The sequence below is a fragment of the Poecilia reticulata genome, linkage group LG13, assembly GCF_000633615.1.
Source record: "Poecilia reticulata strain Guanapo linkage group LG13, Guppy_female_1.0+MT, whole genome shotgun sequence".
Taxonomy (NCBI): Eukaryota; Metazoa; Chordata; class Actinopteri; order Cyprinodontiformes; family Poeciliidae; genus Poecilia; species Poecilia reticulata.
In genome coordinates this window covers 4,676,092-4,740,042 of record NC_024343.1, presented here as the reverse complement: position 1 = coordinate 4,740,042, position 63,951 = coordinate 4,676,092, and the positions used below count along the sequence as shown (strand labels likewise).

The window sequence follows — 63,951 nt, the reverse complement described above, 5'->3', positions numbered from 1 at the left end:
ACCACCGCCTCTCTGTACTCTCTCATCTCCAACTCCTCGTTTCTCTCCCTTACCCTCCTCTCATTCATTCACTCTCATCCTCAGTCTGCACACACATTTAGAACTCAAAGGGGCACTTGGAGGAAAGCAGCACTTCTTAAAAAAAAATACATAAATAAAAATAAACACAACTCCCACCTGCTTTTAAAAGTTAATCACAGGGAGGGTAAAGCTAACAGCTAACAGAAGTAAAAATATTATAATAATTGAGGTGATGAAAAAGTTTGCTTAGGAAATTTTTTTTTGGGATAGATTATTAAATTATTTTAAGAAGTATGATTTATTCAGTAACTTACAAACATAATGTAAACACAGCAACAGTAAAAAGAAAGGCAACAATAACAAAACTGCTACTAATAATAACCATAATGGTAATAATTGTGACTTTGCTATAGCATGTTTTAAAATGTTCCATAGTTCTACATTACTGTGATTATGTTTTTCTATTAACATTTACAATTAGTCAAAACAAGTAATGTTTATCATTTGTGAATTTTCTTTTAAACATACATACTGGTATAGCAATAAATGTAATGATAATACAGAAAGGTTGCTAGTCTGTAAGGGGCAACACAAGCAACCATGCACACACGCACGCGCACGCCCACTCCGTTACCTAAAGGCATCGTTATTATACTGGTCTTCAGCTGCACAGCCCCATAAAACAAACTGCGATGCACCATCTACAGTGGGGCCCTGCTACTCACAAGAGATTAAGGACCACAACAGTCTGTGACTAGCTAAATTTCACAAACACTTTGGATCCTCTCTAAAATCACACATTTGCATTTCCAGACACAGAAATGTTAAAATTATGTATTATTAGCAGCTCTTTGAACTAAACAAGAATATACATGTTTAAAAAATGGTTGAAATTTATATTAAAAAGTGTTTAATGACCGGTGGATGAGCTAAAAGTGGTTTTCACCAGATAATAAAGATCATAATATGTCAACATAGTTTCTTTATTTGAACATAAATTGCCACAGGATTACTTTACAGCAACATCTGAACTGTTAAGTACATATTCAATACTTTCTAGTAACAATACTTCTAGCCAAGGCAAATTACAGGAACGTATAAAGAACTCATCTCTTGAGCAAAGTGCTTCACTGCTCACTCACAACTATACTGAACTTCAGTCAGTCATGCTGCCATTAGAGTAACATAGAAAATAAAGATAGCATCTATAGTAGAGTGCTTCATTTATACTAATAAAATAATTAACATTTATCGCTCAGTTATCCAGCAAGACTCATTGAACTTCGTCCATGGGTCTTCAACTCCTTTCTGCGTTGTTCTGCAACTTTTACATGTCTCTCTGCTTCAACATGCCTGAATCAAATCTTGACATCATTAGCAGGAGTCTGCAGAAACTTGACTGCATACTGGGGAAGTAATTCAAATGTTTCATTCATTTGTGTTGGACCAGAGACACATCTGGTCGTCCACTTCAGGCAGAGACTCCCACAGTATGAAGCAGGTTTACACACACATACACTAGCAATATTTAATGTACTGAGGAAGGAATTTCAAACGAACAAAACAAAGGTCAACGGCCGAGGGTGCATTCACATGAGCCTCGTTTAGCCAGCTTTAATTAAACTTTAGTCCGTTTGTCTCCAAAGTCCAACTTGTTTGGGGAGGTTTGAGTGCGCAATCAAACTCTGATGCGGTCAAAAAACACGAACTCTGGTCCGCCTAAAAACAGAGGCCTCGGTTCGACTAAAGTGAACTCTGGTGAGGTTTGAAAGCATATGTGGATGGCAGCGGACTGGAGACAACTCCAAAAGCAGGAAGCTTACAACAGTGTAGAGCATTCTGGGTAAATTGAACCATAACAGAAGGAGGAGTCTAATGCTAGTGGAGGAAATGGTTTGTGGTCTTTTACCACAGACAAAAGAGAAATCCTACAACCATTGAAATCTGATGCCATTCCATTTGGAATGACATTTTGTGAGGAAGGAAGTTGTGCACGTCTTCTGAAGTTTTCCTGTTGCTTCCCTCAGTGGTTCTTGGTGCAGTGCCGCCACAGGCGAGGAGGTGAACAGGTTCCTCAATTAGTTTGGATCGTTTTGACACTGGGAAAGAACTGCACCAGCTGAAAATGGTATTAAAAAAAAAAAAAAACTTGCAATTTTGGTTCCCAATTGAACTGAATCTACTAGACAATCAGGTGTGAAAACACCCTGAATCGATAAACTTCACCAAGAAAATGTTTGTCTTTTTGGACTAGTTTGAGTTGTCAGAAAAATGTCAACAGTTTCTGAAAGCCAATGATTTGTGCTTTATAACCAACATAGACTTATTACGCTAATCTTTCTTCAGCTATTGCAGAAAGCCCGTGAAACAACCACTCTCTTTATTCCTCCTCCTACAGAGACACAGAACGAACATCTTTTAGAGTAGCTTCTGGTTGATCAGTATTACGTTATGTAGGTTCTATAGTTTTGACTCAACACTGAGTCAGTCTACGTTGCGTCAATCTCAGGGCCTCCAAGTGACCATGGGATCCTAAGCGTCCGCTTAATGGCAGGTCCAGATCTGCTTGTCATCTATCCATCACAAGTTGGACCTTGTCAAACTCGCACAAAACCTTTCACTTGCCAACTTTCAGACAGTTGGTGTGCTTGCTTAAACTTTAATAGTTTTAATGCCCTCCAGAATACCCATTTCTGGTGTATTATTTAATAGAATTAAAAGTTTTCTCCTGGAATCTGGCCATTTTTAAGTGATTATCCCACCAGACTGCTATATTGAAAGAGAAAAGATAGCAAGGTGACATTTTCACATTTTTCTTCCCAGCAGTCTGATTCCAGAAATTACATAGTTTAGTCATTCGAGAGAATGAAAGAAAGAAATGTTTCTGCTTTTAAACATCTGACATACTCTCAGAGCAACTGCGGAGAATTTTTCTGCCTGTTACGATAAGTGATGTGTTTTTGTCAAAAGAAAAAAAAAATGTTCTGAATGTAACAGTGCTTGGAAAACGAGTCATGAAAATTTCCCTTTTTTAAATTTTAGATAACTTTTGGTTTTGAAACAATATTTCACTATTTCTCAGCTTAGTAGGAACACTATTCCAAAGACACTCCAGATTTAAAAGAAGATCAGGTTGGAGTTGAACAGTTTACCGCCCAAAGCATTTTTAGGGAGTGCTGCGGAAGTGTGGGGCACCTAGAATGCTTTTAACGGCTGTCCAGTCCTTGTAAAACCAAAGCAAAAGTGCTGTCAGCACCCTCAGTGCAAAGTCTGAACTTGTTCCCAGTCCAGGTTGGACTCTGACAAGGGTGTATCTTGTCACTGATCCGCTTTGCAGTGTTGACAGACAGGTTTTCTGTGTGTTGTTGTGGAGAAGAGGGGTTCTGGTTTGGAAGCCTCGGGGTCTGATGTATGTTTTTTGCAGACGATGTTTTGTTGTTGTCTTCACGTAATCATCTTATAAGTGCACTTCCGTGGTTCATGGCTGAGTGGGGGAAGCGGTCTGAGGCGACAGTCTCAAACAGAAAAGGTAAAATACTCCCTCCGGGTCTGGTGGGAGTCTCCCTCTGAAGTGGATGACGCAAAGCATCTTCGTGTCTCACTTGAATGATGGAAGAACGTAGCAGAAGATAGACGAATCCGAGTCTCACTTGCAGTGATGAATAGATAGCTCAGGGCTGTCATGGTAAAATAAAGATCTGAGCCAAAAAGCAAAGCTCTTGATTAACTGACACTCAGTTACAGTGATGAGATTGGGATTGTGACTGAAACAACAAGATCCCACAGATCAATGGCTGAAATGAGCATCCTTTGCAGGGTGGGAGGATTCACCCTTAAAGACAGATTGAGGAGCCAAGAGTAGAGCACCACTGCTTTTCCACACCCAGGGGAATCACTTGAGATGCTTCTAGCACCTGATCAGGTACTAGAAGGTTTTCTGAGTATGCCTCCCAGAACAGAAAGTCTGAAGCAAACCCAGTGATCACTGTAGAGACCATGTAACTTATGGGATGGCATCCTGAGAATTAACCAGACAGAGTTTATTATTGTTACAACCCTGACCATACTCTTCATGAGACAGTCATAGAAAAACAGAGCGTCTTCAGTCGGAGGCTTCTTCAAATTCGTTGTAACACAGACCGCTACTGGAGATCTTTCCTGCCCACAACCATCACCATCTATAATAACATTTTAATTAACATTTTATTTCATTTTGGGATCAATAAAGCATCTCTGAATTTCAGCTGATGCATTGATGTATGAATGAGTAAGAAGTGCAAAGTAACAAAGCTTTTGTTCAACAGATAGAAACTTTATATTACTGCGCTGTAATATAACTAAACTGGAAAGTGTGTAATTGGTTTAGGGTCTGGCTGAATGATAAAACTTGAGAGGAATGGCTCGGATTGATACGAATCAAAACTCCAATCAAACTGGATTCGGTGATATTGGACATCAATTTGACCTATTTGTCTTGTGAAGCGCCTAGAGATGACATTAGTTGTGAATTCGTAGCATATGAATAAACTATATCTGAAACTAAATCTAACTTTAATAACCTTCTTGTTTCCAAAAACTGTTAAATTTCGGATCACGCACAGGAAAAAGTTAAAGAACAAGGTTTCCAAAATGCAAGGGGGAAAGAAAACAAACTTAAATCTGACACCAAGGTAATTGCTCAGAGATCCCATCAGAGAAATTAGATATTTTTAACCTGCAAAAGAATGTTAGTAGAATCTCTGAAGCAGCTTCAAAGTGCTTCTGACGTACTTAAAAAAAAATCACTGATGAAATCCACAGAAATTTGACTTAAAGAAGATGTTTCCTATGATGGAAAGTGTCAGAACCACATTTTTTGTACCTTTCCCCTCTTTTTTACTGAATCCGACACGCGCTCTCACACGCTACTGCATGAACACGCATGTATTTTCAGGGTTGTTTCATGCGGGCGGGCATCACTCTGCTGCTGTGCCTTCAGGCAAAAGAACATAAAGACGATGGTAAAGCAGCATGTTAATTATAATGAAGAGGAAATGTCCGCATAAATAAAGAATTCATTATTAATTAAACTCTCGCTCATATCTCCCTACTTTTCAATTATTTCACAAGACAGTCGAGAGCAATACCACTATAATAGATAATGACTGTCCATTAAACGGAAATAATGGCACAAAGACAGCTTTTGCTTTCATGAACATCCCCCCCCCTCTTTTGGCTGTGAGGTCTGCTGGCAGATCTCTGAATTAACTCCTATACTATTTTAATTCAGCTAAAAACTGTTTATTTAGATAGTGCCAATTGAGGACAAATGTGATTTTATGGCATTGAACCAAAGTAAGCAAGTAGGAAGGGGCAGGGGGAAAAATGGCCTAATTCAATTCCAGAGACCTGCAGTCTACTTCAACCCAACTTTATTCACAATGTGATTAGCATGCACTCACACAGAGAGCAAAGAGAATAAGATAACTGAAGGCTCTGCCTCAGATGCTCCGACAACCGCAGCTGGACCTGAAAGTCTGAGAGCAACGACTGTTGGGAAAGCATGGAAATTTTTTAGTCTCTGGAGCAGAATGGAGTGTGGTGATTAAGAGCTTTTGGTATATTAGAAGAATAAATCTTTTTGTAGGTTTATTCTGGATTTTTACAGGGAGAAGAGAAGGCTCTCATCTTGAAAAGTTAAACAACAAGACTGTTTCACTCTGAAGACATCGGCGTCCTTCTCATTTAATCTTAGAAACAGAATATGAAACTCAGCCAGGCTTCTTATGAATTTTATAGGACAAGCCTCCAACATATTTTACTTGATGAAATTTGTCAGTGGCCTCTTCAACATTTGTCACGACTAATAAAGATATATAAACAAACCTTGAAATCAATTTTAAAGAAGGGTCTCAACAAAGTGCTGTAAATTTGTTAACCTTTTAACTGCTATGATGACACACCATTGTCCTGATGGACCCAATGACTTACATGTGTGCATTTGAGGATGCCAGCTAAAGGGTTGAGGAAAAATAAGAAATTATTACTGACAAAATCGTTATTGCTACACGTATTGGTACATTTAGCAATATCTCCTTAACAAGTGCAACTGAAGTACCTTTCCAAATTCTTTACTTTTTAAGTTCATGTCTGTGAACTTTTAGTGAACAAAAACTTTCCCTCTTTTAATGACCAAAAAGCCCACAACTGTCACTGAAATCACATGAAAATGACAAAAAAAAAACCTGACTGAAAATTATCCAATGGAAATCATACATCGTTTTTCAAATGTAGTTCAACAGAATAATGAAAAAACCAATGAATCAGGCCTTTAAAAGAAGATTGAAAATAATTTGACACTTTGCAGAAATGTGTCCTCCAATTATCTTTGCAGGTGTCTTCAAGCTTGTAATCAGTCAGTCTACCCATTTAAAGGGTGACAAGTAGTCCTTGTGCTTATTTGGTGACACGGTGTGCACCACACTGAATACAGAAGTTGTCCCAGGAGACGTGAAGGAAAATTATAGACAAACATGTTAAAGGTGAATGCTATAAGACCACCACTAATTAGCTTGATGCTCCTGTGACTACAGTTGCACATAATATTCAGAAGATTAAGGTCCATGGGACTGGATCCAAACGCCCTGGCCGTGATCTCAGAAGGAAAACCGATGACAAATTGAGAAGGATAATACAAACGGCAACCAAAGAGGCCAGGACAACCTTAAAAAAAACTATTAAAAGTGAACATCTGTTGAAGAAGCAGAAACGTGGCGTCTGGAGGAGGAAACCTTCAAACCTGAGGCAGCTGGACTTGTGGACAGAAGCCTTATTGATGGCTACACAAATCATTTGATTGCAGTGATTGCCTAAAAGTTGCGCAACAAAATGTATGTGTACCATCATTTTTGTCCAGACCCGTTTCATTAGTTTCTTAAAATTATTCTCTTGAACAACACCAAAGCAAACTCTGATTTTTATTGGTTCATTTTCAGTACATTTTTATACATTATGACTTTTGCCTGTTTCAACTTATTTTCGTGACAATTGTGGGCTTTTCAGTCATTAATAGAGGGTTGCCTGCAATTTTGTACATGTGTATCTTTAAGCTTTTGCACGTGTTTATAACTATGGAGAGTGCTATAAAACAGAGCATTATCTGTGTAACAACTTACATTTGTTGCTGGCCAACAATTCAACTCAATAATACTTTATTAATCCGAAAGGGACATTAAATGTTGTTGTAACTCATTAATTTAGATTCTTCAAAGAGTTAATGAAGATGGTGATGACTGTTGGCAAAAAAGATGAAAAATAAAAAATGGTACTAATGCAAAAATATTGAAAAGGTCCAAGCACTCAACCCTGCTGAACTCCTTGATAAACTATGATGAATGAGGAAAATTCAACACTATTTCTATGGAGTAAACAGAAATTATTTAATTAAATGTCATCATCTTGAGCCCTGCGACAGACTGGCGACCTGTCCAGGGTGAACCCGCCTCTCGCCAGGAACGTTAGCTGGAGATGGGCACCGACCCCACTGAGGGACAAGGGTGAAAGAAAATGGATGGATGGATGGATGGGTTATCATCTTGACTCAGCAGAAGTGATAACGTTTGGCAAAAAATGAGTTGGGACATTACTTCAGGAAGGCGACAATATGACTTAAACCAAATTTTTGCAGTTCATTTCATTAAAATGATCTCAAGCATCTGCATAATTTTATGATTTGATCGTCGTGAATGCAGCGTGTACGATGCCGTACGAGTTATGACTTGAAAGAACCTGTGCGCTGTAAAACATACCACCCTGCTACGACAGTGACGGCCTCTTCAGGTCCACTTCAGAAGTTGGTTAAAAAATAACAGTAGACCATGTAAAATGTCATTAAAACCTCACTTACTGCAAATAAAATGATCCACCACTGGGCTGTAACTGCATGATCATGCTTGTCTGATCACAAATTGTGCGCATGCGAGCATGTGAGAGTGTGTGTGTTTGTATGCGGGTGTGGGAGGCGTGTGTGTGAGATGCACACTCATGTGTGTGGTGGGCTAGAGCAGAAATCTATTGGGGGTGAAGAAGTAAGTATTCCTCACCCTGGGTGTGAAATTCATGTAAGGTCTGTGATGGTTTGTGCAAATGGAGTGAGGGCGCAGGCTGTGAAAACCTAATGCAATTTGATTAGAAGTTAACCGCAAAGCAATATTTTCCCTGCCTCAGTGCGCAGAGAGAGAGAGAGAGAGAGTGTATGAATGTGTGTGTGTGAGAAAGAAAAATAACTATTTACTTTTTCATGTGTGAGTGTGGGTGAAAGTGAATGAGAGTGACTGATGACCAAGCCTGGAGCATTGTGTTCAATTACCAAACAATAACATCCCTGTCATAATTGGGATTTCAGGTGAGGGATGCTCAAGGACTAAATATTGAAAAGACCAAGAGTCTGTGAGAAGTCTGTGCTAAAACTTCACATCAGGCTTTCTTTTTCTTTTTTTTTAACCCCACCCCGCAGCTGTACGCAGCTGTAGTTCAGGTTGATTTTGTATTCGCAGGAGAGCATTTTCAGTCAGTCCCCATGACTCTGGAGAGAGATTACACACAGAATAATGAATTACAATATATCATGTCGTAGAGGAGAAAACTGCACCAGCTCCTGCTGTCTTTTATTTGATGAAAGAATGAGGGCTCCTATTTTGACATTTCGTGAGGCATCTTGTGGCACGGCTCCTGCTATGAGCGCGGAAACAAACAAAACAGTGTGTTGCTAAGGACTCGGGCAAGGAAAGTACGCGTTCCTGAAATTCAGGGACTCTGCAGACAGCAAATCTTCCACTTCCTCACCTCAGCAGGTTCGCGTTATAGATTCGTGCTAATTTGCCAGAGGTGTGTTGCTAACATAAAAATAATTAAACCCTACCTTTTCAGGGTGATTGCAACAACAACAAAGAGAAAAATCTGTAATCTGAACCGACGGCGCAGCTCTGGGTTACGGGATGGCACTTATTTCCCGTCTGGCAATATGTCGGTTTTCTTTTGTGTACCTTAATTAGTTCTGTGTTGATGCAGCAAATAAGGCATGCTAATTTGGCTCCTTTCCGAGCATTGTGACAATCGGGTTTCGCCTCCGTCCCACGGAGGCGTTAGCCTCTTCAGAGCCCCTCGTGGGAGGCAAGCCAGTGATTAGACAGGAGCGTTGGTAAACTGTGTCAAGAGGCAAAACACAGTGACCCTGACATTTTTCTGCGTGACCAAAGGAAGAGGACGATCCACTTAATGGCTCGTCCTGTGGCCGGCCACCGTCTCAGCGCTGGATCAATAATTGCTTCATTAGTTAATCTGATTGAGTGTGTGAGCAGCTTGTAGTCAATGCACAGTTACCTCTCTTTCTGAGTGGAGTCCGTGTTTCATTGATTTAATTCTTTACCGCAGAGCCAAACTTACCCCCGCCCCGCCCGAACTAATCTCCACATTTACACGAAGAAGAGGAGAATGGGTCTTTTTGTTTGAGCGTCTCATGCCATCCCCGTCTTCATTGTATGAAAACAGATCAATACAGCCGGCTTCTTGTTAGCGACAGAAAAACTAATTATGAGAATCCATCGCGTCTGTGATGATGCACACAGTTATTCCTTAAAAAGTGAAACGATAACCAACAAAACATCAACAAATGAATCTCAGTATCAAAGGTAGGAGTAACAAACAATCCGTGTTAACCTGTACAATACCTTGAACTTCGTCTTTTCATGCTATAACCAAAAACCTTTAATGTATGTCGGGGACACAGCAGTATGGCATAGAGGACACAGGTGCCTAATTCAAACAGCGAGTTTAAATTTACCCCAAAAAGCATGAAAAATAGTTAAAACAAACACTTAAACAGGCATGCCAATAAAAGAGGTCAACTCGATACACTTAACTCAAAATCATAACCAACAAAACCATCAAACAGATATAAGACAAACAACATGGTTGCCACATAAACACAAACCAATGAAATAAACCCCAAAACACCCTGCTGGTCTGGAGCATGCAGTTCAGTCCAATGAGGCGAGTTGAGATGCTAAGAAACGAAATGTTGTGTTTATTTATGTTGTGAAAGAAAAAAATGTAATTCTTGAAAAGGTAGTGTGGATTTTTATTTAGCCCCCAAATATAATGAAAATGTACAAGTTAGCAGTTAGCATACATATCATTCTTGTTTTCTAGCATGTTGCTGGAACATAGATTGGACTTGAAGTTATTCCCAGATAAACATTTTCACTTCAGCTATTAAAAAAAGAAAAAAAAGTGTAATTGTTCTTGATTCACTATTGTCTGCTACACTTTCCAGTTTAGGTCTCTTTAAGAGCTGGGACATAAGCACATTCATTTTGACCAATTAATTAGATAGATTTTTAGTCACATTAAATTTTTTTTATGCAATTATTGTTTTTTTTTTTTATTCAAAAGTTCCAAACCGGAACTTTCGTATCGTGTTTCTGGTACACCCAGTATTGTGATGCACAAGCTACAATCACAAACAACAACGATGGACGAAAAAGCCGCTTCTCTCGACTTACTTGGGGATTCATTTTCACTTAAAAAAAACGATCTGATTGCACACTACAAAAGACTATTATTGTGTGCAAAAGGAGGTAGCCAGTCCAAAGCTATTCAAGCTTGAAATAGCATCTTAATACAAAAAATGTTGCAGCAAACAGAGATGTCCTCAACACCAACGTCAACAGTCCACATTTCTAAAGAAGTATAAGGGATTCCTGAAACACTTGGAAGCTAAATGGGTAAATAGCACTTTGAACCAATCTGATGGTTGAATAACCTAAACAATAGATTAAAAACATTCAGTGCATTTGTTGTTTAGCTCCTATGTCTATAATATATAAAACAGCTTATTTTGTTGGTATGGTTTTCGATTTAAATATGAACACACAAGTAAAAGGTGCCTGCTCTGCAAATACTTGCACATTTTTATTGGTTGCATAAAAAAAAAAAAAGTGTATTATTTTACTCCCACTTTGCCGTTTTGCTAATTTGAGTTCGTGGAAATGTAGCTAAATGTGAACAAGGTTTGGCGAACACCTTTGCAAGTCACTCCACTGATGTCCACTCTAGAAACCCGTTTCTTATCTACACATACAAACACTTACAGTGCAGCATGGACATTTCTCAAGGGATCCATTTGTCCACTCAACAAATTGAAGTCCAATACTGACATTCATCGTGGCTTTGTTTGGGGCTGCAGCTACTCTAGTGGGAAAGGTCTGACAAGCTAGCTGCTAAATGCTGTACATCACGCTGCCGGCTGTCAGAGGCGATGCTAATGAGAGCGGTGAAAGCAAACCAAAACAGCAAAGCTGCAGGGCTTAAGATGAAAAGATGCTGGAACGCTGAGGGGAGATGCAAATTCAAGTGAGAACAGTCCCATATGTTTGTCTCTCTCTGTCTGTTCTATTCGTCAGGATTATCACACACACACAAAAACAAAAAATCTGCTGAGCTGAAATTCATGACAACTGGTGGAAAAGTTGGAGAGGATAAACTCGCAAAATATTGGTACGGGTGAGGCTTGGTTCAGATAAATCTGCGAAATGCGTCCCTACGTGATGAAGAGTGAGCTCCTTGGTTCGTGGACTTCATGTTTTATGTTTAATGTGGTCATTTGGTTTATTGCTGATAGAAAATTACTCACGCAGTCATTACTTTTTATGGCGCCGGACATTTTCCCTTTTAGGGAAATTAAAACTATCTATTATGATCGCCTGGACATTTTGGAAACTGCGTTAAAATGCATTTCTTAAAGGCAAAAACATTTTTAATATGAAAAAAAAAACCAGACAAGTTACAATCAGCCTTTTCCACCGTTTTTAAAGGAAATCAGTCATATTAAAACTATGCAGGTAGTCACGGCATAAGAACGAGAATAAACAGCATCTTTTGACATTGAATCAAACTGTCGCGAGCTGCAAACGAAACCCCATTGAGCAGCTGTAAAGCCAAAGATGTGTGCCCCAGTAAATCAAGCATCAGTCAAACAACTCAGTGCAGACATGATTTTTCTTCTCGTCAACTCCAGCCTGTGTTTTTATTTCATTTGTTTTATGACAGCAGAAATGCCAGCAGGCTAATTTGACTGACAAATATGCATCTCATGAACAAGATTGACACAGGTGATAGATTTCAGTTATTGCACATTTATGCGTGCGTGCTGAAATACCTTTTGAATACCTCTCGTTATTCGTTTATTTTCTGCACAGTCATTTTACCTGATCATGACAAAACATTATGTGTTGAGCACCTGGGGGGAAAAAGTTATTTTACTCCAAAACCCCTCATCAGTTAGTTGATAAACAGTATATGAAAGTATTGTATATGAAACAGAAAAACAGAACCAGGGAGACGTATAATCCTTCGTCCCCATGCATGACAAATTTTCAGCTAAAAGTGCTTTTTCTTTTCTTTTTTAGGAAAAAGCACTGTTTTGTATATCAAACTGTGCTACATTTGATATTTTTCACAGGTCTAGCAAAATAAGAGACAACCAATTGCGTCTTCGTGACAGGCTTTGAGAAACAAAACCAGGGGTGGCTCATCTTCTCGCTACTTTGTCATGTTGGTTTTTTTGCAGCGCCGGCCTTTTTCTGGTTTTTAATTAAGCTGTCCCTAACTGCTTTAAAAAAAAAAAGGGTTTTGAAACCCAACAACTGAGGATTTGAAGTAATTTTCTAGAATACACACAAAATCTGCCAATAGAAAATATGCTAATGTGATAAATATCCGTTGAAAAAAGCTTTTTAGATCAGATGCCAGACAAAATCTTGGCGTGACTGCAGTGTTTTGATTCTGCTAAGAGCAACAAGAGCAACACCTCTCCCTCAGCTGTAACTGCAAGCTGCTGGTCAGCTGGCTGAATGAATAAAACACAGACATTCATGGTGTGAACCTCATCCATCATTGTTATTCAGATAAATCTGAATAACCTCAACCACTGAGCCACAAGTGACATGTTTGATAAGGAGATGACTGGAGGTTAGCGTTTCAATTTGCGATGCTAACCTAGCTAAATTAGCCAGCTAAAGTCACTTTGTGCTACACTTCAATTATGCTTGTGTTGCTCTATAAAGGGAAAATGGCCAAAAAAAAAGTATTAGTAAATATTACATTATTTTTTTAAGGGCTGTGTTTTGGTAAAACCTATGTTTTGAAATCAAAATAAGGAACAACTAAAATCTTAGTGGCATTAAAAATAATCAATTTTTTCTTAATTTAAAGCAATCATCTTATGTGTTTAGTGAAATATCTGCTATTTTTAAACAATAACCCATCTTATTTCTGCTCTGTTGCCTCATATGCCTCGTGCCTAATTTAGGAAGCACTTTGAACACTTATTTAATGGCCTATGCAGATTATCATAAGTGACCTGAAAGAGATTGAAAATATGATTCCAAGGTTAAGTTTGAGGGTGGAAAATGGTTTGTATTTGAACAGATAATGACACAAAACAAACCAGTTATTTCTCCTAAAACACAAAAGTTAGGCAAGCACTAAAATGCCAAAGTTTTTTTTTAGAACTGTAAAATATGATTGGTTGCAGCTGAAGGCACAGGAATGTAGCAAGAAAAACAGTCAAGGTCAGTTCTTTAAAAAGAAAACAAAGAAACAGAGTTAAGTTCCTTGGAAGAAGATTGCGGGATGACTCAAGGTTTTGCCATGTATGTTGGAGTGCTACAAAATGTCTCTTAGACAGGTTCGAACATGAGCAAAGAGGGAAATTTTGCAAAGTCTTCTTACGTTTTATATGGGGATCCCCAAAATGTACCAAGAGAGAGTGGAAATTCATAGGGTTCTGCTGTGTTATAATATCTGGCAATTCATCTTGTTTTCTATTTTTTCCACCAACTTATGAAATGTCAATGCTCTACTGGCAGCCTACGGTAGGGCAATCCTTCAGTTTCGCCTTAAGTTTTAAGCATCCGGCATCCTGAGGCGAGAGAATTTTTTGTCATTACTTTCCATTAGATTAAGTGATGTCAATGTTAATGTATTACTGTAATAGTTTAGCAGTAATGTGTTGATTCTGTAATAGGTTCCAGCTCAGATTCCTAATTTATGGTGAAATATTAAAAAGAAAGAACCAACAGATTCCGTCATGGTGGTTACTTTCATCTTTGGTGTTAACAGTCTTTAAATTTCAGCTTTTCTGACATTCAAATACAAAAACACAAAAATATAAACTTAAACAGGCAAACTGCGTAAAACCCAAAAGTTGCCAAAAGAAATACCATAAATACCAATAAGTACCAAATTTTGATTATTTTTCATGGTAAACTTTTTCCCTCCCTCTCTTTTTTGTAAAGATGCTGCATTATTCTGAATGCCAGGAATGACAGAAAGGTGCATATTTTGTTTTTTATTTGGCGTTTTTCCAGCTGTGGAAACCTTGTACTGTGGAACTGCCTAACAAGTCAGCACAAATTCTTGGAGACAGCATTCCCTCTGAAGGCACTCAGCTTTGTAAGAAACAAACATTTCTGCAGTCCTACACCCTCACTGCACGATTTTACAGAGAAACTAATGCAGTTTTAATCAGTATTCACAGGAGAGCAAATTCTTCACATACCGAGTACAATTTCTGTTGTATATGGCTATGGCTAATGGTCTTGTGGAGAGAGAAAAAAAAAAGAAAAAAAAGAAAAATCACGTAAATCTCCTATTTGCTTTAGTTTGACAATTACAGCAAGGCACGCAAGCTATTACAGCCTTCAAAGACAGCAGAACCCTTTTCAAAAGAAATTAGCTTGAAGGAAATACTACATTAGCATTGCAATTATTGCTAAAAGACGACAAAATATTAGCTGAGAACAATGATTTGAGGAATAATTAGCAAGAAGAGGAAAGGGAAGATAATTTTTGGACAAAAAGAAAGTCACTCGAGGAGGCATGCATTGCACAAAGAAAGGGAAATAACTTTCAGATGTTTTACAAGAGCCTTCCTCCCATTCTGTGTCAGCGGCAGACGTAGCTGCTGTTGTATGATATATTTGACCCAGTCTGGCAGGCCTGGGCTGCCAGGTTGTGTCTGTTTTCCCAAATTAGGTGGCTGTGAATGCTCACAAGTAATTCACTGGCAGCATGAAAAGCCAGAGAAATTATTCATGAGGAATGTAGACCAGCCAGCTACAACTCAGGCATCTATCTGTCAGCTGTCTGTACTGTTTATTTCTCACCTGAGCCTCAAACCGCTGTTGGTTTGTTATTTAATGGTGGGCGGCTGGTTGATTTTATTTTATTCTTTAGTTTTTTGGGAGGGGTTTTGCCAGCGGGAGGAAGCAGCGGCGGTACTTAAATGCCGCCCCGCTGCCGGTGGACGCTTTGAACAACAAGCCGGAACAAACACAAATGGCATTTTCTCGTTATCCCTTTTTAATACGGCCGCCGACGTTTTCGCGGGGGGAATACATCTCCCGCCACTTTCTCGCACGACTCTCAAATGTTCCATGAAATTAACTCTTAAACAAAAGATAAGTCATGTCGCGGCGCCCCTCCGCCGTTCGCATTTTGAGAAGTTCCAACTCATCGGCGTGTCTTGACGACGTTTGGCGCCGGTAATTTGTCTGTGCTCCGTCGGTCCCCGTTGGCTTTTCAACTTCTCTTTTTCGGCAACGAAGTAGTGAATCAGGCTGACATTCTGTCCGCCGGTTAATCTTTAAAGCAGAAAGCAGAGATACCCGCCAAAAGGAGATACAATCGCCTAAAATATTCGAGTGAAAAGGGCACGCCAGAAATATCAAACAGAAGGCAAAGTAATCAAATATGAAGGATGAGCGTTTCCGGAATCAGCTGAGCGTAGGTACTGGTCGGACTGCTGGAAAGCTGGAATTTCAGGGGAATACGGCACAATGTGGAGGAACGAGTCCTCGCTTTCAGCCGCCCAGGCCCGCGTTTTTCTGCTTTGGAGCTTTACATACATTACTATAATCCTGCTCCTTTTCGACAGTTTCAAAATGTGCTACCACCCTAGGTTTAGAGAGTCTGCGAGGTTATTTGTTCAACTGTGCGGAAAAAAAAACTAAAAAAAAAAAAAAAACTAGAGAAATTGATTGCTGTCGCTGCAAATTACATTCAATAATTTAATTCATAAGAACGCTGACAAATGTGACAAGTAGTTCTATTTAAATCCTCACAAAATAGACAGGAAAAAAAAGAGACAAGGTAGAAAGAGAGGGAAAAAAAATACAGCGAAGCACTTGATCAGCTGTGACTGCCGATCTGATCATGACAAATTGGTTCCACTTAAGGTCTCCAGCGTTCGCGAGGCAGTGAGAAGTTTCAGATTCTAAAAAAAAAAAAAATGAAGAAAAAAATGTTTTATATCGAAGCATCTCGCAGCTTTCCCACAGAAGTTTCTGCCCTGAGAGGTTTTCCCACCCCTGGGGTTTTTCTGTCACTGAGCGCCCGAGGAGGAGTCTGGTTATTTTTACTGATGTTAAAAGTGAAATGATGATGTGATGTGAGATTCTTTGGTTCCCTGTTCAGACTTTGAAACCAATTTAAATTTAATCTACAAAAAGGCCTCACGAACCAAAGCTTTCATTAACTGGTTTTGGGCTGCATGAGAAGCAAGATAAAAAAAAAAACCAAAAAAAAAAACCATTTGAATTTGGCAAACAAATAGCTGCCAGTATCGACATTGAGTTAATTCAGGATTTTTGAAGGGAGGAACATATGGAACATATGTGAAAGAACATATGGATTCAACCGGGTTCCTACACACAAAACGTCTTAAAAAAAACAAGAATCTTTCAAATTTCACAGCTCTGGAAAAGCTGTGAAATTTGGAACTGTGTTTTAACAGAAGGTGTTAAATCACGTTTCCATACTTAATTCCCTCTGAAGTTCTCTAGAGGTTGCTCCAACTACAGCTCTTCTTACCCTGGTTGTGTAGTTTACACTTTATGATCCTCAGCCATGTTTTCTGCTTATATTGGTGGATCATTCACAAAAAGGCAAACATACTTGCACAGAAAATTGAAGTTTAACTTGTGTGCCTCCAACTATTTTCTTGTTGGGAAACGGTATCATCATCAGCTCATTAACACCAAGTTAGCTAAAGTCATCGTAGGGAAAGCAAAGCACCGCTTACCGTTCTCAATACCGCTTCAAATGTTGGACAAAGTCGGAAGTTGTTCCATCTCCCCGGAGATTCTCTCTCGTTTTTGATGTTGCATTTAGGTTTTTTTTTGTTGAATACTTTGTAAGTTATTTACCCAAAAGAAACTATTCATAGGAGCTTTTGATTAATGTGATTGGCTGAGTTGCAGGTTGCACATATACGTAAAGAGCAATGGATTGAATGAAATTAATTAATGGGGCATACTTTTAAAATATCCGTTTTAAACTTTAAACTCCGGGTAAAATACCAAATGTTTTCAGGTAAACAGGTCCAAGTCCAATTCAAGTACAAAGTCATTGGTGTAAAAGTCCACGTCAAGGACAGTTCTCTGAAAATTGACTTTTTCAGAGAAATTGACTTTTTCCATCTCCCGTGGAAAACTTCCAAGCTTCTGCCTCAGAGAGCAGCCCTTCCCCACTCAGCTCCTTCAGACTAGCCAGCAGCAATTAGCAAACACCTGGTGGAACTGCTCAGCTGCAGAGCTCATCTTATGAGCTACTTCTCAGTGCAACTCTGGTTAAAGGGTTAATAGAGGAGCCATGTTGTGATGACTTCCTGAACACGGAGTGTTGGAAAGAACAAGTTTCTTAAAGAGACAGAGGCCCAATTTCAAAGTGAAATGTCTTTCAAGTCACACTGGATATATGCATCATATTTAAATCAATTGAACGCAACAGTTACTTCGTTGTGCTAGAAAATGACACTATATGCCTGGAAAACACACAATACTTATCCTTTAATGACTAGAGTTCATATCATGTGACTGGAGTCCCCACCTTTTTATTCTCCTTATGTCGTCATTAACATTTTTTAATTCCATAAACGAGAAATGCTCAATTTGAATCTTTTTGTCTCTTTTTCATCTCCTACGGTTGCCATTGTGTTGCCTACCTTCCACTGTCGAGGGCTCACGCTTCACTCATCTCCAACTTGAATCGAGTTAACTTGTCGATATCGTCTATTCTGAAAACGAAGAAATCCTCAGTGTCATGGAGCCGAGAAGGTGTACACAGACTATCTGCCTTCCATTCTGATTTTATGTCGCCTGCTTTCTGAAGAAGGTCCCTGCTGTGCATGAAGTGAGACTTTAGTAAACATTGAGGGAGACACCCACGTTAGTGTTTTGGGTCATGCTTTTTAAAAAAATTTTTTTTTTTTTAGCACCAGCAGGTTTAGACCTGCATGCCCTTTGTGACGCTTTCCGTCGTGCTTGAACTCTATTGCTGTTGCCGTTCCAAAGGATTATGGCTGCGTTTTATTTATTTCCCCGATCTGAACACTATCTACCTGCCGAATGCATGAGTGGACATTTTCAGACTTGCTGCTCTAAACACACACTGATTTCCAAATCTGGGCTTACAGGCTCATCTGGATGGAGATGATATTTTTCCAAATGAAACGGCGCCAGCGGTGATGCAGCCCTGGCTGTTAAATGCTGCAACATGCTCTCCGGTGTGGTGCCTACTCTGTCTGCTGTTTTTAATAGTAGGTAGGTAGTAAACAAAGGGTTTTTTTTTTTCCCCGCTGGAATTGTTTTTTGCTGGCAACTGACTTGCAGTCCTCTATATTTATGGCAACAATGAACCAGCGAGATGCATTCGTGGGTTATCAAACCACAAAACAAGCTGAAAGTTTAATTTTCCGCATTAAAAAAACTAAAACATTTGAACCACTGGCGGTGTAAAAAAATAAATAAATAAAAAAGTGACTGTAGCAGCTTTGAATATGAATTTAAACAAGTAATGCACAACATTTTATGAAACCTAAATGAAACAATATTCATTTTTACAAAGTCGGTCCAAGGTTTTCTTTAGAGGCAACAGCTTGAAAACCTAATAAAATAGCGGCGACGAAACCGGACACGGAATATGGTATTCCATTTTTCATTTCTGCTCCAGAATAATAAGTCATTTATCTGCCAGAAATTAGAGACGATGATTTTTTAAATTTTTTTAATGAAATGAATACGAATATCCAAATTAAAATGCCCCCCAGATCCAATGAGAATACTTTGCAGCAATGGAGTTAAAAATATGTGGCTCTGAAACCAAAAGCCCCTCTGAATATTTTTTCTTGTTGCGTCTCTCAGAAAATGGGACTTGTTTCTTATTCTGCGGCGGTGTCAGATTCCTGAATGCACTGCTGCTCACAGTTCCCGCTCAGGCCTCGAATTTGGCGACAGTCACTCTCGTATGCAAACACGCAGCATGCATTAATGATACCCTGCCATTTATTTGATTGAATTAATTGCATTTATTTTAGCAAAGCTTTCACTACTTGCAGAAAAACGACTTGCTTGCAATCTCGTTACATTTCAAGTAAATTTGTAGTTTTATGTTTTGCTTTGTTTTTTTTTTTGACTAATGGAGATTTCTTTGATGTTTCCAAGAGAAAAAAAAAAATTTGGGAAATAAAGCATGATCCATTTTCTGCAATAAGCCTCAAATCAATCTAAAATTCCTGTAATCAAAAATAAAAGCGTATGTTAGCAGCGCCACAAGAGTTTGTGATCGACAGCGCCAAGACCCGCCTCCTGGCTCTGATTGGTTGTTTCTGTTTAGCATTGGGAAAAGACAGGAGAACAAAACTTTTCTACAGATCATCTGTCTCATACCATACTTTCGCAAAAATAGTGAAAACATTTTCTAGAAAAGTTACCCCAGCTTCAATGATTAATCGCCGCCTACATTAGTCGTCAATAATTTCAGTAAATCGATTAATCCGATTAATTGCTCCAGCACTGTAATGTGACAGAGTGCTTAGAGGACAATGTGCCATTTTGGAAGACAAATCTGATCTGCTGCTGTTCTGAAAATGACTCTCGGATGAACCTTGCTCACTTCGCAGCTCCTCGCTTGCAGGGTGTGGAAGCAGCACCTTGCACCTCACTCTGCTCCCGTGAAGGCAGCCATTGTTTCAGAAAACAATGTGACTCCAGCCCTGCCCTCGACAGGCCCAGCACGTAGATCTGATTAGAGCTCTTCAAACAGTCGGCTGACCTGTGGAGGAGGAACGAGTAAAGCTTTCCCGACTGTGGAATGTGGAGGAGCTGGAGCGCCGTCGCCCTGAAGGGTCCGCCGCCGGCTCAGGACATGAGCACCAGCCTGAAAAAAAAAAAAACACAAAAAAAACACATGTAATGACTTTATCTTTCCGGTGTCTGCGGGCTTTATCTGGAGCATTAATGTGCTACTGGTGGTCAAACACTATAACAGTGCAATTAACCCCACCTACAGTCACATCCCATCTCCAAACAAACAGATGTTACCATAACAATCGGCTCAGTTTCTGACCGCCTCATGCCGTGTCCATGACAATGCAGCTGCTTCGGCTGCACAGAGGAAGAGCTGTGACAGAACGGATCATGATGTCTGTCATTGTTTTGTTTTTTTGGACTGAAAGGAGGCAAACTGCTCTGAAACCAGCCTGAGGCCATAAAGGCAACGGCGAGGTCGGAGCCGGGTTTCTGCCTGTGCATACCGAAACCTTGTGTTTTGAATTTAACTACACCAGATAGGCACAGACAGGAGGATTTAAAGCGAATGTGACAAGAAAAATGGGAATTATTAAACATTTCCATCTACTGTGTTTCTGTAAAAATAAAAAAAATCCTCCTATTCAGAGTTAGAGGGTGGAAAAAAGAGGCCACATTAGTAAAATTAGTATCTGTCCAAGTTCACACAATAAAAGAGGGGAAAATTATTACATGGAAAGCAATGAAGGCTCCTGAGACAGAGCCTCCAGGGGAATGGAAATTAGGACTGATTATGGCCATCGGCTCATGAAAGACTTCTGGAAACAGCTTAATGTGGAGCTCAAGCCCATGTCATAGTCCCTCTTTAAGGCAAAACACAATTTACTTTGTTTTTTTAATATATGTCATAACATTGTAACTGAATTCATCTCAAGTGACTTTACAGATCGATTTGACTCGTGGAGTTATATACAGCTGAAACTAAACATTCACATAATTCAAAACATCCGATTTTGAAATGCGTGCAAATCTATTTTCAGGCAACACCTGAAACACAATGCTTTTTTGCGACATCTTAATGAAATGAAGAATGAAAAGTGAAGACCTCCACAAGCTTGGTTTGTAGTAAGGGATAATCTACAGATGCCTAAATGTGCCACGTAAATTTTTTTTTCACTTAAAGCAAAGTATTAAAACTACGGGGATAACCCTTATACTTTAAGAAAAAACCCCGAAGATGGACGTGACTTGATGTAAAGGAGCAGCCCTGGAGTGAAAGTGAAATAAGGCTGGCTGAAACTAGTAAAAAAAAAAACTGCTAATAAATTTCAGTAAAACATGTTCTGTACCGACATGAACTGAAATGCTGCTCCTATAGGAAGAAGCCATTATTTCAAAAGCAACACAAGATGACAGATCAGAGCTTGGAAATTAAGATGGGGAAGCATTATGTTTCAGGAAGGACCTGAAACATAATGCTTCACTTTGTGAAATCTTTAAAAATATCTGAATAAATTAGCCAAGCAAAGGAAATTTCATTTCAACAAAAAGTAAGCTCCATCAGAACCAGAATCAGCACGGGGAGAAGACTGTGTATTTCCACAAGTTTCGTTAATCACTGGGCATAACCTGCAGATTTCTAAAGATGCCATGTTCATCTTTTCAAATGCTGATTCTAATAATTATTAAAAACATGAGAATAACCGGCCATCGTACTGTCTTACGAGAGAAATTAGTTCTGTGTCCAAAAGACGAATGTGACTTGATGTGAAAGTGAAGGTAGGCTGGCAGAAAATGCATCATCCATCATATAACACGTCCTGTCCTGAAATGGGCTGAAATGCTGCTTCTACAGGAAGAAGCCATTACCTCAAAAAGTTAGAATGCAAAACAATACGATATCATCAATGGAGGAACTGACTGCAAGAACGGATGACAAGGAGTCAGCTAAGTAAGGTATGATTAAGGCAACAAGAACCATCTACAGGCCTGATTACCAGTTGAAGTGAATGATTCACGTGGCGTCATCCTCAGAACCCAACACTGCAACACTGGTTCTGTTGGGGGGGGGGAAATGGGAAAAACTTCTATCAAACAAACGCGAGAAGCTTCTGGAAGGACACCAAGTCATGCAATCATTCAGTTTAAAAGGCAATTCTATGAAATATTGTGGTAACGTATACAAGCAGAATTATGTTTTTCACTATTCTCTTACTTTACAAATCAAAATAATGTATTTTTAATACAGACTGGCCCTAAGCAGGAAAGACTTGGATTGATTTAATGACAGAGGGGAGAAGTTATTTCTAGGCAGTGTACATCAATACCTTATATCAGCATTAATCCCAGTTCAGATCAGAGTCGGATGAAATCGATTCTTTTAATTCCAAGCCAATCATTTCGTCATCAGATCCACCGGTGTAAACGAAACGCAATTTAAGTACGAGTGGAATCAGTTAATAATGTGATTGAAACTGTTTTTATTCGAGGATGTTAAGCCAATTGTATTGAGTCGACCCCTCGTCCAGAGCCATCGCGTGGCAACAATGGAGGAAATATTTGATTTTAACAGGAAGTGACCTCCATCGAAACCAGGGTCAGGATGGGTAGGCATCAGCCGAGACTGACTGGGGGATGAAAGTACAGAGGAGACAATAAAAACAAAGAAAACATAAAACCACTGGTCCAGTAGTACTTTTTATGTTAAAGAAAAATGGAGTACATGATCTATTAGGTGTGAAGGATGGAACGACAGGTCGTCTGAGGTCAGGAAAGAAAGCTGAAGTTGCAGAGCCTGCTGTATAAAAACACCGCATTGACCCTTCCCTTGGTGAAAGGCCATTTGGAGTTACTCAGTTTTTGTTTTTCAATCTTTCTAGAATTTTCATCACTTCGTTTTTATTCATTTGCAACTTGCAAATGAGCATAAAACTTGGGATTTACGCCTGATTCTGGGTTCCCCCTCTCCCCTCTACTGTTGTCTTGTTTCTGGTCGTACCACACACAAATCGTTACGAATATAACCAACTAATTCCCAAACAATATTTCTTAATAAATGCTGTGCACATGAATGAGCTTTTTGATCAAAAACTGTCAGTTTGATTGAACTCCTCGGTCGGATCCTGTTTGGGAAATAAACATGAAATTAAATCAGTAGCTGATTATGGATTTTTTTTCTTGTTTATTCTTGGTATATAAAAAACAGCCTTCAAGTAAGAACTCCCATGATGCCCACAGAGGAGTCTGACATGTTCTTGCTCTGCCGCCTGTGCTTTCTTGTGCTCACTTTCTCTGTACTTCCCTTCTATACAATCCTGCTTTCCAGTTAATTTTCCTCTTTTGTTGTGCGTATTTCATATGGAGATTAGCAAACTGCTTCATTCAGTGTGTGAATGCAATCTGGTGGAACTGGTGTGGATTTTTTTTCCCCCTTTTATTGAGGATCATCAGAATAAAATATCAAAAGCGGAGTCGCAGCAATGTCTTTTCTGGACGTATTTTGTGGAGATTAATCTATTTGCGCCAAGGGCAAATGTATGTTTATAAAATGTGATGTTTTTATATGTCACTCTATTTCTACATATATCTAATGTTTAATACTACACGAAACATTCCACCCACTGATGGCTTGTTTTTTGGGTTTTTATTTTTTTTTATATACCCACATCCATTTTAAAACATAAAAAAGTGTTTTCTGGAAATATCCTGTGTTGCATGATTTATTGCAGAAGAATGTAGTACATTATTGTGTGCTGGTGCAGATAAAAAAATAAAAAAAAAAGTTTGCATTTCTACAATTATATTGAAAGTTCCTGCGACTTGGTGCGCCCAGTATGTTGCTAACCAAGATAACAGACTCTTAAAATAGTATTCTTTTGTGAGAAAGTAGCAAATATGCAGTTGTTTTTTTTTTTTTTTTTACAAATTTTCTGGTTTGTACTGCTTTTCTTAGATGGTGAAACCACACAATAAAAAAAAAAGAAAGCTCAACTCTTGCTAAATATTTTTTTGGTTTCTGTCATGTTATCTTACCTTTAAAGGTTTCTTCGCAGGATTAAAACCTGCGTACAGTAACCTCCGTTTTTTATAGGCTCCCCTGGTAAAGACATAGAAAAAGACCCAAAGGGTTTCACACTGAAAGAACCGTGACCTCTCTTCTCTTTTATCACCCCCAAACATTTTAATTACTGCTCTGACTGGAGATGTGGGAATTTTATGTGAGATGTTATTTTCCCGTTGCCAATTACTGACTTATAAATCCAATTTTTAAATAGCATGTTTTCTTGTCTTTGCCATTTTGAAGAGGAGCTAAAGGTAAAAGAAAGAGAGAGAGAAAAAAAGTCACCAGTGTTGGAGCCCAAAGGATTATTGGACTGTAGACAGGACTTCAAGATAAATTTGCTATGATCCAAATTTCGAAACAAAGGAGAAGTTCCTCAACTTCTGAAAAATTCAAAATTAAAGAAATTTAAAAAAGTTTTTGTTAAATTCTGAAAGTTTGGGCAACTACAACTTTTAGCAGGAACGGTCGTAACATGAGAAGGGGGTGTGAATACTATCTGGGCAGTGATTTAAGAGGCTATTGTCAGCGTCTGAGTCGGTGTGACAGGTGGCTTACTGATACCGACTGCAAGGTCGAGTGCTGGAGCCAGACCTGATAAAACTGGCAAGAAAAAAAAAACCCAACATGCACAATCACACACAGACGAGCACACATTTAGAAACACACACACACACACACACAAGCGTGCGCACGCACACACGCAGAGTCACGCTTTCTCAAAAAAAGTGACCCCTTATATGTCAGTAACGATATTAATTGATAATATAATGCGATTGAAAGGGGCAGAGATGATTAATCTGTCATAATTTAGTTTACACCTCATTGTATAGAATAATGTCACAAATAGCTGCGTTATTCTCTGCCTGAAGCTGTGTACAGAAGAAGAAGAAGGAGGTGGCTTTTGTGCTACCAATTAATCTTGTTCTTAATGTTTGAATAAATTGGTGTGGAGAGGAAACTGTTGTCATGTTTCTTGCATTAAACAAATGCACGTTTTTTTTTTATATAATGCAACACTACTGATTGTGGCACTGGCAATTGTATCAGAAATAATGATTTCTTTTGAACTTTTTGTGTAAATGTCCTAAAATTAACTTTTTCTACATTTTTTTCATCATGACATTTTCCTACTGCATCTAAATATGTACTTCTGCAACTTGTGTGAAGAATGTTGTGGTTAAAGTTACAAACAGAAATCTACATAGTTTCATTTTGTGTGTCTACAAAGTTTACTTTCCTTCAGAGTTCATTAAAAAGAGCAGTTTCCCCGAGTCTTTTTTTCTTTTCTCTCAATCTCCCAGGTTGGTTAGAGATGGATAAACAGTTTGGAGCTATGATGATGATTTATGGATGAATTTGTTTAATTTTACTATGGGGAAGAAAAAAAAATTGTACGTAGCTATTTGAGTTTGCTCTTTTTACAAGGAACACGTCCTCCACAGGGCATTTGATTACATAATATCAACAATAGGAAAAAAAAGACAAAAAACAGATCCCACACATGCTGTCAATAATAAATTAGCTTTGTGGTTTGTGCCAGAAATACTTTTAAACTATTTTGACAAATATGAGTAACTTGTGTGGAAGACATCTTATTTGAATGACAAGAAGGATGTGGAAGTGTGGATTTTTGGCAACAATGACTAATATATTAGAGCAATACAATATATGAAACATCAATAAACTGCAGTATTTCTTTCCATTTCTTTAAAAATGTATTTTGTTTTTAAAGATTTTGCAGCATCTTTTAAACCAGGAATGAAGTCGTGTTGTCTGTATCTGAAGGTCAGATGTTTTACAGGGAACACTGACCTTCTTCTTGATAAAGACCTTTTTTTAGTGGGAATGTGTCAAATAGATGTCAGACTGATGAGATACTTAAACTACAATGAAGTGCAGCGGTAGGAAATGTGGGTGAGTTCTGTGGACGTAAACAGGTGAAAAGAAAACATATCTACTGACCTACCAGAAACTTTGCTGGAAGAACTTTTTGCCCCCAGTATTTACACTTTCCTGTGTAGATCAGAGACACATGGCATTATAATGATCAAACTAACTGAACTGACAAGTCAAGAAATAATACTGAGATTAAAAAAACTGGACGAATGAGATAAATCAACCAACAAAAGGGAATGAGAAACTGTACAAGCCCAGTCATGTTCATTAGTAAGGAAATACTGGATAAATCTATATTTTTAGGAAGATAAAAGCTAAGTAACATAAATAAGTGCAATGTTTTTTGTTTTTTTTAAAAGTTATACAAAACAGTAAAATAATAATAATTTTAAAAAAGGATTAAGGGTTGAAACGTCATGCACCCTCACTCAGGCGACCCAGATGAAACGGATCAGGGCTCAGCTAAAATAACAATACGATCAAAAACATAGATAGTACTTGCTTATTAATGACTAAAGCAATTTTAAAAAAGCATAGTGCAGTTTAACCTTCAGAAGTGAAACACTGGCGATTATGTGGATAAATGTGAGGCTTCCACAAACACTGTTTGGCTCACTAACAAAGCTGGCTATTCTGGAGACACGGAGGTTAGCAGGACAAACCTCTGTGCGCGTCAGAGGAACAACTGCGGCAGAAATTACTGCATCCATCCATCCATCTGCTGCCAAAATGCAAGAGTCTTGTAGGACAGTTTGTGTCCAAAGCGGTCCGTCAGCACTCTGGAGAATCATCTGGAGAGCTTTTAATTTCCTCAGAGTGCTGGTTATTTAGGTCTCCAAGCTCCTGCTCTCAACTTCCTTCTAAACTTCTTCACCTCAATGCATAAACAGTCAAAGTCATCACTTTATGATCTCAAAACTGAGCCGTCTTGTTTTTGTTGTGGACCAAGTCTAGCATCAGTTTTCCACAGTTGGACTGACTTTCAACTGCCTTATCCTCTCCATTTCATTTCATGCTTTTTCACACATAGTCCAATTTTTTGTCCAATTTTTTTGGATGAGCGTAATTATCTCAACCCAAACACAGTTAAAAAGGAAGAAAAGATGCATAACGATGTCATTTGTCCTTTAGAGGAACTAGCTTTTGCTCTAAGGAGCTAGGTGACATGCATTCATTTTTGGAGCTTCCCCTGCCCTATTCTTAGACGCATGCATCTAAATTCAGAATAACATGTTTTGCTCACTGGTTAGAAGGTGATGAGGCACATCTGAGGTTGTGCAAGCTGCAGAAGCCTCTGATTTTTTGTGCACGGGTCTTTGAAAGTAAAAGCTTTCAGATTAAATACAATGCTCTGTTCAAGTCTTAATATAAAAACACTCTGCAGAGCAGCTAGACGGTTTTTTGTGTGTGTCCTTGTTGTTGTGTTGCTGTGGCTTTCATAGCTCCAAAAAAAATAAATTAATTATATGACAAACATTTCCACAGACAAACTCATTTTATCTTACCATTAAGGAACAAGCTTCATATTACTGAAATGGAAAACATTTAAGAGGCTGTAAGTGTCTCTGCGAACCATTATTAGCTTGTCCAAATGCTGTCAGGCTGAATCAGGAGGTGCGGCTTATCACGCATTGCAGAGAAAGTTTCTGCAGTGTCTGAGTCAACCATGCAAATGTCAGAGTGGCTTCAAAAAAAGAAAGAAAAAAGAAAAAGAAAATAGAGGAAAAGGAACACGCAGCCCCTATAAAAAGACTGTCCTATTTTAAGCCTTTAATTATGACAGAAAATATTTTTTTGATATCCATCAAAAGCTCATTGCCACTTTACGCTGGTAAATCGAAACCATCATCTTGTTATGTACCAATTTTTTTGTTTTTTTTTGTTTATTGTGTTAGTCGGTAATTCAGCCTGATTAACCTTAATACTCATACAGGGTCAAAGCAGCTCTAACAATCAACTAAATGTGCATCTTTATCCACTCTGGCTGCCTGCTGCTGCTGCAATTAGATGCAAGTGAATGCATTTGCAAAGCAAAATAGGATTAGGTGCTGGAGGCAGGCCTGGGCTCATCTAATGGTTGATGAGTTTCTTATACCCCCCTTTTAAACTTCCACACCTCTTAGCATGCACAAAATATTTAACGTCGAGTGATAATCCCGCACCTGCTCAATAACTTTCATCTGCTCAAATCGTACGATCGGAGAGTCTCTTAAAGAATCATAATGGTAGTTCTGCATCTTCCAGCCCATTAGCTACAAATCAGGCACACTTTGCATCACTGGCTATTCTCCAGAGCAAACCACCAGATTGTAGATTGATTTCCCATCGTCTTGGCAGCCATTATTTTCCATTCATTTTCAGTGTGCTACGAAAATAAGCTTAAAGAGATTTGAAACTTACTGGAGACGAGTAATCCATCACAGCGAGCGGCATGTTGCCTCTGATTTTTGTCAATGATGCATCTGCATCGCAAGCTGCTAAAGACTGGGTGCTTTAAAGAAGCGGACCGTTTAGTCTGTGCGTTCAAGGACGAGCGCCGTCCCACAGTCGATGTGGCGTGCTATCAAAGCAAAGGCCGTGTCGACGGGACCGCATAGTGAAGCTGAAACCGGTAATCATTCACATATACCCGATCTAGAATTTTGTTCAATATCGGGACCGATACAGGTATTAAAATCGGATCAGTGCGTACCCCATATCGTCTGGTTTCGGTTTTCTCCAGAGCCTTTATGCACGTCAGCCTCGACTCACTAGATATAAAAGAAATGAAACTACTGGGTCTCAAAATAACAGGCTGCAGTGGAGACTGGCAGCGCTTCGAATCGGGGGAGTAAGCTGATGATGTAACAAAAACAGAGCGACTTTATTACTGAATGCAGGCAGCTGGTTTGAGCATTATCAGGCAGGCTTCCTGGTCCCGGACAGTCATATCAGGAGGGAGTCGGTGGCTTTGACCTCTTTATTTTCTCCCCACCAGGCAAAACACTTCCCACCGTTTTTCTGCTCCGTAACGTTTTCAGAGCGAAATGACATTTAAACCCATCTCACAGTTAATAAAACCAAATATTTTAAGCATTCACGGTGCCAAAGAGCAGAATCACATGGACCTGTGTTTCCAGAGAGCTCATGAACTGCATAAAAAAAGTATTTTTATAATACTAAAAAATGTATATATGTATATTTTGTGCATTCCTTTTTAATAGAAAATGCCCTTCAGGGTTTCTGAAGGTCTTTCCAAATGCTTTCTGGAGCTTTGGCCGCCGTTTCATGTCTGGTAGCTGATTAATTTCAGAGGAATGATTTTTCCCCTTCAAAACACATAAGTTTGAGCAATGAATCAGTTAGGTGTAAAAAAGCTCTTAAACTGAAGTGATGTGTAGTTGCATAACAGATGTCCATGCAAAAAAATTACTTTTTTTTTTATCTTTACAGCTCTGCAAACAAAAAGAGTCACTTAAAAAATATATGCTAGTTTAAAAACAATGCATATCTTTCCAGACGTGTTTGTGAAGATAAACATTTTTTCCAATTTTAAATTACAGTCATGCAATAAATTAGAACATAAGTTCCAACAAAGCTTTTCTGTGAGCTTAAAACAACCTTTTGTAAAAAAAAATGTAAGCAAAAAATGTAATAAAAATATATTTTTATTATCAACCCTACATTTTTGTATTTAAAAGCAAAATTATTGGTTGAATGTCTTATAAATAAACTGAAAATCATAAAGAACAAGAGAAAAAAAGCTTCAAAAGAGTGTGTGTAATTAATTTAAAAAATTTGTTTCACTTTGTGAATGAAGTTACTGAAATAAATTGACTTTTCAATTATATTTTAATCTAATGAATGGGTCTGTACTGTAGATTATTTTTCAGAGCTGACATTTCTTCTTTTGCTTTCCGCTTGCTCATTTTTAAACAAATCTCATTTGCAGAGAAAAATCTGACTGCTTGGAAGAAAAAAAAAAAGTAGAGAAATGAGAAGTGAAACATTTTGGACTCAATGCTGCTGTTATGGTTCTGCTTTTGACCGAGGCCGCTACATCTGTCCGTAGTTGTTTTGCCTAACTGAATTTGTTGAAAATGCTGATTATGTAAGTGGATTTTGTACCACTCTCTGCCATTCCCTGGACGTTCTTTGAAGAGAAATGTTTGTTCTCAAAGAGTTTTTCTTGGTTAAATAAAGGTTAAGTTAAAAATTAGATTGGGGTCCCAATCACTGTTTAATACGGGAGGTAGACCCTGCCGAAAATCAAATGCATGTTGTTGCAGTGTCACTGAAATGCTAGCTGGTTTATAATTTGAAAGTTCAAAACATTGAATTTATAAAATAGTGGAACTGGTTCTGTGAGATGTTTCCAGACATGACTTAGATGAAACCAAATTGAAATGTGTTACCAACCAAATGATGACATTAAAACAGAGAGTAACTATGCCAACATCAGCCTAGCATTTCTGGTTTTGAAAATGACTCAGAAGGAGCAAAGTGCAAGTTCCTTATGTCCGTTTTAGTTTCAGAAACATTTTCAGAAATCAGGACAAAACTTTATGCGACACATTGTCAGGACGTTGCAGTAGCTTCTTTGACCCCTTAACTGTCACCCTCAAAACACCTAAATTTACGTCACTGGCAGGGGCGCAACTACACATTATTCAGGTGGATGCGAAAACATAAATCGGCGCCCACCCAGACCACGATACGTGAAGGGTAAAACTCGCTACCTTTACCTTGTTATGTGCGCGAGGTGAAGGAGCGTAAGGCTGAAGTGTATGGGAAAACATCATCAGCGCACCGCCCCTTCCAGACAGGGTTTTGGCGCCCCCTCTGGTGTTGCGCCCCTGTGCGTTGCATGCGCTGCATACCCACTTTTTGCGCCACTGGTCACTGGGGTCAGCTAAGAGGCTTTAATCTCTTAGTCGACCCCTTTAATCTTTAACCCTATGTTGTAACTTACGTAGCCCCAAAGGGGACATGGAGAAAAAAAGAAAAGAAAAAAAGAAATCCCGACTTATTTTCTTGAGATCCTGCTGACCATCTGTGCTGCCCATCAATCCGTCCTCCCTGGTGCAGATGTTTTGTTGCCTGTTAGATACTCAGCAGCTTCCTTATCGTTACATCCTACCTGTGGATTTTTCATCCGTTTTATTTTGTCGAAGATTGTGGCAAGCTCTATTTAAGTTATTTATAATTAGATTTCCTCAAGCTGCTCCGTTTCTACATGTTTTAAGTTTACATGACAGGCAGTTGAAAACGCAGCAGTTTAGTCTGTAGTTATCATACTGTAAACAAGAAAGTCCCATTGCTTGGCGTCAACCAAGTGAACGTTGTTTTTGTTGGACATTTTGCCTCTTAAATATTTTTGGTTTAACAATACATTCAGAGCATGTTGTTATTACGAGTGATTAAAGCTGTGTATGTGTAGTCGCTTCTGATTTATATTAATAAGCTTTACCCTGTCATTTCAGGTGCAGTGACCTGTGTAGTTCGGTGGACACGTTTTGACCGGTGAGCTACATTTGAAGACTGCCAGGCAACGTATTAATGTGCAAAAAAAAAAAAAAAAAAAAGTTTTCCGGGATCAGACGTCAGAGTTTAATTTAGTTTCAATAAAAATGTTTTCCATGACTGATACCGTTTCATTCTTGCAAACAATAATAGTTAGAAATTCAGATATTGTAGCGTTTTGACATCATGCACCGATATGAAAACCTTCTGTCAAGCACTGATCTGATATATTTATACGCAAGCCCAATCTGGAAATAAAAACCTATAAATCTCCCCCTTGTGTCTTCCGTTGCTGTGATCATTTCATCACGTCTCTGACCTTTTGGATCTCAAGAAAGTAAGTCAGGATCTCGAGAAAAATAAGTCGGGATTTTTTATTTATTTATTTTCCCTCCATGTTCTCTTAGAGGATCCATAGTAGCTGCACAAATTCCAGTTGAGACAAAATATCAGATGTGTTCAAGAAAAACAGAAACTCTAGCATCCAGAATGTTGAATTAGTATAATATTGATGAAATCATCAAATTGTGGCTTGAATTGAGAAACGTCATCGATAATCTTGAATGACTTGGACCAAAAATTTTGATAGACTTCCTACTTCATCATATAAAATATAACTTGTTAATTTTCTGTAACTTATACAATATTTACTCATCTTATAGCTTTAAAGAGTTTTTAAATTGATCAAATAGAGTCAAATAGTTGTACGATGACTCCATTCCAGCCAAACTAAGAGCATTCAATGTGAAGTGATGCACAACAAAAAAAGTTGTATAACTTGCCAGTATCACATTGGTACACACGGAAATTAAAAATTAAGAAAAAACAAAGCAAGAAACCAATTTATATAGTACAATTAAAAGCCAACATTAATCAGCAGTTTCATATTTTGCTTTATAAATGAAGCATTTCGCCTCGTTTCTGGCTCATTTGGGGAATCGGTACTCCCGTTGCATACTGTTGCAGCCGTGCTTGTGGGACACACAGGGGTAAAGCAATTACTCAACCTTGTCAACCCTGTTTTCTCGTTGGATGTCTGTATGGACTGATAATGAGAAGGATTGCCTATCTCTACCTCTAATTAGACAGTCTCTTTAAATCTTCGTATATCCTGTCGTCCGTTACTCGCAGGAATAAATCACGTTTCCTTCATTCATCTTCCGGACACCTTGGCAACTGCTCCGAGGACAACAAATCAGTAAACTGAGCGGCATAAGTAGCCTGTTCACACTTGAATAACCTGCGTGTCCCACTAACTTATGACGCGCCATTTCAACCAACATACCAGAGATAGCCCCTGATATAAAGCTATTTGTCCTTTCATTTGTGGGTGTTCAGTTAAAATGATGTGTTAGGACATCATTAAGATGCACTTGAAATGTTATTCATATTTAAAAGCATATTTACAAAAAAGAGAAAAAAAATGCTTTGAAAATCTCCATCAATTTTTAAAAGAAATCATAAAATTTTCATCACTTTTAAATGATGTTTTCGGAAAATATGACTTTAGTTTAACTTAATCAGAGCTGTCATTTCTGTAAAAGTAAAAAACAAAACTTCAATCTCTTCATTTGTGGGGGCAAAAAGCGAAATGTGGCATTTACCAAAATGTCTCACTCTTAACGAACTGCATCCTGGTTTCCTTTCATGTTCAGAAGGAAACATTTCACTCTCCAGCTTCACAGCTAATCTGAAGGGTTTGAAGCACAATCCCTTTCCCATGAGTACATTTTTAATTCTACAACATCTAAAAAAGGTGCTTTCTCCCCCTAGTTAAAGCTTTCGGTAAGTATAAAGCTTCCAGGCACATCCAGTTTCTTTTTCCACTTGATTTGACTGAGAAATCCTCACCAATTTTTTTTTTAATCCATCCATCTGGTATCTTGTGCTCGTCTGAGATGGTCTTATAGATCTACATCAACACCCTGAATCTGCTGCAATTCAGAGAGTGATTCAAGAGTAATTTCTGGTCAAAGATGTGTGCATGTTTTTCACCCGGTTAACACCTCTGTTTTGCCTTCAGAACTGCCTTAATTTGTGACAGAGATTTCGGCCTATCGTAGCACGCTAGCATAAAAAAGGTAATGCAAATTTGTTAACTTGTACATTGAAGATCAAAACTCTTATTTATTGACATTATGTAACCTCATCATGTTCAAGAAACCAATCTGAGATGATTTAATCTTCGAGACATTATGCTTTATCCGGCTGAAAGTACTCAGACGAAGTTGATGTGCCTCCAGCCATAAAGGACTGAACTACAGGAAGTTGGCATAAGAACTACTAATCCCACAATGTACTCCATCAAAGAGGTTCCAAGAGGAGGTAGAGGAAGAGTTTCAGGAAAGAAACTGATGTCATGGGAAGGAGGTCCGCTTCTTGTAAATTACCTTAGCATAAACAATTTAAGAGGTGCTTTTATTTTAATCCTTCAAGCTGATTGGTTACAAACAGGCCAGTGCTTTATGTTTATTCTCAAGTTTACTGAAGTTTTCCTTCCCTTTCTTGCCGCTAAGCACTATAAAATAGTTCTAAAATGTTTTCTTAAAAGCTAAACGCTAGCCAAACTAAGGTAATAGCAAAATGCTATTGAGGCGCTGTGCTTTAGCCTTCCAAAACACAGCTTTTCACTGCTAGCATTCATAATCAATAAACGTTATTTATGGCATTTAGGATTAAAAAAAGTTTCTAAAAAACAGCAAAACTCTAGTTTCTTTCCAGCTGTTCAAGCCGCCATCTTGTGAAAGGAAACATGCTCTGGACTGACCTGCAAATCACCAGCCTTTTCATCTTGTGCTCTCGGCTTTGATCGCTCATGAACAACAAATCAATACACTTGATCTCCTCTTCTTGAGCCAAAGAATGACCTCAAATTTTCAGTGAAGAGACACAGATTTTACATTTTCAAATGAGAATTAGGGATTTCCACAGCACAGTGGGAGCATCCTCAGTTGCATTTGGTGTTCAGCTCTCTGGAGAGCATGAAACATTTATTCCATCAATCAGTGTTAAAGAAATGGACTCAATTAAGTTTCATTTTCAAATGATGAGTGATTAGGCTCCCTGTTTGAAAAACACAAAAAGCTGCCAAATTGAATCCAGTCAGATGTCATTTAAGCATAGTCCACAAATATTCTCATTTGAAGGCGAGCGTTTGTTAAATACGGTTGGGAAAAAGTTTTAAAAATCCAACTTAAATTACATGGGATTGCAATAAAAGAGGCATTGAATGCAGAACTCCAGCAAAAGCCTCCACAGGAAGTTTTCCTTCAGTGCTGAATGAAAAAAAAAAAAAAATAGAATTTACACAACGAAGTTCATTCTGTTCTCTACCAATGTGATTTTCTTAGCTTGCAATTTTTATTTTTGTGAGAGAAAGGGCTTGGCTTGATACATATTTTTTTCAACAAATGAATCACAACAAGCCCAACAGCAGCAGAATCAGATTCAGACTTTGCCCACTGCCTGTGAAAAAGTCAGCAGGGGATTTACCACAAGACAAGTCCTCACAGTGGTGAATTTTTTTCATTCGGCTCCAGAAAGACATGCGAGAACATGATGCAAAACCTCCACATGAAAGTAGAAAGTTTTCTATCAAAGACAATAGAAAACAACTGCTAGTACATGGATTTAAAAAAAAATTAAATGGGTTGGATAGTAAGATAGACTAAGAATGAACAGCTTACTGATTGACAAGGTAAGGGGCGGAGCAATTTAGTTTTCAGTTTCTTTTTACTTTTAAGTTGGTAGAATACTGAAACATAAAAAAGCTGCAAAGAAAGGATTACTTGTTTGGTAAAAAAGTACAACAATATTTCCTTGGCTATGAGAAATTTCTGTTTGGTAAGTTTCTCCAAAACATCTGGTTATATTTGGTCATTGATGCTTTATGCACTCTTCCGTCACAAAGCAATTTAATTTTTCACCTTCACTCACCCAGTGATGTAAATCCATCAACCAAACAACAAATACAGTCTGCTGATTGTTCACACTGAATAGATTCCAAAAAAACGTCTAATAGTGAGTCAATTTTCTGAAACATCAAATTTTGGGTTTTTACTTGTAAGACAATCATTTAGACAGAAAAAAATAAAAATAAAACCTTGAAATATTTTCCTCTGCGTGTCATGAATCTCTATAAAATGACTTTTTTCATCTCATGAACAACAAATCAATGCACTCAATTTATTTTACCTAAACTATTGCACTTTTAGGCAATGTTCTAAGTTTGACTGCATTAAAGCCAGAGGACTAAGATGGGATGTCGCTCATATTCATGTGTTAGATTCAGCAAATGCTGAATGAGAATTTGCTCAATAAAATTCAGATTTCCTACACTTTTAACCTGTCCCCCGTACAGGAGGTGGTCTTGGCTTTCTGTTCTTTCCTTGCCAGGCGCTGCATTTTACTCTGCTGGAAATCTCCTACACCTCCATCTACTTCACAGTGGCTTAATACTGTAAGATCATTCTTGAAGATAGAAAAACTTTTATTAACAGTGAAAGGTAATTCAGCAAAATTTACTCGCAAGTGGGCACCTTTTGTGACGTACATAAAATTTTTGCCTTTATAATGCGTAGACTGATGTGATTGACTCATCATGTCATCATGTGACTTAAGATTTACAGAATAAATAGGTAAAATATTGTTACCTTTTAGCTTCTCAGTGCCATCCTTCCCCTCTATCCCCCCCTCCCCCTTTTTTTTTTTTGAATGTTTTGTTCTATTACTGTTTTATTATTATTGTTTTTTTTTTGTTTTTCTTTATCTATACTTAATTTGTCTAATTGTTATGTCATTACGGTGATTTATGTTTGCTACGGGGAAATAAGGGAAAAAAAATAAAAAATTTTGGAGAAGTTATGTAAATTGTGCAAAATGTATGTAATTTCAATGAATGTATGATCTCCTGAATAAAAAAAAAAAAATAAAAAAAAAACATATGTAATTATGATGAGCAATTGGAGATTTTGTAAGATTAAACGAACTTGATAAATATATATCCTACCAGAAAAAAAAAAAAGATTTCCTACACTTTTAAGCCAGCTGAATTAAACATAAATCAAACAAGACCAGCGCATTGCCACACGCAGATTATTTCAAATCTTTCTGTGCACATGAAACAGGCGTGTTTCACAAACCCGAGTAACCTGGAGTAACAAAAGCACACAGAAGCTCTCCATCTTGGTTCATAAAGACAGCAACACAGCAACATGCCCGGAGGCACAAAAAGAAAATGTAAAGTCCTCAACTTCACCATCAGAGTCCAATACCCAATATGTCCTTCAGCCATCGCTGTATTGCTTCTGTATCATAAAAGCATGCTCCTCCTCTTTAACTGGACTAAATGTGGCATGTGAACGTGATCCAGAAGCATTAAATGTAATATTTTTCAATAGTGCAGAATTACAAAGCGATCCGTCTGTAGGCTCAGCGAGGAAGAAAAACATAACTTCACTTGTTGTTCCTTCACTGGGAGCGCTGACCTTCACTGTGATGAGTTTGAAACTAGAAGGCTGTTTGCACAATTACACGCCGTTGAGTCTTTGTGTTCGCCGTCTGCGCGGAGTTAAAACCGTCTACAAACAAAGAAACCAATTCCGGTGCGTCACGAGTGGTGTGAAGTGGAGAAATGAAAATGCTACGGGTTTTGCAGTGCGTCAGAAAACTTTGTGGGCTTCATTTAAAAAAAATCATTGATTTTCGTCTTTTCTTCTGGGATAATGGGAACAAAAAGGGGGCACCTTACATTTGTGTCTGTATGCTTTCTAAAATACGTCTGGGGAGGGAAAGCTTTAAAAGAAGACTTCTCCAACTTGGTTGTTAAATCTCGGTTTCTTTAAACCTGCCTCCTTTGACAGATGTAGAAGGACTCTCCAAGTTTTCTTTTTTTTTTTTTTCTTCCTGATTTACACTTCTAAGGAATTTTTTTTCTCCCAAAGATAATTGTGAGAATTGGGGCTTTGTTTGCAGTCTTGGCTGTTTACATGCAGCCTGCTCTGTTTGTTATATGAACAGAAATGTTGTGACCCTGGCTAAAGCCGGTTCAATTCCAAGAGAAATAAGACGTGTCATAACCCAACAATTTTTACATTTTTTTTTTTGTATGAAAGTCATGTTGCATTAACTCTGCTAAATCTCCTTTCCCGGAGGTGCAATGTCTGCTCCGTGACATGTTTTAACCACCGAGGCCCTCACATTACCTCCGGGCACCGTTTCTCTATCCAGACATGCGACTTGTCGAGACAAGCCGCACACCTCTTGTAAAGGGTGAGAGGTCAGTTCGTTCGCGCTTTCTGAACCCTGACAGATGATATCCTCTCCATTTCAGGTCGGGGAGACCTCCATTTTCCCCTTGCCATAAGGGCAAAAAAAATAAATAAAATCCATTCAGCAAATTTTCCTGAGTCACAAATCCCTGGTTTCATGAGTCGACCACAAACAAATCCTAAACAAAAATAAATAAATAAAAAAATCAAGGGCCTGCAGAATCATTTGAAAATTCTGTAAAACCTTTCTAGAAGGTCTTACATGAATTCACTATAACCTTGGGCCCCAAAAAGCAGTAAATACTGACAGATTTTCCATGACAAATTATTTGCTTCCCAACAGATTTCTTCCGCTCCCCCCCAAACGTCAAGTCTTCAAATCATCAAACAAATGTTAATATAGACATAACCTGAGTAATTACAAAAAAAGCTGTTTTGAAGTGAAAATTTTCATTTCAAGAACGATTTAAGTCGAAATGGCCACATCTAAAAATATAATCTCCCCTTTCCCAAGGCATAAATTAACTTTAATTAACCAGATTTTCTGTTTTAGTTTCACTCACTACACCCGATTACTGCCTGACCTGTAGAAGCAACATGCTACAAAAACAGAAACTGGGAACATGAGGTAGATAAAAAGATTTCAAAAAACAACATGATGCTCTGATCCGAGTCTGAACTGAATCTAATTTGCCAAAAAATATCTATAAGATTAATATAACTTTTGGGAAAACCATAGCAGTCAGAAGCTGACTAATGGAAACGTAAGCACAAAATCCTAAACCAGAATATCTTGAATTCAGTGTCTGAACTTGCCTTCAAACACTCTGATTTTGGTCAAATTTTTCCAATATGGGTTAATTAAAATTAAATTAAATTAATTTAATAGACACATATTCCTAATACATAGCTTTGTGTTTCACTTAATTGAATCATCTTTTGAAATTGTATTTTCTTACACATCAACTTATAATTGTCTTATATTTAAATTTGAATAAATTACATCAGATTTATATTTGAGCTTTTTGTGCGTGAACAAATTAATGGGACAACATTCATCTTTAAATCATTAATAATCACTCAAACAAACTACAAGAACTCCATTTATTGATGGAGATCATACGGTTCGAGATCCTTGCACAAGTTCGTGGAAATCCCACAAAACATTTGCAAGATCGTGCAAAAGTTTTATCCTGCAGGCTTCAGTTAACCCTTTAGTCCACAGCATCCTCGCTGCGGCGATTACAGGGCATTTGAAATATTAAGAGGAAAAAGCTTCTAACGTCAGAAAAAGAAATATCTGCAATGACTCATTCACCCCCCAACCTCACTCATTTACATCTCCACGAGTTCATGAAAAATGAAACTTCTTAAAGATATCTCTTTTTTTTTCTGGCTCCTTCAAACCAGTGGAGAATTAAAGAGCTGAGAGCAGTCTCTGCATTCTGATTCCATGACACGGAGACCAATTAAAAGTCACCGGTGTTGTTTCGAGGCTGCAGGGCACAGACAGACTGACACCCTCGGTGCAAAACAGCATACTCAAGTGAAAACCAACCAGCAGTCTTTAAAGCGAAATTACACTTCTCGTACATCATTAAGTCTGTGATGTTTAGCTCTCTCTGTTAGGTGTTTTGTGATCAAAGCAACAATTTACATTTGATATTTTGCACTCGCCTCCATCTCATCTTAACCTCGCTTTACGCATTCCCCACTTTTCAAGTCGTGCTTCCTGCATTCTTGGCTGAATTTGTCAAGACTTGCTGCATGCTTCGCTTAAATATTTGGAGCAACGCAACCGAGAACACGTATTGTAGCCTACAGTTATAAAAAGAAAGGAAAGAAAATCAACACGCAATAACGCCTGTATGTTCTGATACGATAAACTCAAGTTAACCTCCAAACATCTTCCAGGTTTCCGCGACACATTGCGGTTTTTGGTCGCTGCACAGCTAGTAAATGCAAATTAGCTCGCAAATTACAGTAATTATTTTGTGAATGCTGGGTACCTTCGGGACAAATGCGAGAGGAAGAGGGAAAATGGCAAAAGGTTAGCAAATTGCTAGGTAAAGACAGCTTCTCTGTGTATTGGCTCTGCAAAACAAATCATTCTGTAAAAATAATTTGATTTAGGACCATCAGAAGAAGATAAATAGAAGAGGGAAATAAAATAAAGAGCAAACTTAGTTCGGTTACTCATATCGTTTTGCTTGCATGTTTTTTTCCAACCTATGCCTGGGCGATAAAACCAAAATTAACTGACAGAGGTAGTTAATTAAGGTGTATATATATATATATATATATATATTGTCTTGATTTTTTCCCACAGATTATCTGTTTCCTACTGTACTGTCTCAACATTGCAACAGTTTTAACGAATGTGAAAAACAGCACTTTTAGTAAAAGTTGCATACTTGCAGCTTTAATGTTGCCAGACTGCAGCTGCAATGGTGCAACATCTGAAAGCACCAATTACTCTCCCATGAGTTGGTTCTCAGCAGTTCATCAGGGGTTGGGTCACAGTACCATCCAGATGTCCTCCTGGGGTCCGGGAGCAAAACGACTAACCCCATTTATCCTCTTTTTGCTTACTTATTCACTCAAAGTAACAATGATATATGAAGGCTTCGACGTAGATCGATGGCTGGACGGAATGTTTTTCCTCCTGGCTCAACATGATCTCATACCATATTCACATCACTGCTGCATCCCGTCCACTTGTGAATCACCTGCTTTATTCTGGCGCTTGTGAGCAAGACTCTAAAGGACATGTTCTCTGCTTGAGGCTGCAACTCACTTCCAACCCACTGAGAGGCATACACTATTTTGGCCTCAGGAGAAGCCGTTTCTCATCCAGGGACCTTCCGCAACTACCGACTGCCCCGGCGCCTGCTGAAGGTCGTATCTGGGAAAAGAAACCACCAGCTGTGCGAGTCTGGATTTTTTCCCTCCAGCACTGGCAGCCTAAAGACCTGCCAGAAGCCCAGTGTCATTAATATTTGAACCATATTTTGTCATATTTTATTCAGCTGTCACCAAGCTGATCTATCTGGAATAAAGCAGACTGAACAAACACCCAGTACACATGTCTTACAGGGAAATAAAGTCCTGAATTTATATTTATATATATATATATATATATACACACATTTTTTAAACCTATTTTTACTAGGCCTAGAAAGAAATAAAAGTGAATGAAACAAGATGTTGAGATTTTACATTAAACAGCATACATCGATTTTGACCAACATATATTGAAAGAGCTTCCAAGAAAAGAACCAAGTCCAAAAATGTAGACAAAAGACCAAACAACCGAATGTAGTGCACACTTTGTTCCAGTAGATGTCAGTAATGCACATCTAAACATTGATTACCAACTGCCATAAGAAAAGAAGAAGAAGAAAAACAGGAAGGAAGCATAGATAATACATTGATATCTTAAATTAAGTTATTTAATAGAATTTAATAATTGGGTGATATTCTGGTCCACACTCCATACCAGTTGGTGGCGGTAATGCATTTTTGTTGCTTGCCAACCGCCAATAAACATCAAAGAAGAAGAAGGATTAGCCTCACCAGGTGAGACTAATTAACTGAGTAGAAGCAGCTGGCTAGAAGCAACAGAAGGAGGCTGATGACACAACAGGGAAACAACAAAAATGTTGGAAGAAATAAATAAAAAACTCCAAACTAAGATGGGTATAGGAGGTAATATGTTTAATTGGATATGGGATTTTTAATGTGATAGATTTATTCAAGTCAAAATAGGATCTCATGTTTCACAATCATGTAAAATAGAAAATGGAACTCCTCAAGGAAGTGTGGCAAGTCCAACATTATTCTCAGTTATGATCAACTATATTTTTAAAGAATTATCTATTAGGTTTGGCAAGTCACTTTTTGCTGATGATGGAGCATTATGGAAAAGGAGAAGGAATGTAGAACATCTTATTTTAAAACTTCAGGAAGGTATAAATGAAGTGGGTAAGTGGGGGTAGAGTGGGGCTTTACATTTTCAATTGAAAAGACAAAGGTAATGTTTTGTACAAATAAAAAAATGGGGGTTGATAAAAAGTTGTATTTATATGGGAAAGAGTTAGAAAGGGTTAACTGTTTTCGTTTTTTGGGAGTAGTTTTTGATAAGAAACTAACTTGGGAAAATCACATAGAACTTATGGAGAAAAGTAAAAAGGTTCTTAACATTATGAGGTGTTTAGCAGGGTTGACATGGGGTGCAAGCTTTGAATCACTTAAGAATATTTATGTGTCACTAATTCGATCAAGAATAGATTATGGGAGTGTGGCGTATGGTTCAGCAGCTAAAACAAGGTTAAAAAAGTTAGATGTTATCCAAACCAGAGCATTGAGAATTTGTTTAGGGGCAGTTAAATCAACGCCAGTATGTGCTTTACAATACTTGGGTATTGTAAAGCACATATAATCAGGAGAAATGCAATTATGCATCAGAAGACAGTAGCTAATGGTTAATTATTGGATACATTTAAAAAGGACATAATGAAGATCACCCAGTTAAGAAAATATTTGATAAAGAGGAAAGAAACAAATTAATAGTTTTGGGTGGGTTGGGGATGACGGAGCAAAAATATTTAATATATACTATAAAGAATTTAGTCCAACAGTATTGTGGCCATTGAGACCTACATGGAACTATATCAATGTAGACGGATCACTATCCAATATTAAGAAAAGAAATACAATAGATATTTGCCAAGGATTTTATAATCAAATACAGAATAAATATAATGACTATTTGCAAATTTATACTGATGGTTCAAAAGACCCCAAAAAATGAAGCAACCATCATAGCAGTAGTGATTTCTGAATTAAAGATTAATATTTCAAAAAGAACATCTAATTATTTGAGTATATATGCAGTAGAATTGTGTGCCATTTTATTAGCTTTAGAATGGGTGGAGGATACCAATATAAATAAAATAATAGTTTGAAGTGATTCATTATCTGCATTGTTGAGTATTGAAAAGGGACGTACAAATAATCATCAAAATATATTATACGAGATTATGGCTGTTCATCATAGGGTATGTGAACAAAATAAAAATATTCTGGATTCCTGCTCATGTAGATATTATGTGCAATGAAAAAGCAGATAGGTTGGCTAAGGAGGCAATTAAAAAAAGAAGATATTGGTATGCCAATAAAGTTATCTAAATCTGAAGCCAAAAGTATAGTTTGGAGAGAAAGCAAGAAGATATGTAAAATTAGGTGGTATAATGAAATAAATGGACGACATTTATATAGGATACAAAATACAGTTGATGTAGTAGGAATCAGAGGAATAAACAGGAGGGAGGAGATAATTATAAATAGAATAAGAACCGGGCAGTTTTTTAAATGGAACTCTTTTTAAGATGGGGAAACATCTTACTGGTTTATGTAGTTGGTGTGATACTGTAGAAACGATGGAACATGTTTTGATTAGTTGTAGAAAATATGCAAATCAAAGAAGATTATTAAAAACGGAATTAGGTGTTAGTGGGGAATTGAAATTTGAGAATGTGATCGATCAGTTAAATAGTATGGAGGGGAAAAAGAAGATTTTTTGTTTTTAAAAAAAATACTGGGATCTTTAAGAGAATTTGAGGTATAGATATTAGGACCCAATAGATGGCAGTAGTGCAACATTAATGGATGCAAGCTGCCGTTAAAACCTAAAGAAGAAGAAGAACTCCAAACTAAGGTAAGAACAGTAAACCAATATCCAAAAGATCAATACATGTATTTAAAATACTAGTCTTTGTCATGTTTTGGAGCGATTGTGTTGCTTACCTTCTGCTTCCTCAGGAAAAGGGTTGGAGCAATGGCGCTGAAATGGTTGCTCTCACACCTGTGAGCAAGCTACCCATCGTCTGGTTGGCTTCATATTGTGACGACCCCCTCAACACCTGACGGTCGACCACAAGACTCAGAAGTGAGTCTTGTGTTTTTCTGTATCTTCCTAGAGTAGTGCAGAGTAAAATCTTACCTGAGTACCTGCTGGATTCTTGAGTTTTAAAACACAGCTCAAGGTTCTCATTCTCCCCAAATTCAAGCGCTTGGACGCTCCTTGTCCATTGTCAAAGTCTCACTCCATCTGGTTAATGTCTGGTTCGGTTCTAGCCAAGTTGACTGCGTTTGCATTGTGGGTGGACATGAGGAGACGCTCTTCTTACGTTTTATTGGCGATTAGCAAGAAAAGATTGGTGGATTACCGCCACCTACTGGTACGGAGTGTAGCTCAATGTTTATTTTACACGGTTAATGTTTTGTTAATCGACTTTGTTCTCTTGAATTCTTTTACTTTGTGAATTTCCCTGTAGTATAATAAATTAAAAATGTTTCTTTATTTTTTCTAAATTCCCCCAACATTAACCTCCTTTCTGTCTCATATCTCCTACATACTAAAATTATATTTTCAGATTCTTCACAATAGTGACATTTTCCCGTATTGCTTACTTATTGTAAATGGTGTATAATTGAGTCCAGTGTCAACAAATAGGTGGAATGTGAAGTTTGATATATCGTCAACTTCCCAAAATAATGGCCTATGTAAATTTGTTTTTTTTTTGCCCAATTATTTTTTTCAATAGAAAGGGACCATGTTTTTGTGCAAAAAAATCACTTTGCCACCACAAGCCATGCTGGATCCATACTTTCATGTTCTATGAATTTACCACATGAATGTTGGAGTTGAAATGGTTCTTGGGAATGGTTATTTGAGCAACTGTTGCCACCCTATTATTTTAAACCATCATTAACCCAAACCCACTGACTTGCATGCAAGCGTTTTGAGGGTGATAGTTAAATCTTGAATCCGGATCTCTGTTTTTCCGACCTGTCCTTGTGGAGACGTCTACATAGGGCCACTTAAGCATAATCAACCCAGCATTTTGTAATCTAGCTGACAGCTTCATGCTCTGGTGGTAACTCACTGTACTAATCCTATTACTTATTACTCACATAAGCTGAAGTTGATCCTGCTGTTGACAGTTTCCAAGTAGGAGCAAATTTAATGCAGATAGCAATTTTGTTTCTGTTTTATGTTAAATATACTTTTCGCTTAAATGCATTTGCCCACCATGTATGGAGGTAGGTAGTATTTTTTTTCTGTCTGTGTAGCATAAGCAAACAAATTGCTCAATTTGTTATGGATGAATGATCCACTGAAATTTAAAAGGTCTGCAGTTTCTGTTCTCTCTGTATTTTCACATTCTTCTTAAGCATTATGTCAAGGTGACTTGTTTTTAGCTTAAAAAAAAGCTGAACATGTTTTAATGTTAAATCAGTTTTTAATGCTGCTTTTTATGACATAAAACCCAAATTTAGCACCCTTGTTTTTCTAGTAAATGACAAATCGAGGAGGTCCAACCAGAAACAAGTTCCGTCTTAATGTTGCTAAGTTACTGGCTAAGGTCAAAACAAAAACAGGTTTCTTTGTGATTATTTGACATTTATTAAACGTAACAGATGCAGCTATGATTGCTAGGGTCTCAGTTTCTATTTTTATCCAGGGTTTGGTGCTATCTTAATGTTTTCTGTCAGATTTTGTTTATTGCACATCTTTTAAAGCTCTTGCTTGTTGAGTTTTTTTTTTTTTTACTGTCTACGTTGTGATGTCCTCGGTTTCTTCGGTTCCCTGCCTTTCCGTTTCAACATCTGCTCCAGATTGTAATAGCACACCTGTATTGACTCAATAATCCTCCCATCCAGTGCTCATTTTCCCAGGTTGCTTTAATTTACTGTCACATCCTCTTTTCGCTCCTGCCTCACCATCTGCACTAGCTTTGTGGCGGCTCTGCCTTGTGCTCTCTGAGCTTCCATTTGTTTAAGGGATGTTTTTTCCCCCTTCTTCCTTTGTCTGTGGCCTTCTTTTGAATTTAGGTCTTTTCACCTCATCAATGTTGACATTTTGACTCCAAATAGCTCCGTCTTGCAAATACGTTTTGTGTAACCATGAGGCTAAGAAATTAAAGTAAGTCTATGGTGAAGGGCATCACTGAAAAAAGTTATGTCATCTAAATGTGAACCTTTTTTTTTTATCAGAAAGGTGTTTAATGAATTTCTATTTTTTTGTACCCTTTTAAAAAGTAAGATGAAATAGTGTTCAAACAGATTGTAAGAATATATTTAAGAAATTTGTAAATATGTTTTACTGATATTTCCCAGCCAGCAGCCATCACTATAAAATTCATTTAATGGGGGTTGGGGGGAAATCCTCCTTCATTCATTAATCTCATGCTGCACTATGCAGACTCTCTAGCTGTGTCCGAATTCAGGGTCTGCATCCTTCGAAGGACAGATTGTAGGCCGATTACAATATATATTTTAGTACATGTTATTAAGTGTCAGAAGAGGGCTTAGAAAATAATACCAAAAATAAATAAATAAATAAAATTTGACCAAAAGGGCACTTGGGGGCAATGAGCAAAAGGGGCAGGTGCTCAAGCACCCCCAGAACCCCCTCTGCACGTGCCTGACCACAAATCATCAGAAGGTCATTTTCATACTTGACTTCGTACATCAACTACGAAGGAAAATCAAGATGTTGACGAGCGCATTAGTTTGCAGCCTCTTCCAGATACAGGCTGCAAACACATCACATCAGACAAGCGTACGTTTTAGTCATGAAAGGCTTGATATTTTATAAAATGCATTTAGAAGAATTAAAGGTCACATTACATTTGCTGCAGTGTTGAAAAGTGATATATTAAACATACGCATGCATTGTAAGTATCAGTGAAACAGTAGCGTTAGCCAAACGGGCATACAGCAGATTTATAACATTCAAAATCAACAGTATACCTGATTAACATAAGCCACATAGTTGCTTACAGTAACTGTATTTTACTTAATTTGTTTAAAGTTCATTGGTATTGCTTTTAGATCCATTTCTGCAATTTAAATTCAAACTCTTTTGTTTTTGTTCTCTTTTTCTTTCCTGTCACATACTGCGTGTCATATGAGAACTACAAGGTACGTCACAGCCCCAAAAGAATGGTAAAAAAAAATAGTGATGAATAAATGAATATTTTTCTGTTTTTCAGCTTGGTTTTTGGTTTCGTTGGATTCTGTCTGCTGAGTCACTCTGTTGGCTCAAAAGAAAGTGGGAATAGAATAGGCACTTTATCAAAGTGCCTTTTGTGAAAAGGGCATGTTGTGGAAATCAAGCATTGGTAAAGATTATTCTGCATCTTTATACCAAAGTCAGTTTTGAAGTATAACAACACCCTCGTGGATATCATCATAGAACCTGTCATTAGTTAGACTTCAACACAAGTCTGGAAAAGGAGCAACAAAATGGATTTTAAATGTCTGTGATTCAGCTCGCTAAGGGTTAAAACATCAAGCTCTATAAATTTTATTTTTTGAAAAATGCACTTTCACTTCGGAATAATGGATGGCATTGTGTTCGAAGATGTTTTGTCCATTTAAATGTCTGGATTAAAAATGTATGTTTATTTATTGGATTCACGGAGGAGCCACAATGGTGCTCATGGTTTACAGAGAGAGCAGAGGCACCCTCAATTCAAATGTAAATTTGGTGAATGGAGGCTTTTAAACATCTGTTTAGAAAAGAGGGAAATTCAGCTTTCCTCCAGTCGCGCGTGAAGACGAGATAACACAAAACTGGAGAATTTAGAAATGTTTTTTTATTTTAATCTTTTAGCCTTCCAATACTTTTTTGTATTTTTACGTGAATATGCTTTTAACTTAACCCAAATGTATTGATTTAAAATCCTCACCTGCATTTTTGAAATTCCGCCCCGCAGTGGGAAAACAATTAAGGCAAGAGTCACTCCTTTACTTTACACATTTTTCAGCAAATTGTAGGAGATAAGGTTTACAGAAAAAATGAGAGAAAACATCTCTGGGAGGGCATAAATCTTTAATCAAACGACGGTGACGTGCCTTGCCTCCAGCACTCCTAGTGACAAGCTGCTGAGCAGATGCAGAGATCTCAGATCTTGCCCCCCCACCGCCCTCCCTTCACTTTTTCCCTCCTGAAAAAAAAAAAAAAAGAGGAAGATAAATCCCCTTCTCTAGTACAAATGTGTCATGGGAGTAGCACTGCATGCACCGGAGCTGCTGTGTTTTTCGGGTTCCCTCCTCAGAAACTCCCACGGGGAATCAGCACTATTTCAGCATTTTTGAAAAGGGTAAGGAACAGGAGGCAGCCGAGCACACGCCTAATCTTTTTGCCTCCAGTTAAATATCTAAAAACAGTCCTGGTATAAACACGTAGACATGAGTATGCTTATTAACGTTACACCAGATTGAGCACAAGTTGAAACGAAAGAATGTAAGATTAGTGTAATAATTAATTAGTGTAAAACACAATCTCTCTCTCTTTTTTTTTTACACTCTCTTTTTAATTGTAATAAATAATTTATGTTTATTGTGCTCATTGATAGCTTTTCTGGAGTGTCTCTGTTCTTTAAAGGTTTTACTTCAGGCATCTCGGCAGTTTATGGATTTTATGATAAGTGCTCCTCGCAAAACAGGCATTACTGCTGTAGCAAAAGGAGGAAGTGGTTATTTATGAATGGAACCGATTAATGACAGCGCAGAGATGGAAACTTTAGTGAGGTAACCATGCAGTGCATTAGACTGCGGACAGGGATTCATGTGTTATTACTGTAATAAGTGCACCAGCAAGTGCGATTTGTATTGCAGTTTCCACATAAAGTGTTTTAATGCACCGACAATGCATTCATCTGCAGAAAATATTTTGGCTATAAACGCGGTATCTTAGTCACGGGTTTTAAATCAACAGAGTACAAAAAAAAAAAGATGAAATATCCACATTAAAATCATGACATTTCTCTAAAATGCACCTATTAATGTAAGTAACCAGATGAAAGGCTGTCTCCCACACAGTCATACAGTCAAACAACACAACGTGTCATAATTTCTCTCAGTGGCATTAACAATGACTTCAAAGAGATTTTTGCTGTACTCCCTGTGAGTGTTTGCCTCCAAATTCATATGCATATGCACCCACAGGAGCATGAACACATGAAAAATAATAGGAAGAAGGGGGGGGGGAAAAAACAATAGACAAAGGCAGAAAAATAACATTCACACGAGTGTGCTCACTTTACATTCACATATACAGCTATCTCAGCTAACAGGTTATTCTTCAAAAAACTGATACAAAGAAACCAAGATAGGCTGCGGCAGTGTCATGATGCAAAACTTCGTCCTTGTTAAGCTGTTCTCTCAAAAACAAAACAAAAACAGACAGACTGAGACAAAGGAAGGAAGATGGTTCAGCAGCAGCAGCAGCAAGACAAAATGGGAAGTCATTGAATGCTTTAACCTTAAAGTGAGAAATCTCTCTTTCGCACACTCTATCAGAGAGAAAAATGAGAGTATGTTTTGGGAAATGCTGATGAAGGCAGTGGAGATAAATGGAAAGCATTGGATGCAATTCATCACTCTGCATGACTAAATGGAGAATCAGATGTGAGACAGGGTTATATTTCTGTATATACTTATATGCACTTATAAGCTTTATTGTGTCTGTAGGTTGATTTTCTTTTCTTTTTGCTAGACATGGCACATGAGCAGCTTTATTGTGTCTGAATTGTAAAAATCTTTTTACAGATTTTAAACAGTCAATCTTTAGAGAGCTTTGAGGAAATGCCAACCAGATATAAATACACTTTATTAAATTATTCATAACATGAATGATAATGTGATATTTTATTGTTCCCACTATTGACTGCGTGTACGTCTCTTGCAGAACATGGTGGTCAAAGTGAGAACCGCAGTGGCGTCTTTAGGCCTGGCAGAGTTGTGTACTCTTCCAGATGGATCAGGTTTCAAAAACGATCCTATCATGTCTCTGATGGACTGGCCACATGTCCAGGGCGTATCCTGCCTCTTGCCTAGTGACCGCAATTAAAATCAGGCATAGACGATGGATGGATTGATCTTATTATGCTAGTGCATGACTAAAAGAGATTGTAACTGGATCCAACCATAAGTTTAGAGATTTTTCCTAAGTATCTATGACCCTTCTACCTTTATTTGCTGCATCACTTGTCTGATATCTTTGGCGTATCTTTATTTTCTATAAACAACATCTAAGCCTCCCTGGTAAGGTCTATTCAGGAGTCCTGGAGAGGAGGATCTGCTGGATATACGAACCTCAGATTCAGGAAGAGCAGGTTGGTTTTCATCCTGGTTGTGCAACACTGGGCCAGCTCTACACCCTCAGTCTTGAAGGATGCATGGGAGTTTGACAAACCAGTCCATATGTGTTTTGTGGAGGATACTCCAGGAGTATGGAGTACCAGGCCCTTTGATATGTTCAGTCAGGTACCTGACCGGTGTCAGGAGCTTGGTCTGCAATGGTATCAGGACGTTGGACTCTTTCCTGGTGAGAGTTGGACTCCACCAAGGATGCTTTTTATCACCGGTTCTGTTCATAACAGAATTTCTAGGCACAGTCAAGGTGTTGAGGGTTTAAGATCACGTCTCTCCTTTTTGAAGATGATATCGTCCTACTGGCTTCATCAGGCTCTGTGATCTACAGCTTTTGCTGGAGCGGTTTGCAGCTGAATGTAAAGAGGATCCCAGGTGTTAGTCTTGAGCCGGAAAAGGGTAGAGTGCCTCCTCCGGGTCGAGGAAGTCATCCTGCCCCATTTCAAGGAGTTTAAGTATCTTGCTCATAATTGAGAGGAAAATGGAGCAGGAAATCGGTAGGCAGATTGGTGCTGTGTCTACAGTGAAACTGGTGCTGTACCGATCTGTCTGGTTGAGTCAAAAAGCGAAGCTCTTGATTTGTCTGTCAATAAATCAAGACAGATTTATTTAAGTTTCTACCCTCATCTATGGACATGAGGGAAGTGATCAACTACAACAAAATCATGGATAAAAGCAGCTGATATAAATTTTCTCCATAGGGTGTCTGGGCTCTCTCTTAGAGATGGGGTGAGAAGCTCAGTCATCTAGGAGGGACTCGGAGTAGAGCCACTGCTTCCCCACATGGAGAGGAGCCAGTTGAGGTGGCTCTGGCATCTGCTCAGGATGCCTTTTGGACACCTCTCTGGTGAGGAGTTCTAGGATTGTCCCGCCAGTAGGAGACCCAGGGGAAGACCCAGGACACGCTGGAGGGACTATGTTTCTCAGCTGACCTGGGAACGCCTTGGCGTTTCCCCAGAGGAGCGGGCCCAAATGGCTGGGGAGAGGGAAGTCTGTATATCCATGACTAGGTTGTTGCCCTGGCGACCTGACCTTGGATAAGTGGAAGACAATGCATGGATGAATTGATAGAAAGGAAAAAGTGATTAATACAATCTGGATGTTATATGAGTGTATATTTTACAAAATCAAAATATGTTCTAAAAATAACTACACATCCAGATGAGTCCATCTTGTATGGTTTTCTTTGTTTTTCTTTCCCATGTTTTTCTTCCCAGAAAGTCCCCAGCTCAATACTTCTGTGCTTATCTGCATCTCTCTCTTGCATAGAGCCATTGACAGAAATATTGCTACCAATTCCTTTGTGTACTCCTTTTCCCTTTAAACCAGCTCTGGCTCACTGATTTAGTCCTCTTGTTTAAACAAAGCTAATCATTAAACCTCCGCAAACCCTGTCTGTCTATCATTCCCCATGTACTCCTGACTCACTGCTTTTGTGCTTAGCTGTCTTTATTTTCTAGACCGAGTCACTAATACAGCGAACGCTGCAATTAACTTTAGTTTTACTTCAGCTTTTTTATTGGCTTAGTGTTTCTCTGTTCAGCTGAGCCTCTTTCCTGAACAGAGACATTGACTGACCTATTCGCTGACATTAACTATTTGCTTTTTGTTTTGCTGTTTTCCATCCAGAAAAAGTACTCCTGGCCCTTAGGGAGCTTCTGTGTTTTTAAAGTCATCCCTGTTGTCCCAAGCAAGTTGTTCTGAGCTGGTCCACATGGGAGTTTCTTCCTCTTAAAACCCAGTGGTTCTTCTTCACTGTCGACAGAATGCTTCTTTACAAGGAAGAGTCGCAGTAAAGATAACTAATTCTTATATAAAATGACACTTAATCAACAATAGGTTATCAGTTGACTGCCTTGTAGTGTAAATTTGACAGAGGTTCTCTATCCATCTCTCTTTGTCTCTATCTTTACCTCTATCTATATAAAATCATCACCTTCCTGAAATAATGGCCTTTTTTTCCTCTTTTTTTTGACAATCACTTAAGAGAAAAAAATATTTGGGTTATCATTTTAGGAAGGTGACAATTTCTAAGCATTTAATATCACTCAATATCTGAAATACTGCCAAACTGGTGGCATGACCTTTCCTGTTGTAGTTTTCACTCTATCCTGTTTCTTTTATTTTTAAAAAATAAACATTAAACAGAGAACAATGTCTGTTCAGGAAAGAGGCTACTGTACTGAGGTACAGTAGTCAAACCTGAAACTGCTGCTGAGCAAGTAACTCAACAGGTTGTTGCCAGGTAACCAAACAGTGAGTGAGTTAGTTGATGCCACCAACCTTGCTTGAACAGCTAACGCCTTTACTCTGCCTACATCTCCCAGAATGCAGCGTGGTTCGAAGTTAAATGAATATATTATATATTGAATATTCCATTAAATGTATTATCTGTTGATATTGATCACATGTCTATGTCAATATCCATTGTTATTGATTCATTGTTCAGTCTTAATATATATTATTTCAGCTGATGTGGCTGTTTACATGTAGAAAAAAACTTTTTTAAGGTAACACTTTATTTGAAGGGGTGTGCATAAGACTGACATGACACTGTCATAAACATGGCATAACACCTGTCATGAACATAAAGAAGTCTTTATGAATGTTTATGACATTTGTCATGAAGTGTCATTCGGTAAATAATGTCACTTTTAATGCAAAGTTGCTCTAAAGGTTGCATTGAAAGTCCATTAAAAGTGCCAACTTTGCATGATTTTGTAAATTATGAGTTAATGCATTATTTACCAAACGACACTTCATGACAACTGTCATAAACATTTATAAAGACTTCTTTATGTTCCTGACGGGTGTTATGCCATGTTTATGACAGTGTCATGTCAGTCTTATGCACAACCCTTCAAATAAAGTGCTACCAAATTTAAACAAGCTCTAGGTGTTAATAAATGTAAATAAATTATAGAATTTAACCTCCGCAATGCAGTGATGTCTAATTATGAAAGTGTTGAATATTTTTTACATCCCCTGTATCTTGCAAAATGTTGCAAAAGACGGGCCTTTTTGCAAAACATCACCGCAGGTTAATTGGCATTTGCTTTTGGTTGGCCTAAATGTTTCCCACCTAATCTTGAAGCTATAACGATGGGAGACGATGGCATCAATCTCAGTAATATCGAACCAATACATAGTTTGCTGGCAGCTATAAACCAGAAAGCAAACACACTATGATTAGCCGAGAGGAGTTAAACAAACTCATCATCACTGCCGCACTCTATTCATGCATGTTCCAGCTGCTGAATATCAGTGCTAGAACCGTTTTCATTACAGAGATTGCAGCGTTATTGGTTGTGAGACGTGAGAGCGTCTCTAATTAGTTTAACCACGAACATTATCGCCGCTGATCTATTCTGTGGAGATTCATTAATTTACTGTCTCTCAAAATTCACAGACTGTTTCCTCGGTCAGAATGCTCTTCCCAGCTTAAATGGTTGAGCCTCTTCTCATTATTCATAATATATATTTTTTATGCACAGACATCTTTAGCTGTTCATGATTTTTATATTTGCCAGGATTTGATTTTGGCTTTAGAGACTCTTATATGTCAGTGTTATAGATTTTGAAATGTAATCTCCAGGAAGAATCTTTTTTTTTATAACCAATTTGTCGACTGAAAAGTGAATGTAAAATATACTTATGAATTCAGGCTTCCACAAACACTCCACCTTGCCTTCAAAAGTGACAAGACTCCATCTGCCACACCATCCATGGTTATGTAGTTTAAAGAAAATGCCTAGCATTAATAGATTATCATCTACGCTTGTCAGTCTTCTGTGATGCAATCTAAGGGAAGATTTTCCTCTCATTTAGGTTATTCAGTGATTAAAATTTTAGGACATTTTGGGTCAGAATTTTTGTCTTTTTTTTTTAATCAGACATTTGGAGACCGTGCATATGAAATATGACAAGCCAACCTCAGAAACACTCTGGATTTTGAAAGTTCTTTGAAATAAATTCACAGGGTGAGATTTCATAGAGTTACAAAAGCCACTGAAACGGACGGGTTTTTTTTTTTTTCTTTTTTGTTTTTTTCACGACCCACACACAGTACATGACAAGCATCCTCACACAAATGGCGCAGTCAGAGAGATTTATTTATTTATACTTTCTGAAAAATGATTAAGCCAGAAGAGAACCACAAAGCTTTAGAGAATAAATCAGGGATATTTGTGGGATCAGATGTTTAGGGCTGCTCTTCCGCCAGTGAGGAGCTGCAGTGGCTCTTGGTTAGAACAAAGAGGCTGCCATGTTTAGTCTAGTTTTAAACAACAGCTGTCCAAACAAGGATTCATGATTATCTGTGATGTATCCGGCTACATGCGCTGACATGCAAACCTTCTGCCAAAGCAGCAATTTCACCTGGTAAGGCAGCTATGTTTCTCGAATGCAAGGGAAATAATTATATAGGAGTGCATTGTTGCAGATTTTTCTCTAGAAGTAAAATAATGTCAACTGATGCTGCTTAAAGGAGGAAGAGGTGGGGAGTATTGTGTAAAATTAACCTTTCTTTTATTAGCTTTATGTCATGTTTTAATGTTATTCCCTCATCCAAAACATGTCTGGACTGTTTCTTTGATTCTTTCATGCATACTAGAGGAATCCATGAATCTTACTTGACAACTGTTCAGGGTTCCTCATCGCTTGCCTGACAAAGCCCCGCCTATTTCTACAAAGCTCCTCCGTGGAGCAGAAGGCTCCAAACGAGCTTCTGTCTCACGGAGCACCTCTTCTCCTGCACCTTCACCACTCAACTCCTCCAGACTAGCGGCTGCAGCAGTTAGCAAACACCTGGTGAAACTACCATACGTCTGCTGAGCTTCTCATATGAACTACTGCTCAGTAGTTGTAAGCGGCAAAATGACAAGTAATGCGATGACGTGTTGAAGGCAGAGTGTCAGAGAAGGAACTTCTTAATGTGACATAGGCCCATTTTCAAGATGTCAAATTAGGAAGTATAATTTCTTTTAAATCCTGTCTGATATATACAGCGTTTTTATAGCGACTTAAGATGACATAGTTACTATATTGTGCTGTAAAATGACTCTGTGAATGAAAAATGCATAATATTTCCCTCTTCGTCAAATGCTCTATCCAAGGTAATTAATGAAGAAGTAACCCTGAATAAAAAAATTCAACACTTGTATGCCACTTTCTGGGTGTCGATGCTCTGATGAAGTGTGTTGGAGGACAGTAGTGCAGGAACATTTGACTGTGTGCCACCACTTGGCTCCTCTCCTTTGCTTGTTGCTACCAGAGCTAGTAGTTGTAGTTGGTAAGTTAGTTGACACAGAGATAGTAACGAAAGTACAGAAGCAGCCAAAAAAATTATGATTAGTTCTGGAGGAACTGAAACAAATTATTTTTATGTCAAGAGACCAAACATCATTTGGTATAGAAGCCGCTTTTTTCAACATTTCTTACACCTAAGCTGCAGGGGAAGTTGCTGAAGTAACAAGCTGTTGCACTCGCCAGTGGGTGGTGGTAGTCTTCACTTCTTTCATTACTGCTTTGGGTTTTATTAGATATTTACTGCAGCCTCAGGATATATCAAAGCAAACCCATTACTTTTTTCTCCTAGACAGAAGGATGTTGACAAAGAGCCAGGCTGGATTCAAACGTGTTGCTATGGATGTGGTCATTAAAAAGAAACAAATAATCTTTATCCTTGCAACTTGTTAAAGGCAACTAACAGAATTTAGATTGTATGTCATTAAATCAAATGATTCTGACAACATAAAATGTTTTTAAATTTTGCCTAATTTTCTATTTATGACTATTAGTGACACAATAGGTCAGTTCACTTATGTTATTCTATAACTGAAAATATATGTTTGATTCTTCGTGCATTTTTATTTCTATAAAGATTGTGCAAAATATTACTTGCAACACATATACTTGACACAGCAGGTTTTTGAAGTTTTTGTTGAAGCAGATAAGGCGTGACAAAATTCAAAATTGTATGTCTGGTATTACACAATGTGCTATTCATTTTCGTAAACAGATTTCACCTTCTAGCTTTTCAGATATTATGGTATTGCTTTTCTGCTCTTTTTTTTTAGCTTCTAAATAACACATTTAAGGTCTTTTCACAACTCGTAGTCCAGTAGACTCGTTTCAATTGGGGACCAAAATTGCAACATTTATTACACTTTCAGCTGCTGCGGTTCACTTCCACACTGCACTGTGGCGAACGATCCAAACTTTAGTAAAACTGAAGAAATTACACAAAAACCTCTAAAGGTCAGAAGCACAACTTCGCAAAATGTAAACAGAGGAGTGGCATCAGATTTTAGAGGCTGTAGGATTTGTCTTTTGTGGTAAACGATCACGAGGCAGTTCTCCCACTAGTGGTAGACTCGTGTTTGTTTTAGTTGTATTTACGAGAATGCACTGCACTACAGTCCGCTTCCTGCCTTTGGAGAAATCTCCAGTCTGCTTGACATTTGCATTCGAACTGCACCAGAGTTCAACTAAGCCGGACTAAACAGGGCTGGTATGAATCCACCCTGCATGAAAAGTCCACTTTGATTTCAGAATTGTCCTTTAGTTTTAGCTTGCGCTGTTCGGCTTATCTCTACAGAGGTTCCTGAACACATTTCCTTCTTTCTATATTCCTCCTAATTTTTGGTGCTTCTGCTTCACTTCAGCTCTTTTAGCACCTTTCAGCTTCCCTAACCAGCTGACAGCATTCATTCTAGCTTTTACATGGAAACATTAGTACACATCATGTAAAACAACAGACCGAACTTAAAACCCTGACCTAGGGGAAAACCAGAGTAAATTAATTCTGGTCTGAGCATCCTGTTAGCATTTGTCATCACTCCCTGACTCTTAAGAATGTGGCAGGATTTAACTGAGAAGTGGGAGTCAGATTCCTTTAAGGGGATTTATACAACCTTTAGAGCTGTAGGTTTGCCACCGCTTTTCATCCCAGGAGCACTCCGGCTCATCCAGCTTAATCAGTGACCTACGCAAACACCAAACGGAGTCTATTTCTCTTTGGAATTTTTCCAATTACTATGTATTCCGTATATCCCGTCTGCTCAGGGACTGTGACTCTGTGGCTGTGTGCATATCTGACTAAGCTAATAACCTACATTCACTGCTTGGAAAAATTGAGGATGGCAAAAAAAAGAAAGGCGAAACATTCAGCACTCAAGATCCAATGCATTATGAAAAGGTAAGCCTAGGGTTGTCTTCCTTTTAATGTTTGGCCCTCCCTCTATGAATTATGAACCATAATCACCACAGGCTCCCTGGAGGCCTGCAGATGGATTGGGGGCCAAGTAGACCATCTCAGCCAGAAGTGTCTAAGGCCGTCTGGGAAAGGTGGGGGGAGTTGGGAGGGATTCACTTGTTTGCTTAAGTGCTGCTTGTCTCCCCTGACTTCTGTGCACCAGGTTGGTCTCAGGTTAGAAAAATGGACTAAATATGCTTGGCAGGGGGGGGAAATCAGATTGGGAACAGGTGTGAGTTTTAGATCCTGACCCTTAGTGGTAAAGACTCTTTTCATAGTAATGGCGAGAAATTGGGGGGGGGAAGGGAGCAATTACATAGAGTGTCATGCAAAGGGGTCTAAATGGCTCGGCCACCAGAGTGCCTATTATGTGGGTCTGTTCTAGGTCAGGAATTAATGTCTGGCAAGGGTGGAAGGACAGGGAGCCAACTTCACTTATGCCCCTTGATGATTTAATTGCTAATCAGCTGATTGCACTTGGAATAAGAAATTATCTCTGGAATGTAATCATTTTTGTGAACGGGGTAGCTGCCAAACAAAGAAATCATCTATTGTGATTCAGCGAGCCTCTACTGGTGCTCTTTGACGGCCCTGATCGCACAAGTTAACTCGACAGGCTGATATGAATTTGCTCTAAAGCAGCTGCTCAACACTTGGAATCATATATCCTTTCCTTTGAGGGTCACTTCTGTTTTCTCAAATATTTTCCCCTTGGCCACAAAAGTCAAGAATATGACCTCGCTTTCAGCTTTCATAAAGATGATGCAGCTTGTATTGTTTTTTTTCTTTTGCTCCGAGTAACAAAAGATGGAGTTGAAACTTTCCTTTGCCGTCTTTATAACTTCAAAATGTACTGTTGCCACCTTACACAGACAAATGTAACTTTCTCTTTATAGGACACACTAATACGATTACCACAGGTGCCATATGGCCATGTTACAATGTTAGCCTTCTGTTTTACACTCGGAGGGTCAGACATTTGATCAGTGTCTGCAGCAGCTCAGAGAAACACAAACGTTGTCCCTTGGTAAATGGTGCAGCTTGAGTGGACACCAAACGGCCAATACTTGGTTAAGAAAATAAATTGACAGATAGGAAAATGTACCAAACGTAGGTCTGAAAAAAGATCTAATGAAACAGAAATGACCATAAGATTTGGATAATTTCATGAAATTTTTTAAACTTGTTTTCTTCTTACCATGTATTTAACAGTGAATATCCTTTTAATAGCACAATCTAGTAACTGTTACCTTCACTAAATATTTACGTTATAATTTCTTTAACGTGAAAGAAATTGACTTCATAGAATGATGTATTGAAATTGGTACTCTGTCTCTTTAAGAAACTGACGCTTTTCCAGCAGTCAGGAAGTTATCGCTATCATTCCTTTAACGTTTTACCAGCATATAATGTAGCTCGTATAATGAGCTCAGTAGATGCGCAGTTTCATTAGGTGTTTGCTAATTGCTGATAGCTAGTCTGAAGGAGCTGTGCCTCGAAGGCGGCATTTTGCACAGCTGAATGGTTGCCACTGGAGATTACGTAATTTCTTAAACATGCATGAAAGAATCAAGGCAACACTCCAGGTATTTGTTTGGTGAGGAAATAACATAACATGATGTAAAGTGTATAAAAGTTGATTTTACACTGGCCCTTTAAACATTTGGTTTCAGTATTTCTTAGGCAAGTCATAGAATCATAGAATCAAAACAGTTTGCTTAGACCTGAGAGAAGATCATGTTTTTTAATGTATTATAAACATGATGCATTAACCTTTTAGTCTGAGCATCCTGTTAGCATTTGTCATCACTTTGTTGACCTTTTTCTCAAAAATAAATTGAAGAAAAGATTTTTGTTTGCAGCTGTTTGGCTTGTGACGTTTAGTTAAATGCTATTTGCGATGTTACCTCTAGAGGTCATCAAAACCTTCATGTAGCTCCTATAATTTCTGTCACAGTAAAAGTAAATTTCTCCAAACATGTCACGGTAAACCTAGTGTCTAATTGTTGAGATGAACCTAGCTCACTATAAGGGGTGCTGACATAAATGTTAACTCCTTCCAGTTTTGTGGCCAGCAGCTAAGAGAACTGACCTGACCGACTAAATAGACCAAATTTAAATGCTGGACTTTCCAAATATTTGAATGTGATGTTAAGCCTGTGTGACTCCATTGCACAGGCTTAACCTCTCACAAACACACATTTTTTAGCAAAAGTTTTCAGAACACTGTGTTACTATTACGAAACCTGGATATTTCTTTTGTAGCTACACCAAATGCTCTCACTGTGATAAAAAAGCTCACCCAAACAGTGAGCCATTCGCACAATTTATTTTCCCATTTAAGAAAAATATATTGATTAGTGTTGCTGTGCTGTGACCCTGACCTTTAACTAACCTTTTAGACATTGTGTGTATCCTTGGAGTCTCATGTGGGCTGCCACTGTTTATCTGATTTATCTCAGAAATAACATTTTTTTGTAAGGTTTAAGGGTAAGTTTTTCCTGCCCTGCTGTTTACAGGAGTCATTGTACAACTATTATTTTTTTGTTGTTGGATGGTCCTGAAAAGTATCATTTTTGTTACATTTTGCCCTCTTTTGTCAGGCTGTCCCTTTATATATATATATATATATATATATATATATATATATATATATACATAAAAACAAACCCACTCTTATCTCTTTTTTAAGCAGCAACTTGCTTCCTACCTTACATTTAAAGCAAACATATCCCTTCTTTTTTCTTTGTGTGTGCTCATGTATATGACATGGTTGATGAATGAGAAACCGTGGCGCTGCTGTTTTGTTTCATGACATGTTCCACTGAAAAGCGAAGATCCATCCTGCAGAGAAACAAAGTGGCTCGAGAAAAACCGTTTCAGACGTCGTGGTGGTGCTGCCATGACAAAGTAAATAAAGCGATATCATCCATGAGTCGGTGTGCAGATCCGGAGATAATAAACCAGTCAAAAACTATTGCTTCACCGCAACAATGTCCCGGCTTTTACAGGGCTGCCTCAGCAGAAGCCCTCTAAGCTGTACATTATTGATGGGGCTTAAATTGAATGTCTCTTTGTTCCGCCATCGATGGACACCAGGCGTGTGTCGGCTCCACGCAGAGGGTAGCATTGAGTGCCGCGGGGGGTGAGGGGGAGGGAAGGGCACGGGGTGCGTGACTCACCCCATCCCATCATGCAGCAGGGGATTCATCCATCACATTAAGAGGTGCCACATCAATCATTAACAAGGAGTCGTCCGTTGAAAGGATGACGGACAGCTCGACAAATAAGTTGAGATGAAGTGGGACGAGGCGACGCAGGCCTTTTTCCACTTTTAAGGCAGTTCATGCGCGGATGCAGCCGTAGCACATCTAAATGCAACCGGCACAATGGTTCCAGGGAGAAATTTGCTGTAATTCTAAAAAGGAGCTAAATAATAACGGATAATGCGCTTGCGGTTGGAGAGCTTTAACCTCGACTGAACTCGAATCACAGAGTGAATCGGCTGATGCTTTTAGGAGAATCTGAAGTGCTCAGACACGAGCTTCTCTTAATGCTTTTCTCCTGGGTGGTCAGTCACTCTCACAGAGATTCCTGTGTTTTTTTATGTTTTTTTTTCCCACCCCCAACTAACCAGGTATAATAATCCAACAGTCTTGGAAGCCTTTGAGAAGATTGTAGCCACGGATACGTTATCTGCTAATGCGGAACAGGATTGTTTAGCCCTTTGAGGTTTTTTTTTTTATGCCTTTGGTGTCTCTTTATTGTGATGGAAGTTTGCACAGAAACCCAAAGCCTTCAACTCTGTTTGTCGTCAGTCATCAAAATGCACTTATTTAGAATTTTATCTAAGTTCACTTTCCTACTGAAGAGATGACGGTACTGGATGTGTTAAATGACAAAAGCTGCTTTGAAGCTTAAGCTAACAACTTAAGGTGTTTTGGGAATATTTTGCCCTTACATGGTGTGAAACCAGTTTGGTTATTTCAGGTTGTGGAAGTTAAACATTGTAGAAATCTTGGATTTTGTCCTGGTTGGTGGTCAGGTCACAGCTTATGCTTGTATGAGAGTCTGACATCATGTTAACCTGGAGTAAAAACACATTTTTACAGTGCAATGGTATGTATAGATAATGTAATATGACAAAAAAGAATAGAACGTAAAACAATAATTTTTATTTGAAACTATTGCTAATTATTGCTAAAATATTGATTACTGGAGCTTTAATGCTTTTTTAAGAACTTGAGATCATTTCAAAGTGCTTAATGGGTGAAATACTTAATTGGTTAACACAAGTTTAATTAGCTGATATTAGCTGATTAGTCAGGCTATCTGTTCTGATAGCTAGCATGCAGTCCACTGCTTAGCAGACATGCAGCTTGTATGTTACAAAACTGTTACCTCTATCAGAGAAATGGGTTTCACTCCAGTAATTTCCATGTCCTGACTGTCTATGCTTTTGCAGCTGAAGATATTCTCAAATAGCCAAATTTGTTTTTAGAAGACGGTACAAGTTAAGAAAATATAGGATCCTTTTATTAGCCATCTGACTAGTTGTGTTCAGCAGGAGCTGTATGGTAGAAAAGTTTTTAAACTTTTACATTATCCTTAAGACTTTGAGGTTCGTTTTCAGGTCCCTTTGAACACGTCATTTCTGAACTTGTCATTTTAATCAGTTTGTTTCATCTTGTGTTTAGTTATTGTCCCCTTACCTGTGGGGGTTAACATTTACATTACTTTGCAATTAATAGCCCCTCACCCCTTTAACCTCCCCAGCATTGACTCTCAACTGTCAAATATGAAGCTTGTTGTCCAAAACCAATAACAAAAATGTATGAAAAGCCAGACAAAGGGGGTATGTTAATCAGTTGTGTGCCAGGCGGTCAGACACTGTAAAATAGGAATTCAAACACAAAGTTTACCTTTTTCGTTTATTTTTTTTTCATGACATCAACCAGTATATTTTGCAAAAAAAAAAAAAAAGAAAATGACAATTTTCTCATAACATTATGGTTTTTATGTTTCTTTGTTTCTGCTTCTTCCAAGTTTTATCAGGGCTCGTTACATTTTACCTCAGTACTTCAATCCATGTTCTTCAATGGCTCATATATATACTGTATTTTTTTTTAGTCATTGTCAGACTCTTATGTTTCCATACCTATTCTGGTCCTTCAAGTTCGATCATTCTTGTTCAGACTGATTTGTAAATCTGCTTCCAGTCTGAGTTTGGGTCCTATGCAGGGGTGAAAGTAGGCGGGTACGGTGCGGTGTATCGGGTGAACACCGCAACTTCTCTTAGCGGTGTACACCCGCTAAGAGATTTAGCGGGTGTACACAGTACCTGCAAGAGAGGGGAGCAGCTGTCTGATGTAAAGAATCAATATGTTCACTGTGCAGCTGTGAATGTGCCCACTAATCAGCCGTGACTGATTAGTTTTTCAAGGACAATCTAAAACACGACTTAATCAGTTAATAAATAGCTTTTTCCCCATTTCATATTGTTTCTGAACTCTTCGTGCTTTGCTAGAGCAGCGGTGCAATACGTCAATCGTGGGAGGTTTTGAGTCGATCTCGGCATTAGATGACAAACTGAACGTCGCCAGGAGGCTGAGAGCAGCACGTCCTCCTCTGGCTCCTTGTCAAAACGTTCAGAACTTTATTAAATAACAAGAAAAAAAAAATCCACAAAAAAATCTACAAAACATGTTCAAATGAATGACCCAACAAAAATAATAATCATTATAATTTCAACACAGTGTTGTGCAATTCTGTGCGTTTCAGTTCCATTACCAAAATACCTAGCAGAGCAGGAGTTTAAAATTAATCAACCACCACTGTGTTCAGGGGAGCGCTTATTAATAATTGCAAAATAAATATCAAGCTTGAAAACCTGATAGCGTAACGGACTAAATGTTTTTAACGTAATCTGTGCTGGACTCGAGGAGCGCAGGCAGTTGCCGCGGCAACGGGTGTGCTTAAATGACAAAGAGGGAGTAAAAAGGTGGGAGTGGTTTTGAGTTGATCACTTGTTCAGGTTATTTTATCTTTGTTTACCTTTGCTGTGGCACATCACAGCCGCTGTAGTTTCTGAACGTTCAATAAACGACAAACTTGAACTAAATATCTCGTTCGTCTGTGAGCATCACGTTATTCACAACAAACATCAAACACGGTGAATATGTTTCATTAAGTATTTAACAAACAAATGGCTTCTACCACGATAATTATGTGAAATTAAATTGTCTAATTAAAAATGTATAGTTTTATTGCTCTCTGGCATTTTGCTTTGAGCTCAGAGTCTGAGAGGCTTTTCCTCTATCAAACTTTTTTTTGCTTCTTATTTAGTGGAAATATTGATGTTGATGTGATTTTCTCCAAAATATTAACCTTTTTCAACCTTTATAGCTTCACTGTTGAAAATGAGGCTCTAATATTCACAAATAACATTGAAATAAAATCCAGTCCAACATCTGGTTTGAGGTGATTCTTCTGGAATCTGTTGGAGGAAAAATATACCAACCTCAGAAGACGTGCTTTTAACCTAACAGAGTTCTGTGGTTCCTCCTATCAGTATGAGAGTCAGGGTGAGGA

The 63,951-nt window shown here is 38.2% G+C and overlaps 1 long non-coding RNA gene across 1 annotated transcript; it reads right to left on the bottom strand.

Annotated features, from left to right (window-relative positions):
* Positions 1 to 20,194: 20,194 nt before the first annotated feature.
* Positions 20,195 to 44,023, bottom strand: LOC103474220 (uncharacterized). Its single transcript, XR_535126.2, has 4 exons — positions 43,882 to 44,023; positions 43,686 to 43,801; positions 22,145 to 22,204; positions 20,195 to 20,277 (listed from the first exon to the last, which is right to left on the bottom strand). It is a non-coding gene; the product is annotated as an uncharacterized LOC103474220 (long non-coding RNA).
* Positions 44,024 to 63,951: the final 19,928 nt, after the last annotated feature.